Raw genomic sequence first — 70,534 nt, forward strand, 5'->3', positions numbered from 1 at the left:
GTCGGATCCAGCGATAGGCAGCAACCCCCTGATTACCTCTTCCTGCCCATGCTGCCCCATCTGCAATGATGAATTCACATAATATACCACAAGTTGGTCAACATTAGTAGGAAGAAATAAAGATAACTTCAATAGTGAACCCGAACACTTATTATTCACCCAAAAATACGCTAAAGCTATAATTTGAGCCCCTACTAATTTGGAATTTGTTGTAATCCCTTGGAAACATAACTTATTCCTAGCTAACCATACTGACCATAACACTGCTCCTCTAAGTAATTCTACCAATAACCTATCTTTCAAAGAAATATCTTTGTCAATAAACCATAATTCATCAATAGTTGAATAATCAAAAGAAAAATTGTTAAAATTAGCTATCCAATTCCAAATACTTCGAATAAAAGGACACTGCACAAACAAATGATCTATAGTTTCAGCTGCACCACAAAACACACAAGACACATCCCCTTGCCATCCTCGTGTACTCAAAGTCACCCTAGTAAGTACACTTTTTTTCTTAACTAACCATAGAAAAATTTTGATCTTAAAAGGAATATGTACCATCCATATAGTATCATAATCTCTATTCCTAATTCCTCCAAACTCCAACCACTTGTAGAAAGAGTGAACCGTAAATTTACCTTGACCATCCCATCTCCAAAAAAGTCTATCCTTTCTATCCCTAAAGATTCGCACCCGACCTAATTGATCACACAACTTTATCCATTCTTCCCTAAAATCCCCTACCAATTGTCTTCTAAATACCAAATTTACAGTACCCTCAGCACATGCATCGGCCACTGAAATGGTAATATCTACAGCTATTGAAAATAGGTTTGGATATAAATCACATAAAGCACAATCACTTAACCATCTATCACACCAAAACAAAATATCAGCTCCATTACCAAGTTCTTTGCTAAAACCTAAGTCCACTATATGCTTACGTTTACACACCCCCGACCAAAAAGCAGACATAGTAGGTGTACAACCTAACAAACCATACTTAGATTTTAGAATGCATTTCCACTTCCCATTTACCCTAGGATCATTAAACCTATACCACCACTTAGCCAACAAGGCACAATTAATAGTCTTTAAATTCATCAATCCTAACCCCCCTTGATCCTTGTCTGCACACACCTCTTGCCATGATACTAGGGAAATTTTTTTCCTAACTGAATGCCCCCCATACCAAAGAAATCTTCTCCTTAACTGATCAATTCTGTGTCTAATCGTGACAGGCATGTTATAAATAGCTAACCAGTATAATGGAATAGCGGAAATGACAGAATTAAGTAAAGTAACTCTACCCCCTATAGAAAGTAACTTGCTCTTCCACCCTTGCAAACGTTTTTCTATTTTGTCTATCAACACATTCCAACACTCAATAGGTATAGTTTTCCAATGAATAGGAACCCCCAAATACGTAATTGGTAACTGAGAAACAGTACATCCAAAAATGTTCGCTAATCTATTACTTTCAACTTCACTAATATTTAGAGGAATCAACACACTTTTATGATAATTAATCTTAAGACCAGTCATATTTTCAAAACCAGAAAGTAGAAGTTTTAAAGCTTTCCAACTAACTAACTGCACTAAAGATAATTAAAAATCATGTTCTATCTATGACATTGAGAGAATATGCAAATGCAAGTATACTATTCCAAGTTGTCCATGATTACATTATAAATTGATTTTTTTTAACCAAAATCAAATTTTGAGCTAATGTACAAGGATAAAGAGATGGTCAATCGATTTATGGTGCAAACAAAACTGATATTTGGGATTTCCAACCCACCCTTTAATGACTAAATTGTCTTTGGTTAATATGATATTATACAAAACTAACTACATAAATACTCTAATTTTTTATGGTACCGGCAAGTTCCTTTTATATATATTCTTACACATAAATTAATTTCGATCACTTCAAAATTAAAATGAACCCGTTCTTATGCTGTGCAGCCTGTACTAAATCAAGCAATCAGTTATTTAGTTTGGAATTTAACATGTAAGCCCTTTGATATTTAATTATTTTGTATATATTCTTACACATAAATTAATTTCAATCACTTCAAAATTAAAATGAACCCGTTTTATTTTTTTTATGGCTGGCAACAAATTGCCGTTAACAAATATTATTAGGAAGAAAGAAGATTGAAATGTCTCTAATTTTTGTCTCCATCATACTTTCATTTTTAAAACATTAATAACTCAAAATTTAATTAATAAACGTCAAAATAAAACGTTAGATGTGATCTATGTTATTTTCTCTATGTGCTCATAAAAAATCATCACATTTAGATTTTGTTTTTATGAGAATCAATAAATTAAAAAATCAATGTCTACAAATTCTCCACATTATTACATTTTTTTCAAGCTCTCGATGACCACCAAAGCAAAATTGAAATGCCACAATTTTTCATATTTGCATAGATAAAATAATGTAGATCATATCAAATAGTTTTATTTTGACTTTTAAATTTTAAATTTTGAGTTGTTAAAGTTTTTAAAAATAGAGACACAATAGAAGCACAAAAAATGAAAAGAAAAATTTATTTACAGGAATTGTGCTTGTGTTACAAGTTCCAAATTAGATTAGATTTTAATATATAAATGTACCTGTGATTTGAGATGAGTACACAGGGAAATGAGTATAAATCAAGAGTGAGTGAGCTCCCTAGAAATTTTTTATTTTATTTTATTTTTATTTTAAGAATTTTGCGTAAAAAGAAATCAATAGGAGCTGGACCAGTTTCTCAAATTTGATCGCACTATTTCCTACATAATTAATCTCCAATTTAATAATGATCATTTTTTTTTGAAGTATTAGATGAAATTTATGTTTGATCTTAAAATTGATCAACTTTCGTGCAAAGAACAGCGATTGCAATCCAACAAAATTGCAGAAATAATGCAAAACACTGGACATCCTTCTCCATTCTGCAGCTCATCATTAAATCCTTTTATCAGTTAAAATCAAGAGGGATATCTATTTAATGTAATTTGGTAGCTGCTACCAAAGTTTCCAAAAAAAAAAAAAAAAATCAAGAGCTATTTTAACGGAGGTAGTTTCTATGAAAATGATCTTTAATATTTGATTGTTGATATTTTAGCGATATTAATTAATCTTGACCACATTTTCTATTTTAGTGATATCTATTATTATTTGTTTATTCATGTTGGTCATGTGTCACTAGTCATGATGAAATATGTTATGTAGTTGTCCTTTAGCTATATCTCTCGAATTTTCTTCCGAGGAAATAAAAAAATTTGATGTAACACACTGCTTAAAAAATTTGAAGGTAGCAACAATGCATGACAACATTTAAGAAAAATCATTGATTAAGCGATGCAGGTGGCAGCAAGTAGCCCCACAAAATCAAGCACATGCATCAAGTGGTTGATGGAGATTTTTTGACACATATGGAAAACAACATATACTGCAAATTAAAACATCGAATAAACAATTTGAGGGTTAATATTTTCTAACCAACGGTCATTTTTTTTTCTGGAGACCACAAATTTTATGCATATCTTTTTCTCCAGAGATCACAGATCTGGTCCTCTTTCAAAATTTATTATCTCAATCATATCAACTCACAAATAACTCTCTAACCGAAGATTGACGACGATGTCGGATTGTCGGAATGTTGCAAGGGAGATAAGGGACGAGGCAAGAGAGGCGTTAACATGCTGAATGTGATATATATAATTAAGAGATGCTGTAACTCCAAATAGTCACAACTTTTAACAGGTTATTCGATTTCAGCATGTAATCCAATCCGAAAAGCTCGCAAAAAGATCTACAAAATTTCTCATAATTCAACCTGAATTTTTTTTTTGGAGCAAAACAAAAAATCATTTTAAGCCTCAAAATTTGAGTTGAACTTTAAACATAATTTTTTTGAAAGAACAAATATCACCTGTGACGGTTAATATAAAGGAAGCAGCTAACAGTCCCCAAAAAATTTCCGGACATTTTCAACTAATTCTGTAAACATCAATACTAAATCCTATAAACATCAATACTAAATTCTGTAAACTAATTCAACAAATCCTATCAACATAAAAATGCGTGAAGGCTGTTAAAAACGCGTGACAGCTGTTGAAAACGCGTGACAGCTGTTAGGGACCACTTTCTATGAACATACACACATAGTATCCTGTAAACATACACATATTATCCTGTAAACATACACATATTATTCTGTGAACATACACATAGTATTCTGTGAACATACACATATTATTCTGTGAACATACACATATTATCCTGTAAACATACACATATTATCCTGTAAACATACATATTGTACTTGAAATTATGGCAGTTGTGACAGTTGAAAGCGAGTCAAAACTAAGCTAAAAAGGAAAGACTTTTATATGCGGAGATTTTCGGGGGACTGTAGCTCGGAGGATGTTACCTTTTCTCTAATATAAAAACTGTCACTGATTAGTAACATCAGTGACGGTTTTATAACTGTCATTGATGTTCAATAGTTAGACTAAAAAATTGTCACTAGCTAATGACACTTTACAACCGTCACTAATGAGATATTCTGTACTGATTGTTAGAAATTGTAAACTCTAAAATTTACTTTTATGAATTATTTTAAAAAATAGTAATAACCATCTAACATGTTAACATTTTATATTGTTAATAAAGGATCGATTGTGGCATTTAATTGAGTAAACTATGTTGTGATGCGTAAACTTATATAATCTTGACTGTCCATGCTTAATAGCAATATTAAAAACTAGTATGCAGACCTCTATTGCAACCTGAATTTTCATAAAAAACTTGTCCTCAACAAAGTGGAGTACAGAACTAAATTGATCCTCCATAAAAATGTTAAGTTTTTAAGTTTATAGTCTTGCCAAATCCTCTATATAATTTCATTTGTTTCATTATTATTATTATTATTATTATTATTATTATTATTATTATTATTATTATTATTATTATTATTATTATTATTATTATTATTATTATTATTATTATTATTATTATTATTATTATTATTATTATTATTATTATTTATAACTATGTATCAAATAATAAGTAAAATTAAATCTTATCAGCTACATTTCATACTTAGAACATTGGATTCGTGAGAATGCTACTCTCTATGTTTTTGTGACCTCGGAACATTCTTTTCATAAGATCACATATACGCCCATAAAAATATTTTTCTAGATGAATAAGGGCATCTGAACATGTCCCGAAAATAAACAAATAAAAAATAATAATCATGAACAGACCAATAAAAAAACACTTGATGGCGATATCCCCCTTTCAAACAGAAGTCATAGCACTCTTAATGGCGGTCCAAGCTGCTGCCTCGCTAGGCATTAAGGATTGCACTTTCAACACGGATTCAGAGGTATTGGTTAAATCGCTACAAGACAAACACATAATTCATATGCTTGAAGGAGCAGACTGGCAATCATATACGCTGCTGGCAAGAATTGGAACAATACTAGTGTCTCATTCAGGATATAGTTGTCAATATATACCAAGAGAGGAGAATTTCAAGGCCCACCAACTTGCAAACTGGGCACGAAAACACTGCCTAACATACACTGGCTTCACATATCCACTCTTCTCTCTTCAATGACAAGCATTTCAACATACACAGTACACCACCAAGGAAGGAAGCTGGCGTGTTGTGTCGTTAATTGTTTTCTTTATAATTTAATATGCTGGCACTCAATTTGTACTGTAGCTTAAAGTTGAAATGAAAATTGCCTACGGGCTTCAAAAAAATAAAATAAAAAATAAATAATACATAACTATCGAAGCTTGTCCTTTATTGGCTGGCGTAGATAACAGAAAAAAAGAAAAGAAAAAAAAAAAAAACATGAAAAAGATAGCAGAAATGGATAGCTGGAAATTAATTAGGATCCCATCTTCAATTTAGTGGTTACAGGATATTATTTAAAAAAAAATATTAGTTAAGCTTGGACCATGTAATAATTGAAGGATCCCGTTAAAATCTATTGAAAAACACAATTTCGGGTAGTTGAAGGATCTCAATAAGAACATCAAATTAATAATAGTATAGTTAACAATATATTTTTTTTATCTTTGTTGTTATATTTTTTAATTACTAAATAACTATGCTAGTTTTAGTGACCAATCTACAATGTTAATTAATTGTGTAAACTAATTTCACCAGTTAATTAAAATTGAATAATTGAATTAAGGGAATGACAAGTCGTTCTGTTACAATGTTAATTAATTGTGTAAACTAATTTCACCAGTTAATTTCATTTTGTTACCACTATTTTAATTATATAGTATCCTTTTATAATACAAGTTTAGGAAAATTTGATCCTTTTATTACTATACCTAAAATTTCACTGAACACTTTGTAAAAAGAATTGGAGCTTTAAGATGCATTTATCTTGAAATAAAAAATGTTATTTCTTATTTATCTAGTTGGTAAACAAGACTTTTATGCTATGTTTGGTAGAGAAATAAAGTTAGTATAACAAAGGTAAAAAAGATAACTATTATCTCTGATACTTACATGAAATAATAGTTATCTTTTCATTCCTCTATTTCTCCACTTTCCTCTTTGCATAAACTTATCTCAAAATATAAATTTTGTGCATTTTTAATTTAATATCTCCGTTAAAGCTGTATTCATCTCTGATCACACTTCAATAACCGTCGTTAGGTACGTCGTTTTCATCCGTTCGAGCACATACTCGTGTTTCTTCTTCATCGGGGCATTCCGCCTACTTTTTTCGACAACGGTTAACAAGGCTCTTATTTGAAATGATTGCCATAAGAGGTAAATATTCTCTCTGTAGTTAACTGGTATGGTTGTTCTAAATGCTTAGAGGTAATTAAGCCGTGATGGTAAAAAAGGGAAGCTAAAAAACAAGGTTTAGAAATGAAGGAAAAGTCTCGAAAGAAAAAAAAAAATAGAAATGTTTAGATATGATCAATTTAAGCACAGGTACATTTGGTTGTTCATCAATCAATTGATTCAATTGAATTTGACAATTTGATAGTTTAGATGCTATCCTGAAAATAGAAATGTTTCCGTGCATAGTGGGATGCAAATTTAGAAATATTATGCAAACAATTAAACATCACGTGCTTTATTTTAACACCACACAATTTGCATATATACTTGCCCTTGACCAGTGTTTTAAAATGCGGTTTTGTTCATGCATGCGGAAGGCCACTGCATACCGCATATGCGGTATGTGGACGCATATGCGGATTTTCATGCGGATTTTAAAATAAAAAATTCACGTATATATATAGTACGGCTAACGCGCTTCCTCTAGCATATGGGCCGAAATACTTCCGGTGGAAATTTGAAATTTCAAAATCTAAAAAGTCGATCTGAACCGTTCATCTCCTTCTCCATATTAATATCTGCTTGGAGACCAAATTTTACATTTTTCTGAAATTTTTTACTATTTATTAAGCCACTTTGAAAATCGCTGATCCAACGGTGGCTTAACAAAACAGTAAAACCATTGGATCAGCGATTTTCAAAGTGGCTTAATAAATAGTAAAAAATTTCAGAAAAATGTAAAATTTGGTCTCCAAGCAGATATTAATATGGAGAAGAAGATGAACGGTTCAGATCGACTTTTTGGATTTTGAAATTTCAAATTTCCACCGGAAGCATTTCGGCCCATATGCTAGAGGAAGCGCGTTAGCCGTACTCTATATATATATATAGGGTCTGTCTAAATTGCTGCTGGCAGCATTTCGGCAGAGGTGCTGCCGGGGCTATATTTAGCCGTGTGATGTCCAAACAACAAATCCAAACCGTTAGATGTTTAATCTATATTATAATCTACTTGGAGACCAAATTTTATATTTTTTGGAATTTTCTTACTATATATTAAGCTGGTTTGAAAACCGCTGATTTCAGTAAATTTCTGCAGCATTGAAATCAGCGGTTTTCAAACCAGCTTAATATATAGTAAAAAAATTCCAAAAAATGTAAAATTTGGTCTCCAAGTAGATTATAATATAGATTAAACATCTAACGGTTTAGATTTGTCGTTTGAACATCAAAAAATAGAAAAAACAGTGGCAGCACCGCCGGCAGAAATGCTGCCGGCAGCAAATTAGCCACAGCCTATATATATATATATAGGGTCTGTCTAAATTGCTGCTGGCAGCATTTCGGCAGAGGTGCTGCCGGGGCTATATTTAGCCGTGTGATATCCAAACAACAAATCCAAACCGTTAGATGTTTAATCTATATTATAATCTACTTGGAGACCAAATTTTACATTTTTTGGAATTTTTTTACTATATATTAAGCTGGTTTGAAAATCGCTGATTTCAGTAAATTTCTGCAGCATTGAAATCAGCGGTTTTCAAACCAGCTTAATATATAGTAAAAAAATTCCAAAAAATGTAAAATTTGGTCTCCAAGTAGATTATAATATAGATTAAACATCTAACGGTTTAGATTTGTCGTTTGAACATCAAAAAATAGAAAAAACAGTGGCAGCACTGCCGGCAGAAATGCTGCCGGCAGCAAATTAGCCACAGCCTATATATATATATATATATAGAGTAAGGCTACGCTACTTCGCGAATTAAACAGAATGTTTTAATTCGTACTCATATCTCTAGTTTCAAAGTCCAAATAGCCGATCCAAACCGTTAGATGTTTAATCTATATTAAAATGTGCTTGGAGACCAAATTTTACATCTTTTGGAATTTTTTTACTATTTATTAAGATGGTTTGAAAATCGCTGCTTTTATTAAAATTTTGCACCATTAAAAACAACGATTTTCAAACCATCTTAATAAATAGTAAAAAAAATTCCAAAAAATATAAAATTTGGTCTCTAAGCACATTTTAATATAGATTAAACATCTAACTTTTTGGATCGGCTATTTGGACTTCGAAACTAGAGATATGAGCGTGAATTAAAACAACCCATTTAATTCGCGAAGTAGTGTAGCCTTACTCTCCCTCTCTCTGTCTCTCTCTCTCTCTCTCTCTCTCTATATATATATATATATATATATATATATATATAGAGTACGGCTAACGCGCTTCCTCTAGCATATGGCCCGAAATGCTTCCGGTGGAAATTTGAAATTTCAAAATCCAAAAAGTCGATCTGAACCGTTCATCTTCTTCTCTATATTAATATCTGCTTGGAGACCAAATTTTACATTTTTCTGAAATTCTTTACTATTTATTAAGCCATTTTGAAAATCGCTGATCCAACGGTAGCTTCTGATTTTTACTGTTTGGTAAGCCACCGTTGGATCAGCAATTTTCAAAGTGGCTTAATAAATAGTAAAAAATTTCAGAAAAATGTAAAATTTGGTCTCCAAGCAGATATTAATATGGAGAAGAAGATGAACGGTTCAGATCGACTTTTTGGATTTTGAAATTTCAACTTTTCAGCGGAAGCATTTCGGGCCATATGCTAGAGGAAGCGCGTTAGCCGTACTCTCTCTCTCTCTCTCTCTCTATATATATATATATATATATATATCATATTCATATATTTGAATTTATTTTCACATAATAACATAACCAACAATATTTTTTTGACTTTTTTAATATAAATTTTAATTAAAATACAATCAAATTATCAAAACCGCATGGAAAAACTGCATGGCCGCATATTCAGACCGCATGGCCGCATTTTTAATCCGCATGACCACATATGCGGCCGCATGGTCAAAACCGCATGGGCATTCTGAGCACGACTGCCGACCGCATACGCATATGCGGCCGCATTTTAAAACACTGCCCTTGACAATGACCTCCGGTTTGTTTGTCTCTCGTCTACATACCAAAAACAAAATATCTTCAAAAACATGTTTTCTAATTAAATTAAAATGTTTTGGTGAAGGGAAACCAATTTCCTTTTGTGAGACCAATGAACAGAGAGAGAGATGGCAGGGAAAAATCTCCAAAGGAGAAAGACCGGTGCCATGGGGCGCTTTCCCATTGGTCCATTCTAATAGGAGATCAATTCCTGCATATGCTACAACGTCCAGGACCCCACCTGTAAGAAAACGATAATCCTTACCAAATGTACCTAAACTTGATCGTTGTAGCTAATTGTACCAATTGTACTGAAGTGAAGCCAGATTTTCAAAATATGAGTCTGAGAGTTAATTATATAGCCAATTTATAGTATTCATAGTATTTTACTTTAAATTGATAGACGTAATAAAAACATAACGTGTTTTTACAATTAGAACACAAGTAATTCAGAATCCGTAAATTCAAAATAAAATAGCAAGGAATTTAAATTTTACAGTTATGAAATGAAGATATCTTTAGGCAAAAGCGTTAATACTGATCTTCAATGATTTTCTTTAGATATGATGATGGAGAGACCTTAGATGTTTTCTTTACTTATCTCTTTCAATAAAAATAAATGGACGAAATGTTTTCAGAATGAGATCCCTCAAAATTAGTGAGTCAAAAAACGTTTCAGAATGTGATCCCTTAAAATAAGTGGCTGAAAAAACGTTTCTGGAATGTGATTCGTCCAAATAGAGAAGTCTTTTATATATTATGAGACAACCTTTGGGACCAATATATTTATTAATAGCAATCTGAATTTTTTTTAATCAAAAATTCAAATTTCTTTTCATTAATTCTTTAAATGAAATTGGTGCACAATAATAATATAGGCCACATAATAAAATAAAACCAACATAAATTATAAAGAAAATCATGCGTAAGTATAAAAATTTTAGAAATAATTGACCTCCATTCACTTAAATTCATATACTCTGCATTAACATACTGTTTGAGTTTAGATCTGATCAGTTGTGCATTATAGCATGAGCTAGACTGGTTCAGATTCTGATCGGACAGTCCGAAACTAAACTCAAACAGTGTGTTATTGCAGAGGAAGCATAGTCCATTCACTTTATGTAGATCCGCCCCTGGTTGTACCTAAACCATTTCCCTAAGAAAAGGGGTGAAACTGTAAAAGCTCAAAGAAATGTGCTGGGTCTGGGGTTTATAGGGAAGCGTATCCTCTGCGGAGTTTTTTCGTGCGGAGCTTTAAATCTAATCTGTTCTTTTTGGATCGGACAGATTCGATTAAAAGTTTCGCAAATTTTGATTTTTTTTCAATTCGGGCAAGATCTGATCTGATCCGTTCGATCTGAAATGAACGGACCAGATTAAAAGCTTCGCACAGCTCCGCACGGAAAAACTCCGTAGAGGATACGCTTCCTGGGGTTTAGACCAATGTAAAATTGTAAACAATTAATCTATCACTGTTAAAGTGTAAAAAAAGAGAGAAAGAAACAAGAAACTGCACTGAAAAGGATAAGATGATAAGAAATAGAAGCAACCCTGTAGGCTATATATACTGTCTCAGTTGAACAATCTCTCCTCAGCAACAGCACATTTCCTTCTGAGTCCACTAAAACTTTGTATTCCAAATTAATACAGGATCTGAGTCCAGGATTTCTCTGTCAGAGAGAGAAGATGGAGGCCAACTATGTCCCTGTCTATGTTATGCTTCCTGTAAGTTCCTTTCGTCCTTTCTGCTCATAGCAATATTTTCATTTATACCCGATAAAAATTTGAAATTTGAAAATAACTAACTGTGTTGGTCATGAACTTGCCTTAAGTTTCAAAGAGTTCTGACAAAATCAACCATTTAGTTTCTTGCAATGCCCCGATGCTGATTTATTTTTGTAATTTGTAATTAAAAAATAACCAAGTTACCAACTTTCTTCTGATTTTCTGGTATCTATTGAACTTTTTATCTATAGTTAGATGTGATCAGTACTGACAACCAACTTGAGAAGCCAGATAAGTTGAGAACACAGATCAAATCCCTCAAAAGTGCCAAGGTGGATGGGGTCATGCTTGATGTGTGGTGGGGCATAGTAGAGAATGAAGGCCCACAAATGTACAATTGGAGCGCGTACCGGCAATTATTTCAAATTATAAGAGAGGAAGGATTGGCATTGCAAGCTATCATGTCGTTTCACCAATGTGGGGGAAATGTGGGAGATGTTATTTACATCCCCATACCGAAATGGGTCCGTGAAATCAGCGAATCCGACCCTGACATTTTTTACACCAATTATAAGGGTGTCAGGAACGAAGAGTGCTTAAGCCTTGGAGTGGATAATCAGCCTTTGTTTCTTGGCCGTACCACAATTCAGGTACATTTTATTTTAATATCCTTTTGGTTTGTTACTTGCTATGTTTTAAGAGAAAAAAAAAATACTTGCTTGAGGTATAACTATCAGGTAACAGTATGACGGGTTTGTTTTTCGGTATGGCAGATGTACCGTGATTATATGAAGAGCTTTAGAGAGAGTATGGAAGACTTCATAGATGCGGGTTTAATTAAAGACATAGAGGTCGGGTTGGGACCCGCCGGAGAGATGAGATATCCATCTTACCCAGAGACTCAGGGTTGGGTTTATCCTGGAATTGGAGGATTTCAGGTTAAAAGTCAAATTTCAAATTTTTTTATGCATTTTTTTTTTGTAATTTTGTTGGAACCCAATTTTAGTTGAAGTATTTCTAATATCAAAAAAGTTAAACCAAATAGAATTTCATAAACACAAGTATTTCTAATAACAAAAGTTGTACCAACTTGTTTCAGTGCTATGATAAGTACCTCCAAGAGGATTTCAATGCAGCAGTAACCAAGGCGGGCCACCCAGAGTGGGAACTGCCAGGTGAGGATGCAGGCGAGTACAATGATACGCCCGAATCCACTAAGTTTTTCAATTCCAATGGCACATACCTCACCGAAAAAGGGAAGTTTTTTCTTACATGGTACTCTAACAAGCTTATAATCCATGCTGATCAGATCCTTGACGAGGCAAATCAGGTTTTCTTGGGTTGCAGGGTTAAACTTGCGGCTAAGGTTAGTACAACTAATACTATTTCTTTTTCTAGTTTTAAGATAAATAAATTATTCTCCTTTTTTATATATGCAGCAAACACAGTTTTTCCATTTTTAATCACTCCTTTGGGTGGACCAGATACAATCAAATTTTATTACAAGATAAGCGACAATTAGAATTTAGAACTGAGAATGAAAAAAAAAAATTAGATTGCCATTTTTCTATTAAGAATGATATTTACAAGGACAGAAAGGTAAGATAAGCATAAAACAGGTAAACAATTTAAAAAATTATACTTACTGGCCTACGATAATTTGCACAGGTGGCAGGTATCCATTGGTGGTACTTCCATCCGAGCCATGCGGCTGAGCTGACTTCCGGTTACTACAATTTAACTGACAGAGATGGGTACAGACCAATAGCGCGCATGCTATCCAGGCATTATGCCATTTTCAATTTCACATGCGTCGAGATGCGAGATTCTGAGCAACCAGAAAAGGCCAAAAGTGGGCCCGAGGAACTCGTCCAGCAGGTACAAAGGAGTTTCAACATTCATCTTTAATTAAATCGGTGCCAACTCTGATATAGATAGTGTGTCTCAGTGCGCATTATGACCTGAGAACTTTGATAAGTCAAATCATTTACCAGTAATGACCAAAATATTTTAATACATAGTCATACTATAATCTAGCCTTAACAATTAAATTGTTCAAACCTTATGATATTAACTATGTCATTGATTTGAAGGTACTAAGTGCAGGATGGAGAGAAGGTATTCTGGTGGCATGCGAGAATGCGCTTAGCCGGTACGATGCAAATGCGTACAATCAGATACTGAAAAACGCACGGCCTAATGGAGTCAACAAATCTGGCCCACCAAAATTGAGGATTTTCTCCATGACCTATCTCCGGTTGTCAGCCGATCTACTCCAGGAGAACAATTTCAGCCTCTTCAAAATTTTTGTGAAAAAAATGCATGCTGATCTGGTACTAAACAAATTATCGGCCTAAACGGACGTTTTTTACAACACTGCTAAACACAGACGTTTTTTACAACACTGCTAAACACATGTTATACAAATTGTCCTTTACTAAATATGAAAAATGCACAAATCTCTCCAGTTTGGTTCCTAATGACAAGTTTATTAAAAAGGATAATGAAACACAAAAAAAAAATTAAAATGAAAATATTGAAGAATTTGATTTTCCTTTCTGCTTCTTTATTATTGGTTTATAAACAATTTACAGGATTACTTGCCTAATTCTGATGAGTACTTCGCACCAATAGAACCAATGGCAAGATCCAAACCAGAAATACCAATAGATGAAATATTAGAAGCAACAACACCAGAAGAGCCATATCCTTTTGACAGCGAGACTGATATGCCTGTTGGTGGCGGTGGTGGTGGCGGCAACTTGTTTACTGCTATCTTTTCATCTCTTGGAAAAATAAAGTCAATCTTCTTCAAGTGAGGTGTTTATTTGTAAATATTATTGGGTAATGTGTTCTTATGTATGAAAGTTGTAATGAAGTATTAACTATTGTGTGTTGTAAATAAGATTTATGGCATACCTATTATATTAATGTTTAGTTCTATGTTGAATTGTTTATGCTTATATTACTCCAATAAAAAAAAGGTGAGAAGGAATTGTTCAGAGTTAATCTTTGATAGATCAATTTCTTAGTCTTTTCCTCAAGTAATTGGTGTGCAAATTCAGCCCTTATTTAAAGAATCTTTTTTTTTTTTGGAAATAGAGATGGGTCCAACCTTCGTACTTCAAATATTCACAAACTTTTTTTTTCTCAATTTATTATCTTCATATCACCCTTTTTTCTCATTTTATTTAATACAAGCCTTTCTGTCAAAAAATAAAATTTACCAATTTGCCCTTCTATCCTCTGTCAAGTTAGTACAAGTTCATGACACTTCTAGATGATATTGCCATGCTCTTCTGAGGACAAAATAGCAATTGCGATACCTATGAAAATTATGTTGATATGAATTTAGAAGTTTTTGATTCAATAATGGGAAAAAAAAGATTTTGCAGGATGCTGAAGTGGTAGTAAAACTCTCTTAATTTTACAATATATTTTTAACTATACAATAGATTTTTTTAAATTGTGTTATATTAATAAAAAAAATAAGATTCTTGTGATGGTTTTACTATAAATTATATAATAAATTTTATGTAGCTTTACTTTCTTATTTATATCAATGAATTATGATTTCCGGAGCTAGATTATGCTAAAATATGAAAAAAAAAGAAATACTACAATATGTCTAGAAATATTTTAAAACTCTTTTAGTTGAAGCATGAAGATTTTTTTTTTTTTTTTGCCGCGTATATTATTTAGTTGATGCATCTCATTTTTTCAATATGTAATTATTAAGTAGTGAAATGAACCCATCGTGTAACAAAAGCATTCCCTATACTACATCCCAAACATGCTTAATAATGATGGAATACAACTTAGATTTGAAAATAGTTTTGAAAGTTTTATAATGAATGTTCCCAATTTCCCATTCTTTTCAAAAGTTGCAAAATTTATAAACTCTATTGATGATGGTTTGATAGTGATCTAATAGTTTACGAAATAAAAAAAAAAAAACTATAGCATTCACATTTTAGATCTTCGATTATAAATATATACAATCACAATTAATTCGTAAGGTTTGACATCTAGTATTACATATTCTGAAAGTTTGACTACTTATCGACAATTTATCCCTTTAATTTTATTTACCCACGAGACCATAAAAAGAAATTAATTTAAATAAATATCAAACATTTTTTTTATGCCTTATTATAAGGGCAGTCAAAAAATATTTAGTATGTTAGAGTGATTTTATCAATTGAATCATTATGGATTTTTTTAGTAAATAAAATGAATTCTTATATTTTTGAGATTACCTAATGCGGATTCGGATGAGATTAGAATATTCATTTGATAATGCTACTGGCAATCGGATCACAATTATGGTCGGATCGGGCCGAGAACAACTATTAGCCTTGGCCCGTTTATCAAACACTCGGCACTCGGCACTCGGCAGCAGGCCAGCAGGCGATTTTTCTCTCTACGGAGCTGGAGCGATTACGGAACTCAACGCATGGGATTGAAATCGAGATCCGCCATGGCTGGGGTTCGATTCAGTGGCGAAGAATGTCGGGTACTAAAATCTGAGACTGGCTTGCTAATGCTCGGTGAGTTCATTTCTTTGTCTTCTTTCTTACTCTCCATCCATTTTGGTTTATGTGTTCATTCTTAAAAAAAGGTATTTATTTGTTGTCCATGAAAAATCAGCTAAGTGCTACATGAGCCCATATTTGTTTCTTCAATCTTGAACACATCATATACTCTGAGGAATTAAACTTGGCTTCATCCATAGTAGATGTTAAATAATAATTCAACTCTACACCAATAATCAAAATTTCTGTAATTGTACTATTCCTCTCTTGCATCTTGCATGATTCATCTATGTCATTATCACACACGTTTTAGAAGTTCAAACCTTTTTCTATTGTCAATAGATAAGGAAGGCTAATATTCAGAGTAATGAATTATGTAATATTTGAGAATTGCCAACCAACATGATCATTTTCTCATAATATTTAACCTAATTAGCTACAAACTATTATGAACTATACCTTCAGTAAAAAAAATATCAATAATTGTTTTCAATTATTTCTGCAGTTGCACAACAGCCACTGCAGTTACAAACTGACATATATATCGGTCATCAATTGTTTTTAGCTTAATATTTGGATTCAAGAAAAAGATATTAGTATATCTTATCATGTATTTAGTTTATAATATCATTTTTATCGTCTTCTTCAGGAACTGTAGCCAAATTTATTAGAACTATAACACATTCAGTCTACAGCATCATATCAATGTAATGTTTATATTCATGTATTAAATACTGGGATTTGTTATAACACTGCTGCTATGTTTTATACTTTACATGTCTAGGAGTTATTTTGCTTCATTGGCAGTAACACTTGTGGCGTTTTATTTTCTCCCATGATCATTTTTCACATATGACCTTTAAGTTTCAAAATTTGATGAATCTGTCATCAGAAATTTATGCTGCAAGATTTAGGAGATGGATATAGAAATATATGTAATGAACATTGTCATATAAACCTTTTCTATTGTATAAAAGAAGCAGCTATTATTTTGCTTTCCTTACATTTCTTGTATGTTTGTAATCATTATAAATAATTTCGTGTATGTTTGTAATAATCTTTCTTTACCAGGACTGCCGGGGCTGAATACAAAATTACTAGAAAAGGGAGGTCTTGTGTGTGAGAAGTCCATGCTTATATATTCAACTAACCCTTGTTCGGTTCAGAAAACCTAGGGTTAGGCGCCGCCAGCAGCCCTTGAGGTCCTTTGAGGCTGTGACCTCTCCTACTCCGTCCTGTGTGGCCTTACTTGCTCACCTCCTAGATCCGTCACTTCCAGGCTTCACCTGCTCCACCTTCTAGGTTCTGACCTTGTTTTTCTGTGTGGTGTGTGCAAACCAACTGGCAAGTGGCTTCTGAAAGGTAATTTTAAGTGGGCTGAGAGTGATTTTCACTGTCTCACCTTTCGACAAACAATTCAATTTTTAAAATTATCTTTTGTAGTATTTTCACCACATATTTGTTACTCCTTTGACTGGTTACAAATTTCTGTAGTTCTTGTGTTGGTTTGGTAATTACTACTTTCTTTTGAGGTCACTAGGTCACTATGTCTTGTTGGTGAATTGATAATTACCTTTTTATATAATTCCTTTTAGTTCTAGTGAAGGATATTAGTTATGATCTCTTGGTAACTATGTAAAATTAAATAGGTGATTATTTAGTAGATTGCGGTAATTAGGTTGCTATTAGGTACTTAAATATTTAATTATGTTGATATAATTTATTTTTTACTTTGGGCACCGATTTCTCAAAGGGATGTTCTTGCAAACTAAATACATAAAAGAAAGAAACTAAGCCAATTTAAGAGTATGCTAATTTAGCGCATAATAAATATTGTCCAACAATGGAATTTGTACGGTGTATTAATTTGATATCTCTGTGGTAAATTGACACTTATTAGGTAATTAAGATGGTAGTTAATTTTACATTTATTGTATTATTGGTAATTATATGATATTATGGTTATTATATATGACAAGTTTAGACATAATAACATGATAGATTAATTACATCTATTTGAGGGATATGCAAGCAATATTAAAAGATGAGAATATTTAATTAAGTGAAGTTGCTAACTGCCGTTTGGGGCAATTTCACTTCAGGCTAGCCCACAAATCCCAGTGCACAGCGTTTTCCTGTGTCTTGTCCATATTTTGTGGATCACACTTGTCTGGGTTTGCTTGTGATGATTACAAAGTTGAGGGAGGGTTATGGGAAAATTACTTTCTAAATTTTTTTAGCTTCATTGGATAATAACTAGATTAAAGTATACCACTTTATAGCCTTTTAATTGGTACAAGGCAGAGCTTTATAAACATAAACTATTTATGGCATTCATTTCCTATAACATTAATATTCTAAACTTTATTAGCCATTATTGTAAATTTATTGCTATATTGGAAATTGTTGCGACTTATGTGGAAGAATTGTCCCTGTTCCTACTGTGCTTAAAGTGGAGGCAACTATAGGGAAGAGACTGCAAGTGGAAAAAAAATTGGGAGATGTCCATGTGAGGTCTATATATCCTTCACTGTGATTAGAAAGGTGAACTAAATGCACAATAGGGTTCAATAGACCATGACAGAGATCACGGAAGTTGTGCTACTGTTCCTACTCTTTTAGTATTTTGCATTGAGGAATAGTAATATATGTATTGAGGACATTTGTTTCTCTTTTTTTTTTGTTGACATATAGTTAATTAAATTTGCATTGTATTTTTTTTTTTCTGGGTAGTTAATCAATGGAGTGACTGAGGTACTCATGCTTCATGACAAGGGAAGGTCGAACTCAGGTATGTACTAGTAAAGGGACTAGTCAGTGTGTTTTCCTACTGAGTGGATGAAAGTAGAGGTACCAGTATAACTGGTAAATTGACCTGATCTGAGGCCCTACCTGAACTCGACCCAAGCATTTGAGAAATTAAATTACTTGGCTCAATCCTAACTGAAATGTTTAGAAAGTAAATATTGTGAAATTGACTCAAAACCTAGCTATTTTACTCGAATCCTCGAACAAAGGGACCCCAGTTGACCCAAGACAATCCCTAACCCAAGCCAACTCACTCATTTTCCATTAATGGCCATAATATGAAAGTACTTGATACTGGTCATGGTTGGTACTGGAGCTGAAATTTGGAAATATATACTAGCCTTAACCAAAATGGTTCAAATGTTAAGACAATTAAAAACGTTACATATACTTATCCGTATCAGGTGGTATGCGAGAATGCACTTAGCCGGTACGACAAAAATGCATACAATCAGATACTGAAAAATGCACGGCCTAATGGGGTCAACAAAAATGGCCCACCAAAATTGAGGTTGCTCCCCAGGAAACTGCATGCTGATTTGGTATAAAACTATACTTTTAACAAACCATCTCTTTTTATATAATTTTTTTTTTCCAAAAGTACCTTCCATAAACAAAATTCACAAAACATTAGTTATTGGCTGGCAATTCATGTTTAGTCTAGTTTCTTCTCAGTACTCACTGATTGCTATTGGTACTGGGATTAGTCATTTTGGTACAAGTTGGCATGGTACGAGAGAGTTTTGAGTTGACATTTTGAGCTGATCACTCATGTATCCAAATAACCACGGTAATATAAATAAATATCTCTAGATTTATCCGGTAATAAATTCATTCAATGGATTGTTGAAAAACAATTGCAATTTACTTACCTTCTTCTCTGTTTCTCTTCATTCTTTTTAATCTTCTTTCTTTATAAAAAATACTTTTGCAGGACTACTGCCCATTCAGATAAATACTTCGTACCAGTAAAAGCAATGGCAAGATGCAAGTTGGAAATACCAATAGAAGAATATTTGAAGCAACAAAATCAGAGAAGCCTTATCCTGAGACTGGAATGTCTGTTAGTGGTGACAAATTGTTTAATGTTATTTTTTGCATTTTTTTTTTGGAAAAAAAAAAAATCAATGTTTAAGTAAAATGTAATATGTAAGTACGACTCGGATTGATGTTTCAAAACTCTAAATCTAATACTTGCTGATGGGTACTGTAACTTCTGTAAGTAAATTTTATGGCAATATTTTGCTACTTCTATGAGAGATTTGACGGACTTATTAGTCGTTTCTTTGAGCACATTGTGTGTACTTTTAAGAAGTTATTGCTTGAAAATGTTAAAGGTGCCAGAATCAATTGACGACTATTATCTTGCCAATGTCTATAATCACATAAATATAGTTTTAATTTAAAATCCAACACGATATGCAGTTTTATAGATGTACAAATATCATTTATATTATAATATATTGATGAAATGTAATATATGTTTCTTCATTTGTTAAAATGTTCAAACTTTTCAAAATGATAATATCAAACAATCTGTAAACAACGTTCGGTGCATAACCAAACAATTCTTAAATTGCTTACTTAATAAATAGGATATTTATATGTTCAACACAATACCTTTTCAATTACTTTTTTTTATTTTTGAAGCATCTTTTGGATTGATAAGAAGATATTGTCAGCATCATGAAATTATTTCATTACCAAGGAGATATTATCTCATGTTTAAACAATCGGAAGGAAATATAATAATTCTAGAAGAGTATATTTTGTGATGTCATTTTCATAACCTAAGTACATACAATCCAGTAAATTTTTTTTTTTCTGGTAAATAAATCAAACAAAACCTTTAAAAGGTTTTTATTGCCGGGCTAGATAACATTCACAGCTTTACATCAATTTCCAGCCCAGTAGGATCAGACACGTGTCATTTATCTAGTGGTTGAGTCACCACCCAATCCCACTGACTCGGGCGGATCTACGTTGATCCAGGGGTGGACAACTGCCCTACCCTGGATTTCGAAAATTAGTTTTCGAGTATAGGTAATATGGGTTCTTGCCCTACCCTGAAAAAATGATTTGCCCTACCCTGAGGAGTGGCGAACCCAATAAGGCTAGGTGCTGGATTTTGAAAAATATTCTTAGATCTTTACTTTGATTTACCTTCGTCTTAGAGCATCTACATCCCTGAAACTATTAGAGTTTCTAATCTGACGTGGCAGTTTCTAATCCAGTTTTAGGAATGTGGGAGAGTTTCTTATTTAGAAACTATGCAGGAAAGTTTCTTATTAAGAAACTGTTTATAAACTCTATGTTGGCTAAATGATTGGCTCAAATTATTTCTCCTTTTTAATTTGTTGCTGATGTGGCTTAATAGAAATTATAAAATGAGTTTCAGGGATGTGAGAGTTAGAAACTTTAAAGATCATAATTTCTAAAAAGTAGTTAACTGTTATTTAGAAATCCTTTTGAGTTTTAGAGACGTATATGCTCTTACTGTCGGTTTTCTATTTTTTCTAAATTTCTATCTATTTTCTGAGGAAGAAGATGATAAGAAAATATTAAATGGGAGCGGTACACATGAGCCAAAGATCCATTCTATAAAGTAACTATGTGGACCATGTGTAAATAAGAAACTTTTACAATTGTGGGATCCGCGAGTCAGTATTAATAAGAAAGAAACTCCAAACTCTCTTTTTCTCTTCTCTGGCTCTGCGCCAATCTGGGAGAGCGTATCCTCTGCGGTGGTTTTGATCTGGTCCGTTCGTTTCGGATCGGACGAACTGGATTACGGGTTCATTAAATTTTGAGTTTTTTTAAAATTCGGACAAGATCTGATCTGGTCCGTCCGGTCCGAAACGAACGGACCAGATCAAAACCACCGCACAGCACCGCAGGAAAACTTCCGCAGAGGATACGCTCTCCCAATCTGGAACCAATCAAATTTTTTTCTCCACTTTCCTTTCTTCCTCTCCATTTTTGTATGTGCAGAATACCTCCATTTCTTCTAAATTTTGTTTTCCCACTTGATTTTAATTTACTTTTCCATGTTTTTATTCTATGCTTTTGGTTTCGCTTATGTTCTTTATTCTCTTTTCCTTTTTTGTACATTCTATTTTTTCTTATAGAAAGGATATGATTAATCATGAAAATCTTAATCTAAATAATTTTATAAATATTAACTTGATGATTATTTGAGACTTTTTTGTGACCAATTTAGAAGTCAACAATACAAAGTAAGAGTTAAGGATTGAGAATTAATTTTGTCCTCATAATTATTATTTAGTGTATTTGTTTTAGTATTTCATAAGATTCTCTAATTTATACCTCTGTTCTAAAAGGAGAAGAAAAAACTCCTCTCTATTTTATTTTTTTGGCATTACTAAACAATTTATATTAGTAATACTATGAGAGTATAGAGCAACATTTGCAATATATAAAATGCCTGCATCCTGCTCCTCTACAGTGATGCCATGCGGTCCTGCGGATGCTCGTACCGCCCCTTTTGTTTTTATTTTTTTTGAGAAAATGTAACGTCTCCCGGGCTACGGTCCTCCAAAAATCTCCGTGTATAAAAACTTTCCCTTTTTAGTTTAGTTCTGACGCGCTTTCAACTGCTACAATTGTCATAATTTCAAGTACAATATGTATATTTACATGATAATATGTGTATGTTTATAGGATAATATGTGTATGTTCACAGGATAATATGTGTATGTTCACAGGATACTATGTGTATGTTCACAGGATACTATGTGTATGTTCACAGAAGGTGGTTCCCAACAGCTGTCACGCATTTTTAACAGCTTTCACGCGTTTTTATGTTGACAGGATTTGTTGAATTAGTTTGCAGAATTTAGTATTGATGTTTACAAAATTAGTTGAAAATATCCGAAAAATTTTGAGAGACTAGAATTAGAGAACTGTTAACTACTTCCTATTTTTTTATCTACTGTTCAACCAGCTAATGACTCCATTCCATTTAGTTATTTTTTTGCCCTGCACTAACGGAAACCCTAGATTCGCCCCTGCCGACACTTACTGCGTATCCAAACCACAAGACCTGCCACATGACATGCAACCACTGGTCATCAACTTATCCATTCGACCAGATAAGGCACAATTGCATTCGACCCCTCAAAAATATAATCCCTATTTCTGCTTCACACAAGAAACCGTTACACGTAATAAGAAAAAGAAAAAGGAAAAAAAGGAGGAGAGGGATGGCTCAAGCTATGGCTTCTATGACCGGCGCATCTCAGCAGGTCGGGCTGGGTTCATTGTCAAGCAGGCGCGTCTCAGTAGGTCGGGCTGGATTCATTGTCAGAGCCCAACAATCACCAGTTGAGAGTGAGACAGTTGTGCAGACTGGCAGGCGGGCCGCACTCGGACTCATAGCTGCCGGGGTGACAGGTGGGGCATTTGCTCAGGTTGCACTGGCTGCGGCCCGTTCGATCAAGATCGGTCCTCCTCCTCCGCCTTCCGGTGGATTACGTAAGCATCATTTACCTGTTTGTTTTAATTTTGCTTTTAGAAATAATCTTTATGTACTTTTTTGGAATGATTCATCTCTGATTCTGAATATATATTATTTTCTGTATTTTCAGGTCATAATTAATTAGTTGGCCTCTCTTGAATAAAAATCTATTGTCCACAAAGTACGTACATATAAACAAACTAGTATCATATCCGTGTTGCAACGGGACATATTATAAGAAACAAATATATCAATAAAACTAATAACTATTTAAAAATTAAAACACATGTTACTAGAAAATTAATATGATTATGTATTTTTAATTAACTTTAATCGTGACCTCTGATAACAATTTGATGATGATGTGATGATTCTTTATTTTTAAGTACCAATGGTATAAAATAATAGCTCGATTTGAATCTAATATTAAATATTATACAACAATTCAATATCAATATATAATATGATATCAAAAAACATAAATAAAAAGCGTTATCGTGTGTATGTATAGGATATACACACACACACACACATATTATAAGAGAAATATATATTCACACACACGTTTCAATTTATATTCTTCTTTGTTTTCAATTTATATTCTCCTTCTTCTTTGTTTCCAATTTATAGAATATATATATACACATACACATTGATATATTATATATTGAAAATATATTCTAAATTGTCCACACCAATATGTATAGAAACAAAGAAAGAGAAACGAAGAAGAAGTAAGGAAACAAAGAAATAAGAAAATAGAAGGTGGAGTCTTCTCAATTGAAGAGGAGAAGTATGGAAACAAATAAATAAGGAAACATATAAATATATCGCTAAATTTCAGAATTTGTTCAATTTTAATTGTAACGTATCGTGTGGCAGCACATGTGATGGGTATTATTTTAACTAAATTTAGACTTCTATACATAAAACAGATGCATTTAATCAAAAGAAGACAAATTATGTAATTGAAGGGCTGAGATTAAATCCGAAGTTTCACCTTTCAATCGTAGCCGTTGGCGGATCTGACACCCAACGTGCTTAATAATAGAATGGAGATAAATGGAGATATACCTTCAAAGCCAAATTTTTGTTTTGAAATAAAGATCGAGAAAAAGTGTGTAATTACATTCATCATAACAAATATACATAATCTTCAAAAACCTTCTTAAATATTCAATTTAATAACAATTTTATTTTATTTTAACTTTAGCCGGCACTGAAAACTCGGACCAAGCACGTGATTTTGATCTGCCACTGAAGAATAGGTTCTACCTGCAGCCGTTGAGTCCGTCAGAGGCGGTGGTTCGGGTGAAGGAATCGGCAAAAGACATCATCAACCTAAAGTCGCAGATCGACAAGAGGGCGTGGCCATACGTGCAGAATGACCTGCGGCTGAAGGCATCGTACCTGCGCTATGACCTCAACACCATCATCTCTGCTAAGCCCAAGGAGGAGAAGAAGCCCCTCAAGGAAATCTATGGCAAACTCTTTGCCACAATCGATGAGGTAACCTCTTTTTCTTTTTCTTTAACTGAGAGCATCTACATCAGTAAAATTAAAAGGAAATTAAAAACAGATTCTAAGAAAAGCTGATGCATGTGTTTGTTTGATTGATAATTACAGCTTGATCATGCGGCCAAGATAAAGAGCCCCGAAAAAGCTGAGAAGTACTATGCCGAGACCATATCAGTCCTCAATGATCTCCTTGCCAAACTAGGCTAGAAGAAAAAAAAAAATTCACAAAACATTAGTTGTTGGCTGGCTATGCATGTCTAGTCTAGTTTCTTCTCAGTACTCGCTGATTGCTATTGGTACTGGGATTGGCCATTTTGGTATAAGTTGGCATGGTACGAGAGAGTTTTGAGTTGACATTTTGGGCTGATCACTCATGTATCCAAATAAACACAGTACTATAAATAAATATCTCTAGATTTATCAGGTAATAAATTCATTCAATGAATTGTTGAAAAACAATTGCAATTTAATTACATTCTTCTCTGTTTCTCTTCATTCTTTTTAATCTTCTTTCTTTATAAAAAATACTTTTGCAGGGCTACTGCCCATTCAGATAAATACTTCATACCAGTAAAAGCAATGGCAAGATGCAAGTTGGAAATACTAATAGAAGAATATTTGAAGCAACAAAATCAGAGGAACCTTATCCTGAGACTGAAATGCTTGTTAGTGGTGACAACTTGTTTTATGTTATTTTTTGCATTTTTTTTTGGAACAAAGAAAAATCAATGTTCAAGTAAAATGCAATCTGTAAGTACGACTCTGTATTGATGTCTCAAAACTCTAAATGTAATACTTGCTGATGGGTACTGTAACTTCTGTAAGTAAATTTTATGGCAATATTTTTCTGCTTCTATGCGAGATTTGACCGACGTGTTAGTCGTTTCTTTGAGCACATTGTGTGTATTTTTAAGAAGTTATTGCTTGAAAATGTTCAAGGTGCCAGCATCAATTGATGACTATTATCTTGCCAATGTCTATAATCACCGGGGGCAGATCCAGAGTAGCAGGGGGCGGCTGCCCTTCTGGATTTCGAGTTTTAGTGGTGATTTATCGATACTGATCGAATTTGCCCTTCTCTAGAAATTTTTCTGCCCCTCTAGATGTTTGATTTGTAATTTGAGTTAAATTTAGTGTTAAAATCAAAATAAATTTATTGAATTATAATTGGTAATTAAAATATCATAAATTATAAGTCAATGCATTGAAAAATATAAGTCAAAGTATTGTTCTTTTATCGAGTATCCTATTAGTTAATGGATTTAAATCTGATAAACTATTTAAATCCGATTCGATATTTTTTTGCCTCCCCCCGACGAAAATCCTAGATCCGCTCCTGATAATCACATAAATATAGTTTTAATTAAAGTCCAATACGATATGCAGTTTTATAGATGTACAAATATCATTTATATTATAATATATTGATGAAATGTAATATATGTTTCTTCATTTGTAAAAATGTTCAAGCTTTTCAAAATGATAATATCAAACAATCTGTAAACGACGTTCGGTGCATAACCAAACAATTCTTAAATTGCTTACTTAATAACTAGGATATTTATATATTTATATGTTCAACACAATACCTTTTCAATTACTTTTTTAGTTTTGAAGCATCTTTTGGATTGATAAGAAGATATTGTCAGCATCATGAAATTATTTCATTACCAAGTAGATATTATCCCATGTTTAAACAATCGGAAGGAAATATAATAATTCTAGAAGAGTATATTTTGTGATGTCATTTTCATAACCTAAGTACATACAATCCAGTAAAAAAAATTTCCCGGTAAATAAATCAATTAAAACCTTTAAAAGCTTTTTATTGCCGGGCTAGATAACATTTACAGCTTTACATCAATTTCCAGTCCAGTAGAATCAGACACGTGTCATTTATCTAGTGGCTGAGTCACCACCCAATCCCGCTTACTGCGTATCCAAACCACAAGACCTGCCACATGGCATGCAACCACTGGTCATCAACTTATCCAACTAATATTCGACCAGATAAGGCACAATTGCATCAAACCCCTCAAAAATATAATCCCTATTTCTGCTTCACACAAGAAACCGTTACACGTAATAAGCAAAACAAAAGGAAAAATAAAAGGAGGAGAGGGATGGCTCAAGCTATGGCTTCTATGACCGGCGCATCTCAGCAGGTCGGGCTGGGTTCATTGTCAAGCAGGCGCATCTCAGCAGGTCGGGCTGGATTCATTGTCAGAGCCCAACAATCACCAGTTGAGAGTGAGACAGTTGTGCAGACTGGCAGGCGGGCCGCACTCGGACTCATAGCTGCCGGGGTGACAGGTGGGGCATTTGCTCAGGTTGCACTGGCTGCGGCCCGTTCGATCAAGATCGGTCCTCCTCCTCTGCCTTCCGGTGGATTACGTAAGCATCATTTACCTGTTTGTTTTAATTTTGCTTTTAGAAATAATCTTTATGTACTTGTTTGGAATGATTCATCTCTGATTCTGAATATATATTGTTTGCTGTATTTTCAGGTCATAATTAATTAGTTGGCATCACTTGAATAAAAATCTATTGTCCACACAGTACGTACATATAAACAAATATACCTTCAAAGCCAGATTTCTGTTTTGAAATAAATATCCAGAAAAAGTGTGTAATTTCATTCATCATAACAAATATACATAATCTTCAAAAACCTTCTTAAGTATTCAATTTAATAACAATTTTATTTTATGTTAACTTTAGCCGGCACCGAAAACTCGGACCAAGCACGTGATTTTGATCTGCCACTGAAGAATAGGTTCTACATACAGCCATTGAGTCCGTCAGAGGCGATGGTCCGGGTGAAGGAATCGGCAAAAGACATCTTCAACCTGAAGTCGCAGATTGACAAGAAGGCGTGGCCATACGTGCAGAATGACCTGCGGTTGAAGGCATCGTACCTGCGCTATGACCTCAACACCATCATCTCTGCTAAGCCCAAGGAGGAGAAGAAGCCTCTCAAGGAAATCTATGGCAAACTCTTTGCCACAATCGATGAGGTAACCTCTTTTTCTTTTCCTTTAACTGAGAGCATCTACATCAGTAAAATTAAAAAGAAATTAAAAAACAGATTCTAAGAAAAGCTGATGTATGTGTTTGTTTGATTGCTAATTACAGCTTGATCATGCGGCCAAGATAAAGAGCCCCAAAGAAGCTGAGAAGTACTTTGCCGAGACCACATCAGTCCTCAATGATGTCATTGCCAAACTAGGCTAGCAAAAAAAAAATGAAAGCCCCTAATTTTCACTTGTATTCTCCACTCCTGCTTGTATTTTTTGTTTATAAAGATCAGTGTGTATTGGAGAATCTATTATATTTGCAATTTCAGACATTTTATTCATGCTAATTAATTTTTTTTTCCTATTTAACCAACCATGAACAAGTTAAAACATTTTGAATCTACACAACAGATATTAGAGTAGATTTGTTGAGCAAATGCTTTAATTCAAATAATAAAAAGAACTGTAAAACTAAACAGAACTACAGACGTCCATACTTTATTCAAACAAGAATGATAACATTCTGAAAATACAAGAAGAAAAGAAAAGAAAATATATAAAAAAAAAATCAGAATCAAGTTAGACTCTCGAAAAGGAACCAACAAAAACTCGCGCAACATCTCATCCAACAACAATGAATTTCCCTTTGCTCCTACCATCTCCTCTTTGCTTTCCCTCTTCTTTCACCACTCTCCTCGACTCATTTGTCACTTCTTTCTTGGTAGCTCCGGCCTCTTCAAACCCTTTCGCGATATTAGCCTCTTCTTCTGGAGAGAAAAAACCAACCTCCATTTGACCTAACTGAGCATACATTTTCTCGACACGGGCCTTCCAAATGACACCCAATTCAGTCTGCATTTTATTGTATGGGGTTTTGAGGAGGTACTCGTCAATGCCACCGGCCTTGTCGATACATCGAAGAGCGTGTGTGGTCACCTTCACACGAATGTGGCGGTCATGGATGTAGCTGAATAGGCGCTTCTCTTGCACATTTGGCTTCCATGTGCGCCTTGATCTAAGCAATGCGGATTTAACATAAGAAAATTGGTTAATGAATTATGAAATTAAACTGTGTTGCCATACATGTACCTGGCTTGATACAATACATGATTGTATTTAATATTCGGTGATAGACAAAGCATTAGAAAAAATAAAAACTTGAGCCCTTCTTGAGTTTTAGAAAGATTACTAAATGGACCTTTGTATCAAAGTTCTCTCCTTCTAATACCTAATTAGAACCACATACATTGTTATATTTCTCAAAAGCCCTATCTGTAATTTGTTGCATGATTAGGAAAATTGTTAAAACTAAGCATACAAAAATAATAGCAATGCAATTTTTACTATGTCCAAGATTGATGATATGTAATTGCCACAACCTCACAGTGTTTTTGCAGGTTCTCAGTACAATTTTAGAATGAACCATGAAGCTTTCTTAAAAACTTAGCTCAAACAGTCACTTGCAACAAAATTATGACAACACAACTCAATGTGGCAATATTCTAAGAAGCAAACAGCACAATAGATAATTGCTAGATGACCTAGGGTTTGTAATAGAAGATAACAGATAAGGAGGATAAATCATATTTATTGACACCAATTAGGACCCAAATATGATCATTCCTTCATGAGCAATTTCACACATTCAATTATCTAGATATCCATATATACTGTGGGGAAAATGAAAAAATGGTAAATTATAATCATTTAGTACTGATATAAGTTGCTTTAGAGGATCCTCATATTTCACCTTTGCTGATGCTTAACGCCCAAACCCAAAATTATTTAGACTAAATTACAATTAAGCAACTCAAACTCAAGTACATGGTTCGTGCATTATAAATTAATGGATATCAATCAACAAAGAGAGAGACCACTACACCAAATTAGAGAAAGCAAAAGAGAGGAGAATGGATGGATTACTTGTTGCCGCCATCCTCGCTGACCTTGTTACCGAACCGGATATGGCGTCCGGCAAAGATACCACGCTGGGCTCGCCCCATGACCACCTTGCTGTCGGGCATCAACCCCTTTATCGACTCCATCACTCCCTTTGGGAGATCCTTGCTCCCCACCTCCCGCACCACCTTTTTGTACAGCTCCCGTCCTCTGAACGACATCTCGCCGTTCGTTCGTTTGTTTTATTGGTTCGGTTTTTTCTTCCGACTAGATTTTTACACGGCGGCTGGGAGAGTGGGAGGAGGTGATGAGGAATGAACGAGAGACGAGGAGAATTCGGAGCAGCAGTGATGCAGTGGAGCGGTCAGATTTAAATGGGCCGGGCAAAGAGAGGTCAGATCTATTAGTAGGCCGGCCCAACATTGATTCCTTGGGCTTTTTTGTTACAGTTTCAACTTACAGACTTGAGATTTGATCACATTAGTAGCGCCTGTCTGAATTTTCAACTCTTTCATTTTTCGATATTCTCTTTAACACTGTCATACCTACTCCATGCGGCAAACAGTATGAAACCAGCAAGCATACATATCACAAAAGTCCATACTATGAATTATTATCTCCATTTTCAAAGTTCAAATAATCAATTTGAATTGTTTAACATGAACTCCATATCAAAATGTAATTGCAGATTAAATTTTATATTATTTAAATTTTTTTTTACTATTTCTTTTGAATAGGTAGAAAATCGCTTTATCTAAAGATTCTAAACAATTCAAAAACAATGATTATCTACCTATCAAAAAAAATTAGTAAAACTTAATCTGCAAATACATTTTCATATAAAGATTTATTTTAAACGTTATAGATCGACTGCTTAGACTTTATAAATGAAGATATTGATACATAGTACGGATTAATCTGAGCTATGCATAGTAGCATAGCCTCACTCGGATATAATAGTATATTAATATATGCGAAAAAAACAATAAATTTCATTCAAAAAATTAAAAAATACTACAAATAATTGTCTTTTCATAGTTATTAATATGAGGAGGGTTCAAATGCCTCCATGTTTTTGTACCTCCATCATGCCTCTATCTCTCTCTATCATTTTCAAAGTTCAAACAGTCGATCCGAACCGCTCAACCTAACCTCCATACTAAAATATGTTTGGAGACCAAATTTTATATTTTTATTAATTTTTTTACTATTTTTTAGATAAGTACAAAATAAGTAAATCTGAACCATTTAAAAACAATATTTTTGTACCTATCTAAAAAAATAGTAAAAAAATTCCTAAAAAATATAAAATTTGGTCTCCAAACATATTTTAGTATGGAGGTTAGGTTGAACGGTTCGGATTGACTGTTTGAACTTTGACAATAATGGAGAGAGATGGAGGCATGATGGAGGCACAAAAACATGGAGGCATTTGAACCCTCCTCTATTAATATATGCGTTTATATTAAATAATTATAAAGAAATGGTATTATCATTTTATCGGGTATTTATAAGGATATTGAGTCAGGTTCGGTTATGGGTCGGATAACTAAATCAAATTCATATCCTATCCATTACAGTATCGGTTTTGATTCGGATTCAGTTCGGATATTAAATTATTAATTTTGTAACCGTACTCATAATTTAACCGGTTATATTTTTTAAACCATATCATATCCAAATTAATTGAATTTGGATCGGTTTCGGATCGGATCCGGCTAATAGACACTTTTAATTAGATGATTTCCACAAAAACATAAATTATTACAATTATTCAACACCTCTTAGCCGAGCTGGAAAAGGTGTGTGTCTCATCACTTTGCATCGGTACATTGTTCATGCTCCAATTAAAAGACTGAAATCGATCGGTTCGTTTGATTATTTTATTTCGGTAAAGACCGAACCGACCAGTTGAACATTAAAGTCTTCACCAAACATTGAAGTCTCGATTCCCGCTTACCCTGACAATAGTGGTGGAAAAAACGAAGCCACCACGTAGGCTAGACTGGAGTGCGATCATTTCTTGAGCAAGCAACAAAGGTCGGACGGGTTTCGTGGGATCTGCGTGGCAATCGGTCCCGATTTGAAGACCGTCGACCAGTTTTTTCAGGACATCATTGAGCGATTCAGCCTCAGCTCCACTTCCGATCATGGCCCTATTCTGATGCATTCTCTAATTTAATTGTGCTTGGTTAAAAGATTGTCAAGCCAAAGCTTGATCATCAATCAAGATTGAGTTTGTTGTCTGAAGGAATAATAGACTGATACCTAAATATGGTTCTGCTTCATTGTTTTTTTTTTGTGTCTTTTTGATCGTTTTGTTTATCTTGGCTTGACTATTTACACTGATTGTTCAATAATTAAAAATTCTTGGTGTCAAATGGGGGATTGCCCAATCCCGACATCAGTACATTTTATCATATCATATACATCACTAATCGTTTTGTTTCTTGGCTTGGCTATTTACACTCATTGTCAACATATATAACTAACACTTCGTAATGTAGTTCACACAGTTGATGATGTCAAGATATTCGACAATGAATTGAAGAATGGAGAAGGGATATCTCCCCACTTTCCTCCCATGCCACCTCCTCCACTCCCCCCCACTCAATCAGAATAAGGTTTAGGGTTTTTTGCATCCCCAAAAGCAGTAATTAGCCAATTAGTACTAATTATTACAATAATTTCTCACTACTTCCAAATTAGTACAAGAAAAACACAAATCACTATAAGTAAATTGACAGCAACAAGAAATTGTAGCTTCTCATTTGATGCGACAACCTTGATAACACCCTCTATTAGCAAGGAATTGTGCTTCTTCAATTCTGCTATCTCATCATTTAGTCGAGCTACTATGCTGACTACATCTGATCTGTCAAATTGTCTTTCAATCCTCATGTTGAGTTCTCCTATTTCACAAAGAATTCCTCATACTCAATTCTCCCACATGTAGAACTTGCACTTAGATGTACTCTGCAATTTCAAAACAAGCCACATGTAAGGTACTGATCACTAGTTTGCACAGTTTAACTACACTAATTCATGAAACATGAAACATGCTTCTTAATTTACCTCCTATTATTTGGATAGTGAACTAGATCATAAGTGGATTATGAAGGGGTGCTTCAGGCATAAATAGTCAAGCCAAGAGAACAAACGATCAGAAAAACAAAATGCTCAGTCGCAAGGTCTATGTCGGATCAGATTTTCCTCACTAAATCCTTTGCAATTTGGACCGCCTGGCAACCTAAAATAAATATGTTCATTAATCCTTTGCAATTTGACTTATGCTTGTCTGAACGCACATATGTAATTGTTTGTTATGTTCAATTTTTTTCCCAGATAAGATCCACTAAATCTGAAAAAGACTCACAGTCCATGAGATTTCTGTGTTCATATTTCTAAACAACCTCCTTCACCCAAGAATCTGAACGCACTGATATAAATTTATCTTGTGTTCTAAGTGTTTTTGGGAAAAAAACAATGTTGCTTTTTGTCTGAACACATTCTAGAGATCGTTCTTTGCGTTCATACTAATAAAAAAATTGTAGCACTAATAAAATTTTATCATTCCAATAAAGAACAAGTAATTGTATTCTTACCAATTCGGTTTTCCTAGCTCTACGATGGCCAAGCCGCTCGTCTACCAGTACCCCGTCCGCCGAGATACTAATATAGGTGGCAAAGATTGGAATTGTCGCTGCATTGTACCACTCTATGTACGCCAGATACGATCGATGATCATAAGGTCTCGTCTCATCAACAATCAATTTCTTCCTATCGTTCCAAGCAGCTACATGCTCGTAGTGGTATTCCAACCAATCTTTAGTTGGATACTTTTGACAATCTACCTTATGGATGTCATGTAGCGTCGAATGAGCGGAAGGTGGAATGACTTGAATTTTTTCGAATTGGCGCATCACGCGGTCAGGATGGTACGTCTCCACAATGCTGAAATCAATTAAGGGAGCTATACTCAACCAATATTTGTGGCCAGCCATGCAAGCGGGTGGCAAGATTGAACGGATTGACATGTCATACAGGATCCATTCCACGTCCTCATCTTGCATGATATCGAGCATCGTTCGATAATCTTGTAGGGTGTACTTGTTCTCCCCTTCTTCCATTCATGCTTTGCTGACCAATAAAACCCTCTTGGTGGAACATCTCCGGGACTTAGGCCACGGAGCACAACTCTTGACAATGCAACCGAACGGCCCATTTTGAAACCCATTTTGAAACGCTCCCAACCCCATATTTGCATCAATCCAAGTGGCCCCGCAATTTGCGTTGCATTTTTCTTACATGCATGGCACAACACCCTATACAATTTTGCGAGAATTGTCAAACCCCAACTATACGATTGAATGTTTTGCAAATTGCCAAGCAAACTCAAGTACATGCAGGGCACTGAGTTGCTCGTCAAATCTGTCAACATAAACGACCTCAAAATACACAAAATATAGGCTCAGAAATATTATTGTACCACGATATCGGTTGACCCCGGGTCTAGACTCCCATATGGTCCGCAACCAAGTGAGCAACAAAGCAGACTTGTTTTCCATTGCATCCGTGTCTGGAGTGACACTGAGATATTTTGCAATTATCTCTTCCCACTTCCAGTTGGTGGCCCTGCATACCGGCATATCGTCCATCGGTAAACCGAGCAATAGTGCCACATCTTCAAGTGTGATGGTCATTTCCTCGACAGGTAGGTGAAATGTATTCGTCTCGGGTCTCCATTGTTCAACAAGAGCGCATATGAATGCATCGTTGATTTTGACCTGCTAAATTTGGTGAACACCATAAAACGCCAACGCCTTTAGATAGGGTTCGTAGCGGTCATTCCATTCTAACAAGTGGTTGACGTGACGAACTGTCATTCTAGCCAACGTCTTCTTGTCAATTAGTGCTTGCTATTTGTGAGTTGATTGCATTATGTGCAAGGGGTGTTTGGTTGCCTCGGCTTCAAAGGGTGACTCATCACCACTCGTTTCAGTTGACTCCCTTGCCTCCTCCGACTCCACTATATTGTCAGAAGTTCTAGTGCGTTTTCCTCTGCCTCTACCTCTTCCAACGGTAGCTTTAGTACGAGCCATACATAACATTCGCAGAACACATAATCTTGTTAGCAACAAAATAATGCTATAAATAATTCTTTCAATCAAAAATCCTAAACCTATAGCAAATGGCTAAAGAGCTAGTTCACCATGCAAAGTTCATCTTTAAATCCAAAAACCTATATCTCAAGGAAGTTCAACATGCCAAAGTACTGAATGCAAACGATCAATTTTTCTTGTGTTCAGTCATTAATCCTTACTCTAGTTCTCAAGCAAGTTTAAAACCCTAAATCCTAAAATCTCGAACGCACAGAGCCTTTTTGTTCTGTGTTCACAACTTGCCACATTTGTTGGGCCCCCCAAAATTTCCTAATTGTTCTACATCATTAAACCATAGGTTGTTACAAAATCAATGCAAGATCTGGACTACATTAATTTTAAACCCTAAAAATCATTACTTAACAAGATCTGGACTGTTACCTATGGATTCAAGTGTCTTCGCTAGAGAAAATGAAGAGACAGCATCTAGGAGCTGCTCGCTGACGTTCATGCGAGACTGGAGAGAGAGAATGCGTGTTGGATTTAGAGAATGCGATGTCGGAGGAGAGAACACGGGATTGGAGAGAGAGAATGCGAAACGTTCAAAACCCCAATCTATCTTATATATTAATTTTGGATGGGGGAGTGAACAGTAACCCATGTAACACAGCCAAACGGGTCCCTCTGTCAGCGAAATTGGTACGACACCGCTCTTCTCCCAATTATTTTTTACTTTCCAGAAAAAAATTATTCCTCCCGACTTCTACAATTTCCTTCCTCTTCCAAAAAGAAAAGTGCCGCTTTCCTTCGCTTCTCCTCTCTCCGTTCTCGGTTTTACCTTTTCACTTCGTCTGTCAGAGGGCGGTGCTCTGACCAATTGAGTCGATTCATAGACTTGCCATCTCTACTCCGCTGGCCTCATCTACTACCGTGGGCCTATCCACCGTTCCTCCGTCCTCTTGCAAACAATTTTAAAGACCTCTACCTGTTATGCTTATCTCCGTCTCTCTATATTCAGGCAACTATTTTCTTCTCTCTTCTTTCTCAGTCAATTTTTCATTTTTCATTTTCATACATGAGCCTTTATTGAGTGGGTAATAACCAAATCACTTCAAAATAATTAAAGTGATCAAATTGTGATGGATTAGCCTCTTCACTATTCCGGAAACCATTTAGGTAGATAAATGGGTATGCTAATTCGATCGACACATTTGCCGATGACAATTCATGAATTTCGGTTGGTGTTCCTTGCTTCCGACTAACCCTTGACTACACACTCATCAAATTTATCTGATTGTTTTTAATGTAGTCGGTCCCAAGTTGACCAACAATCACCGGGAAAGTTCATCTTACTAAAGGCCTTCCGTAATGATAATTTTCTGAAAAACACTAATTTCAAAATGTAAAAAAAGGTAGTATTAGTTTAAAAAAAAAATACTGTATTGAAGTTCATTCAATATGTTATCTATGTTTCTTCTTTTATGTTTAATTTCTGAAAAAAAAATTCATGTTTACCTATTTCAAAAATTTGTGTGGTTATGCAATTTACCTGTTCCAAAATTTGAAGGTGATTTTGTAGTACATTAGGTGGATAACGCAATTAGAACAATGGAAACAGTGTGAAGACTGTATTCTTCTGTTTTGTCATAGAGTAAGACAACAAAACAAGGTTAGTTGATTTGTCCTTTATATGTGAAATTTTTAGCTATGTTGTGTTAATTTCATAGTTGACTTGAACAATTTTCTGAACTTCTTGCCCTATAATTTATTAACAATTTTCTCTTTGCACCCTAATGTCTGTTATCGTATCGATTTTTGTGTATATATAACTTATGCAGATGAGCATGGCGTTATACTGTAGTTCTCCTTAAGTAAAAGAAAAACTATTAAAATTCATATTGTTGATAAATATTAGTAAAATGTATAAAGAAAAATAATTACTTTGAAATGTTACTCACTGATATGTACAAACCCAATTTTATTTTTCTTACTAATAAAATTGTAGCTCAACAACAGTTGACAACCCAATGGTCCTAAAATCTGGTTAGTCATCCATTAGTTTTAAATAGTGTTTGTTGATGAGTGAATATTTTGTGAATGCAGAGTCGCAATGTGAAAAATCGCGATATTTTGTTAATACTTTAGTGTCACCCACATGATACTTGATAGCCATGGTCAATTTAAAAAATCGCAAAGGACCCCCAACATATTATGTTACTTTTTGTCTAATAATAACAGTTGTGTGGTAATTACATAATTTTACTTTATTCACCTTTATTTTAAAATTTCATACATAATTTTACCAATGCATGCTGGCTTGCTAATAAAGAGGGGGGAATTTAATTTGCAATATCAAATATTGAGACTATTTGAACTGTAAGAGTTGTATATAATCTTTCCTGCTGTTTCTCTTTTTTTTCACCTGATTTCCATTTAGGTTTTTGTTAATTTTACTAAAAAAAATATTTATCCTCTTTTGCTTATTATGTGCCAGGTTATCCACCAGCAATGGTGTGATTTTCATCTGCGTGTCTTGCCTCTCTCTACTGTCTCTGTCTGCACTAAGGTATACCATTGTCATTGCTCCTCTTTGTTGTTCCTTTTTTCTTTTTCTTTTTTTGTATTCTCTCTTGAGTTAGTACTTAAGTGATTTTTGTCAACAATAAAGAGACAACCAAATATATTATGTCAATGATTGATTCATCAGTGATGAGTCTTTATACTTAAGAAGTCTATATGTTAGAACTAAGTGATAATTTTTGGAATTACTAGAAAAAATGGCGTACACACTTTCTTTAATTTACAAAAAAAATGCAAACCAACCTGTACCGGTTAGTGGAATCCTTACTTTTTAAAAATAATTGATTGCATTCATAACACAGCATCATTTTCAAAGTGATAATTAGTGGAATGAACATATCTTTTAAGATTAATAATAATATACTTTTTATCTATACCAAGGTTCTTTATATTTCTGAAGCTAAATAATCATTATAATATCTCTACTGACAATGCATCAGCATGATTTGACTTGCAAATTGCAATGTATTTCATCTTCCAATGATTTTGTTGTGCAGGTTTTCTCTCAACACAAGTGGCCTGAATCATTAGAGACAAATTTTATTATGGTAGGAGTATGCTAATGATAGCTTCTCTTTCCTAAAATGTCTACTTTTCAATGTTTAAGTCAAATATGTTACTATTATTCCTTATTGTTTCATGTTAAAAAGGGTCTTCTTCAGTAGGAACTTCAGTCAATCTAGATATTTGATGGGTTTCTCTACAGCTGCCGATAAAGATAGTACAACTATGACTCGCAAATGTATGACTTTCAGGTACTAATTTTTCTAATCAACATTTGTTTGTCTTACCCCTTTCACATATAGTTATTAAGTTCTAATAACTGCTCAAAAAGATGCCTCCTCAAAATCATCTCAAAACCTGTGTAGCCTTTCAATCCGTGTATTATTCGTCTACAGAGAGAATGGCAAAACTTGAAATATGGCTTGGTACTCTTTGATCTTTGGACTGACACAAAAATTAAGTTGTTTTTTTTTTAACAAGATATTTCATTACATCATTCAACCGAACTTTTGTCTGTATCAGTAGGGTTGTTGGAGGATCGAGCGAGAGCTAAAAAGTTCTTCAACAAAAATTTTGTTTCCCACTATTGATCGAGTCGCAAGCAGGGTTTGTGAAGTCCATCTATCCAGATATCTATTTTGCCTGTCAGAGGTGAACTCTACATTTCACTAACTCAAAATTATAGGCAATGTTAATTGCAAAGTGGCAAACAAATGTAATAAAGTAGAAGATGAGACTTGATTTATTTGACTAAATTACAATACAAATATCTGTTTTCCTTATCAGAGGAGAACTCTTCTTTTCCGATTGGAGTTTTGTTGTAAGAGGTAAATATTGCCAAATAGGAGAATTAGAAATATATATTCTCCATAAATAACAAACTGGAGTTACCCAAAACAACTGTACCAACTATCTATATAACATACTAATTTTTGCTATAAATATAAAAAAAATTTACACACTTTTCTTTCCACTTCAAAAAATTTGCCGAAGCATCGCGAGGCCTTTGCCTAGTCGGGTTTAATTCCTGAAGTTCATCAAATCGGCACGAAAATTGAAACGTTAAGAGTTGATCATTGGCTGATAGCACGAATCATGAAGAGTCTAAGTTGATTGAGATGCTGCACAAATAATGAAGCATTCGCCACCAATCTTGAAGCACTCGACTCGAAATCTGAAGCTCTCGCACGAATCACAAAGGGATCATTCGTTTAAGAGACTGAATCTTGAAGCACTTGATAAAGAATCTGGGGCCAGCGCGAATCCTGAAGGATTCATTTTGAATTAATGAGTGATAGACAGGGAAAGCAGTAGAATTTTCGTTATTTAGAATAAAAGTAAAAACATAATTTTATAATAGTACTCTTTTAATGCATTTTTTTAATTGTTTGTGAAATGTTGGTTTATGAATGAAAAAGTTTTGCTTCTTTAGGAAATTGTTACCGAAATTGTTTGTAAAATTTGAAAGAATTGTTTGTGATGAAATGTTCAGATGTTAAAATGTTCCCCGTTGTTTGTGAAATTTAGCAAAGTTGACAAATTGTTCATCAATTAAAACGCATATAAGAAAGAATTCAACAAGAAACTTACGCTGATGTGAGGTCAAAACATTTTTGGTACTCGCCCCACTGGTAGTAATATTCGGCTTTACAAGCCATCAGATCGGCGTTGTATTTTGGACTCTTATTATTCAAAGAAGAATTTGAAAAGGAAAGACCGCTTGTTCCTTCCTCTAGGTCTCTAAATTTGGCCTCCATAATACTTTATTTTCATGCTAAAAAAATGAGAATAAAATTTTGCTCAGAATATTAAACAGCCACAAATTACACATCAGGTTGTGTACTGGTACCAGACTCAATAGTCCATATATACGGCCACAAATTACACCAAGGTAATCTCAACATACATTTATCTCATCATGTTCTACGAATTGGTGTAATTAAGAGGATGCTGTGACGAACTTCAATACAAGGAAACAAATTAAGAAATCAAAAGTTCGGTTATTGTGGTTTTTAAAAATTATAAACCGACTCAAACTAAAGAAACCAAATAATACTAAAAATTGAACCGAACCAGTTCAATTAAACCAACGAACCGAACTATTTGAACTGAATTTTTTCGATTCAGTTAAAAACCAAACAAACCGGACCTGATGAACATCTATACATAAGTATACTAATTACTTCACATAGGCTTATAACTGCTAATAGCAATCACATAATTTTTTGAAACTAAATTAGAAAAAATCTAAGGAAATAATGTGTGATTTGAACGTCATCATGATCTCTATGTAAAAATATACTTGGAGGCCAACTTTTACATTTTTTTAGAATTTTTTTACTATCTTTAGATCAAGTAATTTTGTACCTATTTAAAAAAATAATAAATTTTTTTTTTAGAAATGTAAAATTTGTTATCCAACCACATTTTTATATGGACATCATGTTGAATGATTTGGGTTATTGTTTAGACTTTTAAAATAAAGATATGCATTCATAGCAGGGTTCTAAATAGCGCCGCTATAGCGTTTTTGGATCATAAAAGCTATGGCGCTATAGCGCACTATTCTGCACTATAGCAACGCTATTTGAGAATAACGCTGTTTTTTCAGCGAGCATACTATGATGCGATAAAAACTATTTAAACCTTTAATTCATAGTACGGACCAAAATACAATGCGCTATGCATAGCAGCATAGCCTCAATCTCTATGCATAGCACCATAGCCTCACTCTTTCAACAATTGTCAGTTTGTCACTGACTTGTTTTTAAATGAGCAATTTTTTTTTGAATTTGTTTGTGCTTTAATAAACTAACTTATAGATAAAAATAAAGAACTTTTCTGTCATTCACATCTACATATTAATTTTGAACAAGCGCAGAAAAAACACGGACAAGTCTTCAGATCACTTTATTACACATAATATATCTCTTTTTTTTATTATTATTATTAGGATCCTTGTCCTTTTCTACTCAATCCTGTTTTTACAGCCAATCAGTCAGTACACTATGCTATAAAACCCTTTAGTCAGCTCCTTGTACATGACCAAGCAAAGGGCTCAGCCTTGTAACACATATCAAGCATCACTGGTATATTGCAATGCACTAAAAACTTCAAATTTGACTTTTACTGGAAAATCAGCAAGCCTGAATTAATATAGAGATCAAAATGCAAAAGAAACCATACCAGAGAATTCAAAAACACACAGAATTAACACAAATTTCAAATTACTTGGATATTTGTCCAATTAATTATGAATTTTTAAAGTAAAGCTTTTAAAAATGAAAAATGCTGAAATAAAATGTGAGAATGACCTCCTCTGCGCCTGTGCACAAATTAAATCATTAAAAATAGGAATAAAATTCCAAAAATTGTGCAACTTGGCAGGATTGCATCTTAGACATTCCTCTATGATCCGATGAAAAAGAATTGCATGCTTGTTAACAAATTTAACAAGAAAAGGGTCCAATTCAGTGATGAAAAATCTGAATTTAATACTATGATTTGCAAAAATCCAATTCAAGCTAAAACCATACTCCTGCCATGCTCAAAACCCTTCAAGGAGTTCAAATAAACTTCTTTCAACCCTTGAACAAGCCTGAGAACCAATGTACCATCATTTGGTACCAATTCGGTACCAACCCGAGAGCCAAGAACTGAAATTAAGTAAAATACTCAACCAAATTCCAAATTGGTCCTACCTATGCCCTTTGCATCTCCAAACGATGCCAATTGATCAAGTAATTGAAGAAAAATACGAAGGAATTGAAGGGAAAAAAAAATACAAATCGGGACTGAAACCCAAGCTCAGCCCAAAACCACCGCTCCGGAGCTTTACCGACCGCCGATAATGGGCGCATTCAGTGTTTTAATAATCGGTTCTTATTCGGTATTCGAAAAGCCACCGAATACTGCATATATAGTATGCGGCCGAATATTCGGATTTTTATTCGGATTTTCAAATGAAAAATCATAAGCATTAACTCTAATAAACATAGATAAACATTACAAATAAATATAAATAAAACATAACACAAGTTAGAACAAGTTAACAACCCACGGTACAAATTACAAAACTACAAGTAAATATAAATAAAACATAAGTTCAAACTTAAATAAATGAAATTATAACTTATTCGGTTCTTATTCGGATTCTTATTCTCTATTCAGAAATATTCAGTTCTTATTCGAAAATATTCGGTTCTTATTCGGATTCTTATTTTAGAAATATTCGACTGAATAGATAATATGCGGAAAAAAATATGCGGCCGAATATTCGAAATCGAATATTGGACCGAATACTCATTTTCTATTCGGATTCCAACCGAATACGAATATTCGGCCGACTAAATCGACTTTTAAAAGACTGGGCACATTTGACTCCTGACACCAAGGTGATCTCAGCCATGTAGTTGGCCGGCGAAGCCGTTTCCATCCTATGGGATTTTGAGTTTAATTTTGAATGTGTATTGGTGTTTTTTCGTTGTTATTGAAATTTTGAAAGCTCTACGATGTAGATATATATATAATGCTAAATAGATCTATTTTGAAAGCTCTTTAATAGCGATCATAATTAAGAATTAAGTTTGACTTTACTAATGGATTTCATTGTGTTTTTGTTTTAGCTAGTTGAGCATTACTAAACAGATCGTAAGCATAGAAGTTGAATCCATTATTTTATTTTTATAGAACGGGTTTTATAATTCAATTTTTCTTTTGAAATCTGCCGCAAGTCGTAACCAAAACTTCATTACTGCGCTCTATGTATTCGGCAAGCTATATCGCTGCCGATCTGTTGCTTCTGGCAGATCCTGATCCGATCTGGTAATACTTCGAATTTGATCTAATCTGACCTAATAGTTTAGCTGTCGATTTGTTATGTTTATAGTCTGGATTGGTTAGAGTTACAATATCTATACAACAGTTTTACAAGATTTATCTAATAGTTTTACAGGATATATGCAATAATTTACTTGATTTATGCAATAGTTTTCAGTTCTTATTTTACATATCTAGATTGATTCATGTAGCTTGTTCAGTTTGTATTTCAACTGATGCAATTGTTTTACAAGATTCTTAAAATTATTTTACAGAATTCTTACAATAGTTGTACAGGATTTTTGAACTAGTTTTACATGATTCATGTAATTATTTTACATGATTTTGGCATCTTTACTGATCGTAAAAACTTGTATTGGTAGCCCATCCTCAAACTCAGTATATGGAAATGCAAGGGGTTCATCGTGCTTGCCCAATTCCCACCGATAATTCCGAACAAGATGATGTAGGAAGACGCTTAATTCCATCTTTGCTATCTCTGCTCCGGCACACATACGATTACCACCTCCGAATGGCATAAATTCTATTGCGCTTGTTAACTTGTTCTATATGTAAAAAATAATGGTCCAATTAATTAAGAATTTGTTTGTGATATCAGATATGTAAACGTTGAGGACATTTGTCAGAAATTATAGTTCGAAGTTGTACCAGTACAGTTAATTATTCAAACCCTCACTTATATATTGGTAAAATAATATTGATAGAAAGAAATATTATGTGGTTTTTTATTAGAACCTCCAAAAGATAGAATTGTACCCTAAATTATTTGTGGTTTTTCGTTCATTTATTTGGGTTCAATGGTGTTTTTCTTCTTCTTCATTTACTGACCTGCCACCTCCAAGGATTGAACTCTTGGGGATTTTCGTGAATTGATCCATCCAAATGAGCAGCAGAAAGAATTGGAAGTGCTGTGCAGCCGCGCGGTATGTCATAACCTTCAATATGTAATTTATACAAGTTGGTGTATTACATAATGAACATTTTCACAAAATATATGCAAATACTTGTACTTTTACCTTGGTAATGCACATCTTGAATGGCTTTCCTTGGCACAAATTTAGCAACATTGCCTAGCCTCAAAGTCTCCTTCACAACCTTCATATACCAGCAAGCATGCAATACAATTATTTTAATTTTCGTAATTAGTGTTATATAGTACAATTACTCAATTGGGAATCTAGATTAAGAGTACGTACACATCCTGTGAACTCCATCTGCCTGTAGTCTTCCCAATTTAGTTTAGTTTCTCCTATTTCAGTTTTTTTTCTTGCAATTCCAAGGTGCTCATCCTATTCCAGAAATTAGAAATAAATATCAAGAACTCCTGATATATACATAAAATGCAAACCAAACTATACTTCCTTCTGTTAATGAAACGGTAGGGAATCAATTCAACTAGATAATTGTTTCTCCCACTTTTTTTTTTTTTAATAATATACAACTTATTTCATCATGAGATAAATAAATAATAATATGATGTTTTAAATTGGCAACATTATCTAATATCACCTCGGTTTGAGTATGTTATTTATAAATATAGACTTGTTCCGAAGAAAACATTTGCTTCTAATTTGTAGAGCAGATTTTGCATGCCCGTTGACTAACATATCACTTTCGACTTTAAATGGTAGCTCTGATAAAAAATTTAGTTTACAAGAAAAGAGGAAATTAGAGAGATACTGCTCTGTATTCCCAAAAGAAATTGTTTATTACCAAGTAATTGTTTGAAGGAAGAATGAAACATGAGTAAGAGAATGTAATGCATTAGACAAAGGGAAAATAAAAGTGTTTATAACCCTTAATTCTTGAAATGCTTTTGGGCATTGACCAAGAAAGAAAATGGCGAGAGAAAGTGCGACACTAGTGGTGTCGAAACCACCAAAGAGCATGCTCGAGAGGACATCAAGGATCTGTTCCCTTGATAGCTTTGATTCCGTCAGACACCAGCAAAGCATGTCATTATTTCCTTCCATATATTCTTGCCTAATCATCTCCATCATCCTTGAATTCATCTTGCGTCCAATCTCACTATAAATCACTGATCGGGACTGCATTGACATATCATTTTTTGTAGTAATCTTATTTTTAGTAATGATACATTTTTTTTTTTTTTATAATTATAGAGTTCCAATATAGCTTCCTTTTTTTAAAAGAAGTGATATGTACCTTGAGAGCCTTCCAATATGCAGTTCCAGGGAATTTGAGAGGTATAGATACTGTCCCTGGCATGAAAGTGGTATATTCTCTCCGGATCTTCTCTGTTTCTGGCTTTCCAGGCTCCATGCTCAGGATATTCTTCGCCATCATATAAAATGTGAACTGCATAGATAAAAATACAATACAATGTTCACTGAAGAAGATTTGTACATCAATCAGTAAGCATTGTTGTTAATTCTATAGTTTGTATATATGCTTGATTAATTTATAGAATGTTACTCTGTGTGCTTTAATAAATTAATTTTAGGCCAGTTAGTCATTAGTTATGGTATATATGTATTGGGGGATATGATACTTTAATAAGAGTAAAGCTAGCGTGTGACATGCTCACCAAGAAAGTTTGGTGAGCATAACTCCAAAAGTATATCGGATCGACGTCAAATGTCAAATCCAAACCGTTGAAATCTATGTACTTCATGAGTGATGCATATATATGCAAAATTTTGAAAGTTTCAAGTTTATTTGCTACACGGTCAAGTGGTTAAAGAAATGAACATTTTATTATAAGTTATTTTATATATTCAATTTTTATTATTTCTTTGACCACTTGACCGTGTAGCAAATAAACTCGAAACTTTCAAAATTTTGCATGTATATGCATCACTCATGAAGTACATGGATTTCAACGGTTTGAATTTGACATTTGATGTCGATCCGATATACTTTTGGAGTTATGCTCACCAAACTTTCTTGGTGAGCATGTCACACGCTAGCTTTACTCCTTTAATAATATATTGATATATACGACAATCCTAAGACTACATTACAATTTTGGCCTATTAATGTTACTATTGTGCAAAGTACTAATATCTCATGTCTTTTATACCTCAATCGTGCCTCACATTATTATTTTCTAAACATCTGTTCCCAATAACTCAATATGATATCTATATTAAAATATTATTGCATACCAAATTTTATATTTTTTTTAGATAGCTATAAAATCACTAATTTTCTGAAAATTCTAGACCATCCAAAAACAGTGATTTTGTACCTATCCAGAAAAATAGTAAAAAGGTTCCAAGAACTATATAATTTTTTGTCTCGAAACACATTTCAATATGAAGATCTTGTTTAGCGTTCGGATCGACTGTTTGGACTCTCAAAACGGAGATAAGATATTTGAGAACTAGAGGATGCATCTTGAGCCATTTCAACCCTCCTATTGTTATATTACATAATATAATTTAGCTACCTACCTTTCTGGCCTCCTCTCTAGCAGAAAGGCACAAACCATCCTTCCATGTGTTAATAATGAGGAGCGCGAGCTGCTCTATATCCGGCAACAAATGAGTACGCAACCTGTCGCTAGACAGGAATTTTAGTATAATATGTCTCAGTTCTTTGTCTCTCGCTGGTCAGATTTATTATTGACCACTCTCCGAAGATCTGCATAAAACTGTCCGGATAAGATGCTTCGAAAAACCGCCCCTCGTTTTGAAGTATAAACCGGTTAAACTCTGCATCGGCTGAGACTATTGTTGGTCTGCCCAAGATATTTGATTTGAAAATCTTCCCATATCTACAAATTAAATCCAGTGGTTGATGTGTTTATTAGGTGTGCGTGAACTATTATTGGGTAAAATGCAAATTCTCTCATTTAGATTTCTATTGAAAGTTAATATCCCCATCAAATTATTGTATTCCTTATAATTGTTATTAAATTAAATACGCAAGTAGCACTTCTTTTAGATTATACAAATGCCAAATAAAAGGGTTAAAAAACCTTTTCATTGTTATTGATTCATTTTAGTTTTAAATCTGATGTAAGAATTTCTCGTAAATTTTAAATTTGGAATGCTTCACTCTCATATTTATCAAAAAAAAAGAAAGAGAGATCGAGATTTTGATATCTAGTTACATAGGGAAACAAAAATTTGGATATAATGTCAACATTTGTACCTAAAGCCTAGTCCCGTAATCACATGTTGTGCGCATGAGCAAATTACATAGTACCAGATGCTAAATGTACATATTTGCGCATCTCTGTTTAGCAAAATGCAGTAGCAACTCAGCATGCTATAATTTTTAGGGCGGCTAATGACTAAGGTTCGGTTCAAATTCGGCTCGGTTCAATGAAAAAAGTAAAATGATTCGGTTCTAATTTGGTTCGCTTTTGAAAGAAAAAAACTCAGCTCGGCTCATGTAAACACTTAACTCGACTCGGCTCGGCTCGTGAGCCGGCTCATATTTTCACTTATTAATTTCTAAAAGTCTTGTAATAACCCCCTATTAAGAGGACTTCGGCTGGAATTAAATAGAAAATTGATTGGGCTTTTCTTGTCGGACTTAGCTATCAATCAAATAACATGAAAATGAGTTTGGTCCCAGGCCGAAAACAAACTTTAAAATTTGAAAAAAAAATTTCAACTTTCAACTTTCAATTTTTTTTTAAATTTCAAAGTTTATTTTCGGCCTGGAACTAAACCCATTTTCATGTTATTTAATTGATAGCTAAGTCCGACAAGAAAAGCCCAATCAATTTTCTATTTAATTCCAGCCGAAGCCCTCTTAACAAGGGGTTATTACAAGACTTAGGACCTGTTCGGCGGATTGATGGGAATAGAAATAGGAATAGGAATAGGTATTAAAAATTTTGAACTGATTTTTACTGTTTACGTGGAAAATAAAATTCAGACTGAATTTTTTTTTCCCACGTGAACAGTAAAAGTTGGAGCTGCCGCCGAACATGACCTTATAGAAATTAAGAAGTAAAAATATAAGTCGGCTCGCGAGTCGAGCTGAATCAAGCCGAACCGAGCCGAGTTTTTTTCTTTCAAAAGCAAGCCGAGTCGAGTTCGGACTTTTTTCAATTTCAAGTCCGTTTTGTTATGAAATATTGAGCCACTCAACTCATTGATTCACGAGCCTGCTCGACTCATTAGCAGCCCTAATAATTTTGTGCCAACTGAAAAATTTCTAGGATCCTTCTAAAATATAACCATACTGTGATCTTATATTTTTGCAATATTCATGTGGTTGACAAAATGTTGGAAAGAAAAAGTGCTGGAACAACTGAGAGGCCGACAATATTAATTGGTTACACATAAGTTTGCAGATATTTTTTTTTTTTGAAAAATAGTGGTATTTACTACCGATTTCATTTGAAATTTAAAATCAGTACATATCTGACCTGATACCAAAATCAAATACGGCGAGTCTGTACAACTGTTCAAAACAATAGTATAAGTTTGCAGATATAACAATACAATAAATATAATTAGACACATGATCATTAATTAATTTAATTACCTATGGATATGGCTTTCCATATATCGACCGAGAGAAGTGGAAGGATGTTGCTTAATAAATGCGAAGATTTCTCCAAAAAAAGGCCATCCCATGCTTCCGGGTGGGAGATTTGGTCGACTCTTTCTTTTTCCATGCTTTTCATAGAGAAAAAGCATTGCAGAAAGAACAAGGAGCAGAATGAGAGAGAAAGTTGAAAGATTAAAGGGTGCATCCATCTTGTGAGATTGAGAGAGTGAGGGAATGAGGCCATTTGGGCTGAATTTAAAGCTCAAAAACAAGGGCCTATATTAAATTCTTGTAATTAATAACGGCTTTCTTGAAATATGACTCAATAATTGCTTCCATGAACAATAATATTTATTAAACATTCTGATTTTGATTTTGATGCCAATGATGATTATGTTCCCTCAAGCATGAATTATTAATCTCCAAAAAACTTTTTTTTGTGTACAAGTTCATAGTTTTTTTATATGCGCAATAGCTAGCAAATACGGATGCTAGCTCATTATAAATGTATTTTAATAACAAATAAGAATCATACACGGTTTTAAAATTTAAACCGTGTGTGAAAGGTATACACAAACGGTTTTTATGAAAAAAAATACTTATGTGAATTGGTTTGCGAAAAAAATTCCGTGCCTTTTTAGGAGAACGTACATGGTTCAATAACAGTTTACATTTTATCCACTTTCCTATACTATGCAGTCATACTCCTTTCGGAACCATGTAAAATTATCCTTTTTACCGTGTACGTATAATAGTCTATTATGTACTAGTGCTTTCAATATTTCATTACTTTCATAGCATTTTGGATCTACAAACTTTTCATTACTAATCCATGACTGTCTATAGTTGAAAGGGGAGGTTCTTTCCATAATTAAACTCTCTCCATTTTGAGATCCAAAACTGAAGACCCATATGAAGGGTGGTTTAATTTCCACTCTTAAATTTAATAACATAATTTATTGAACACGCTTGTTGCAAGGGCAGTAGTTATCATATTAATAAGACCATGTGACTTGAACCACTAATATATATTTGGATCTGGCAGTCCTTGATTGAGTGTACAAATTGAAATATTATTTTATTGCTTGATTTGTGAAATTGAGGATTGATTGTGAAATTGTTCTTGTTCTTCCACATTTATCAAATCAACCAATCATTATCAAATCAATACTGATCACTACTGCTAAAATAAATTAGCAGATGAACACGGAGAATTTCTATAATATATATTACATCTTTCACATTTAGAAAGAGATTTTGTCATATCCTGGAATATATATTTTAAAATTAATTTCCTTAACTATATTTATTTTTTAAAATATTTTATTCATAATTTTCCTTTCATATGGAAATGAAATATTTGGTCCGTGTTTGATTTTTACATTTGACATCCTGCGTTTAAATTTAATTCAATAACAGTCTTATTCATGATATGTTCCTTAATCTCTAAATATATATATCTAAATAAAATACTGTAATGTTCTTATAAAACAACCTTTATCGAAACGTAGATTCACATGTGCTTTAATGAAATCTTGATTATATTAATTGGTGAAATTCTAAATAACATTTCCTCTAATTGTCCCTCAGTTTCAAATTAATTTCTAAAATATTTTGTAAATTTCCTCAGTTCAAAATTTTAAGAAAAAAATGAACATAGAATTGTTGTACATTTATCTAGTATACATGTTCACAATTTGGAAACATATATTATTTGTAGTTCAATATATAAAGAAATATATATATCAAAAAAATTATATATATATATATATATAGAGAGAGAGAGAGAGAGAGAGAATAAGGCTACAACAGCAAAATAAAAAGAACAAATTGAGCAAAACCCTCATAGCACAATGCCACAACAGCAAAAAGTAGTATCAGCGACCGGTGCAGTCGCCAGTCACTGAAAAAAATTTCTTCCAAAAAAAAAAATAAATAATAACTAGTTTTGGTGACCAATATTTTGAGAGACCGTATCAACGACCCATTCTCTCCCGGTCACTGAAAGTTGTGGTTAAAAAAAAAACTCGATTTTGCACGCTAGTATTGATATCGCTCGCCACCCCTTTTCTCCACGTGATTCCGCCAGATCTAAGAAACCCTCTCCTCCGCGCCACCCCTCGTCTCTCCTCCGTGTAAACGAGATTTTGGGAGGAGCTCCGCCAATCCACTACTACCTCCTCGCCTCGCAGCTCAACCAACGCGAGGAGCTCCGCCGCTCCACACCACCCCTCTCCTCTCCTAAGATTAACACCGAAAAACCAAACTCTGCCTTACGTAAAGTTGCCAGCTGCCTTGAGAAATCCCTTGCCTCCTTGTCTCCTCGTCAGCTCCCTAAGAAATCACTCGCCACCTCTTCAGCTTAGTCGGTCTCAAGTCTGTAAAACTGCATCAGTGATCGGAATGACGTTATCAGGGTATCAGTGACGATTTATATATTGGCGACCGGCAGGGGCGGATTTATGTATAGATCAGGGGGTGCTAAGCCACCCTATGATTTTAAAATTCTTAATTATATATATTAAACTTTTGAGTTTATTGAACTTTTATATAGTCTAGCATCCCTCATAAAATAACAAATGTTTGTTAGTAGTTTAGTGGTTTGAGTTCTAGTTGTTATGTGTGAGGTCATGATTTCAATTCCCACTAGCCACATTTTTAAAAATTTTTTTTTCATATATTATATTTTATAGATTAGCCCCCCCCCCATTTACATATGTGACCAAATTTGATCACTGATACCCATATGCAACCGGCGTAGTTATTATTAGCGACCAAATTTCCGGTCGCTAATAATATTTTTTTTCTGTAGTGTAGCAAGACTGCTTTGATTAATATATCTCTTGACGAGATGTTGGTGGGAAGTGTCGACTACTTCAAGGAGAGCAACGTCGAGCACCTCTAGCGGTCGTAAAGCCTTGGTTCAGGTTAGTTGTATTCAATCTTCTCATGATATTTTTGTTGTTTGATGTGAAAATCCTTTTTTAGGAGAACTAATTCGACTGTGCAATGTGCAGTTATATATAGTAAAACCTGGTCCAATTCTCACCTTGTTTATAATAGTATTATATCTAGGTCTGATTGCTCAGTTATTCTAAGAAACCAAGCCGGGTCTGAGTTTTGAGAACCAAACCTTATTTTTGGATGTATTTGTAAATTAGAAAATATAAAGGTTTAATACATAAAAATTCAATGCTATCTTTTGAAAAATAATATAATAGGATGGGAAAATAAATGAAGACGTGGCACTCATTATATGTGTCTCTTTGCATGAAAACGACTCTTCATCTGATTCTTTTGACCACCGTTAAAAATTCCTTTATGAAGTTATTTAGTTTCACTTTATCGGATTTGAAAGAAAAAAAATAGAGGAAACCAAAGAAAAAATAGATAAAAGATGGAAAAGATGGAAGAAAAAAGAAGAAGAGATATTTTGATAAATTGTGATATTGAGTCATGTTTGATTGAAATTCTGATTATGTCGCGTTGATTCTAAATAATCGTTGCAGTTCAATTTGGATTTATGAATTGATTGCTATTAGGTAATCAGATTTCTCTATAATATGTGTTTTTGTTTTGATCGTTGAATTATATTTTGAATTGGGTGTTGGATTATGATGCATATTTAACGGGATAGCGGGTCAGAGGTTCGAATTTGATTTGTAAAATGATATGATTTTGTATTATGAGATATTGTGAAATGAAATGATACATATATTGTGTGACTTGTTTTATTAATAATCCAAACACAGGTGCTATCGTCAATTCATTATGTATTCATATTTTGATATGAATTTGTGTGGATTAATTCAGTCTATTTGAATGGTTGTTTAAATAAGCCAATTATAGAAAAGTTTGTCGTTAAATAATCAGTTAGTGAGCTTTGTAGTTTACTATGTATTGTTTTTGTTTATTATTTTTTGTTGCAATGTAGGTTGACATACATGATATTGGATGGATGCGAGAGTGCCTCTTTTGTCGCAACTCCTGGCCCGGTGACGGGATCGTGACAATTTTAGTATCAGAGAATTCGTTCCTCGAACTATGTTTGGATTCAAGTTTCGTTTGTTATCAATATTCTGTGCGAATCTTGATTTTTCTGATTTATGAGGTCAATCCGAAAAGTTTTGAGTGATTCCGGTTGATTATCAATTTCATAATATTTGTTACTTGTGGCACTGTTTCATTATTATCTAGTATATATTTATCTATCTGATATGAATTTATATTAGTATTGAGTTTAAATATAAATGAATGTATAAAAATTAAGTTAATTTGATTCAATTTGATTAATTATCTCCTCTGATTGATCTGTAATTTGATAAATTCGATTTGATTATTGTATATTATGTTCCATTTGATTTGAATATTTCGTTTGAATTTTGAGGATAATTCTTTTAAAGTGGAGGAAATTGTAACATCCGGTAATTTTAATTACTTATATGAAATTTATTTTTGGATGTATTTATAAATTAGAAAATATAAAGGTTTACTACATAAAAATTCCCGATTTTTTTATTTATATCCAAAAAATAACTACTTCAGCGTTGAATTTCGAAAACTACCCAATCTGGTTACCTAGTAACCGGATTTTTATTTTTTTTTTGGTTACCCAATTCCCAGATTAGTGAAATGGGTCTGGTTATTGGTTAACCGGAAATGAGCAAAAAGTTTGGTATGGTATATGTCCGGTTAATGGTGCACCGGTTTTGTGTTTTTTTTTTTTTTTTAAAAAAAACAGAAATTATTATTATTTTTTTATTTTTTGTATTAAAATATTAGAAATGTTGAATATATTTCTTTGAAAATAGATAGAATACAATATAATTTGATTTATTAGAAAGACTGCAACAAATAACCCGGATCAATATTTTTCAGGTCGGATTTTTCGCGGCTGTAAGAAAAATTAATATATTTCTTTATGTGTTATTGGAAAAAAATAAAAATGCTTAGATTCCGAGTTATTGATCCCGGTTCAAAAATCACTTCTATGTAATCTAGAAAATATTATGATCTTTCTAGTACATTTAATTTATTAAAAGTTATATCTATTTTGAAAAAAAACAAAAACTTTAATTTATTTAATGATTATTATTCAAAAATAATTCTCAAAATATATACAACTTTTAATAAATTAAATGTACTAGAAAGATCATAATAATTTCTAGATTACCTAGAAGTGACTTTTGAACCGGGATCAATAACTCGGAATCTAAGCATTTTTATTTTTTTTCCAATAACACATAAAGAAATATATTAATTTTTCTTACAGCCGCGAAAAATCCGACCTGAAAAATATTGATCCGGGTTATTTGTTGCAGTCTTTCTGATAAATCAAATTATATTGTATTCCATCTATTTTCAAAGAAATATATTCAACATTTCTAATATTTTAATACAAAAAATAATAAAAAAAATTTATGTTTAAAAAAAAAAAAAACCGGTGCACCATTAACCGGACATATAACATACCAAACTTTTTGCTCATTTCCGGTTAACCAATAACCGGACCCATTTCACTAATCCGGGAATTAGGTAACCGGAAAAAAAATAAAAATCCGGTTACTGGATAACCGGATTGAGTATTTTTCGAAATTCAACGCCGAAGTGGTTATTTTTTGTAATTTGATTTATTTTTTGGATATAAATAAAAAAATCGGTAAAAATTCAGTGCTATCTTTTGAAAAAAAAAATATAATAGGAAGGGAAAATAAATGAAGCCGTGGCACTCATTGCAACGTGGCTCTTTACATGATCAACTCTTCATCTAATTTTTTTTACCACCGTTAAAAATTCCTTTATAATGGGTTATTTAGTTTCACTTTATCAGATTAGAAAGAAAAAAAGAAGTACAGAAAAAATATAGATAAAAGAGAAAAAAATGGAAGCAAAAAACGAAAGAGGCATTTTGATAAATTGTGATATTGAGTCATATTTAATTGGAATTCTGACTACGTCGCGTTGATTCTAAATAATCGTTGCATTTTAAATTGGATTTCTGAATTGATCGCTATCATGTAACCGGACTTCTTTATAATATGTGTTTTTATTTTGTTTGTTGAATTGAATTTTGAATTGGGTGTTGGATTATGATGCATATTTAACGGGATAGCGTGTCATGTCCCGACAACGGAACAGACAACCTAGCCTACCACGCTCATTTGTGCAAGGCGATCATATTCTCATACTCAACATATACATACATATATACGCTACTAATGTCAGAAAAAAAGGTAGAGAGACGAAATAAATTGCATTGGTCTTATATTATACATATTATACATGTATAGAAAGAAAATGAAATAAATCTGCTATAGTGTAAATAAGTACAATCAGAGTACTACAACAGATTCATTTGACAAGAAATGTTTTCAAAACAAAACACTTCTTTGTGACTAATACCGCGACCCTTCATTTGGCAATCTCAATCTCACGTCTTGGGGCTTCGTACTTGGAACCCACCGAAGTGGAAAGGATGAGAGATGGTAAATCTCCTGATGCGATATTCCTGATGCGATATTCAGTTTCAATCGAGTTATTTTTAAAACCCAAAATAAAGAGAAGAACGATAATCTAAAAGACATAATCTAATTTGACAACTATAATCAGTCAAGCAAAATAAACAACAATTCACTTTATGAAAGACTCAAGTACCCCAATAAAAATCTAAGAGCTAGAAAATCAATCAATAAAATTATAACAATCAAACTTAACAAGATATAATAATATGAAATTCTTATGTATCAAGACAAATGCTCTAATGTTAAGATGCATATGTTTCAAGAGTTCATTTCAATTTACTTGTACTACCTCATTGTCTAAATATGTTTTATCATTCGTTAATCATGTAAAATTGCACAACAGTTCAAATTTACTATAGGTAGGGATAATAATACTATAGTATGATGGGGAAATTCACATGGAGCGCTCCATGCCTCGATCATGCGCTACACATAACAACGCCTATATGATATGATTGCACGCTACACATAACAGTGCCTACGCGATCGACTGAAACTCATATTTGATTTCAGGGGCGGAGCCAGACATTTACCGAATGGGGGTCAAACACATACCTAAAAAAAACTTCTGGATATTTTCTTGAACAAACTTCAATTCGCCGTGTCATGTCGAAGTGCAGGGTCATCTGGATATTTTCTTGAACAAACTTCAATTCGCTTTGACGGTTGAGAAGTGGATGCATTTTGAGGCCCTCATTTTAGAAATTTCTCCATTTACCTTCTATATTTTAGAGACCAATGAATTAAACAAGGCATCTCTTATAGAGTTAAACAAGGCACCTCTTTACTTATGTTATAGTCTAGGTCAGAAATTGCCGTTTGGTTTATGAAAATGCAAAAAATATGTACATCTTATTACTGATTTGCAATTATTATGCCAATTGAGAAGATTGTACATAGAATCAACAATAATGAAATTATGGATCAATTACCACAAGTCAGTAGCACTCCTACAAATTAATTCAAGTATTCAACCATAAAATAGTTACTAATTTACATATCAAGAAATTGATTTAAGGGATAACCAAAACATGACACAGTTGTAATTCAAGTAATCAATGCTTAATATTGAAGATGTCACCAGAAAATACAAAGAGGTCAAGAGAATAATCTAACTCAGTAAGTCAAAACAAGATATTATAAAAGAGATGTCTCACCGTGACATGTGTTGTTGATCTTTTTTTTTTATTAAATAAATTTTCTAAACTGATAGATGTTCCTCAAAATTATACACAAGTTATTCTTTCCTGAAATAAAATGGGGGTCAATAGTGTTAAAATTTCACAAAAATTATGGGGGTCAAATTTCATGTACCTATAATATTTTAGTATAATTTATACATGAGAACTATATTTTTTTTACTAGTTTTTGAAAAAAAATGGAGGTCAATTGACCCCATTCTCTTCAAGTGCATCCGCCTCTGTTTGATTTTAAGTCTGCGCTACACATAACAATGTCTATATGACCTCAATCACGTGCTACACATGACAGCGCCTGCATGCATGATTGGTATATTTCAGAATTGAGTTCAAACATGCGCTACACATAAGTTTATATGAGTTATGCGCTGGAGTTTATACTTTGGGGTGAGTTGGAGTTTATATCAGTGGTGCTCAGATATTTATATCATTGGTGGTCTGATTTTTGTATCAGTGGTGCGCTGGTATTTATGGACAGGACTCTTGAATTATACTTGTTTATACATGCATGGGTTGTGCTGGGGTTTATATGAGTTGTGCGCTGGTGTTTATACCCAACATAACTGGCACACAACATGACAAACAAATATACCTTGTCTTCAAAACTTGGCAACCAAAATTCTAACAACAAAAATGTTCGACTAAAGAAAAGATAATGCAAAATATCGCGATTTGTTTCTGTGTTCAGTCATTTTTCCAACCAAATTCTATTCAAATTAATCCATGCAAAATCTAAATTAAAACTCCATAACAAATTCCATTCAAATCCAAATTCTATTCAAATCCATTCATTGTCGGAACATTCCTTTATATCATGAGCTCATAGCATTACAATGGGGGAGTATATATATATTTGACAGGTGGTCTCCTTGTGCATCGTGAGTAAAGACCATCTTCTGGGGGAGCCTGCGGTGGTGTAACCTGACCAACACCTCCTCCTCCTGTTTTGATGATAAAAAAATAAAGATTATAGTATATTATAAATGATACCATAAAGACTATAGTAGATAAACCTCACCTTCTTGAGGAGGTTTATCTTCAACATCATCTTGCTCTCTATCATCCCCAGAATCTTCATCCTCACCTTCTTGAGTTTTATCTTCAAAGTAGTTCAGTTTTTGCACTCTATCATGATCAACTTGTTTTGAAATGTATTGACAAACAGGGTACTTGAAGACCATGTAAAGGGGTGCCATTTGAACAAGCAATTTCAATTTAGCCAATGACTTATTTTTCATAGACTTCTCATTGTTGATTGCTCCCAAATAAGCAATTGATTTGAAATTTATCACCAAAATCTCCGTTTCTATTAAACTATCTTTTATATCAGACACACCAGGTACAGCTATTTTTTCTAGAGTTGCAGCTATTTGCTCCCTGTGGTACTCCTACTCCCAATTGTGGAATCTTGGTATACTACCATCGCACTTCTCAAATTTAGTTAACTGTAGATGTTCATAGAACCAAGTCTACAAAAAGAAACCAATACAATTTATTATAGAAATATATACAGAAAGCTGATATTAAGATTAAGTTATGTTTCATTGATATGGTGTTCATAAGAGGTGTTTATACCAGTTTAGGTCTGGTGTTCATACCATTTCAGATCTGGTTTGGATAAGTTAAGAGCTGGCGTTTATAGTAGTTAACCTGGTATTTACAACAGCGATGAACTCATGTTTATAACAATTATGACATGGTGTACTATTTTTGGGGATCAAGGTTTTTTCTGGGAGATTAGCATTTGCTTTTTATGAGAAATTTCAAATAATGCGCTGGGATTAAGGAGAAGTTAACTCTAAAGTCATTTTTTTGGAAACCACAAAACTAATGGGCCAGGAAAAGAACAGAAAAATGCTAACTGGGCCTTGATGGGCCTGAGGGAGGAAGAGGGGGAAATGGGCCCGAAGGAGGAAAAGGGAACAAAGTGCTAACTGGGCCTCAAGGCCTGGAAAAAGAGCTTTTTCAAGGCCCACCGCCAGGATATGAATTTCCAATTTATAACTTGGCCCAATCTCAGCACGCAATTTGCTTTGCGTTCACCCTTTTCCTCCATAAAAAATATTTGTTAAGAACACACAGTTCTCAGTACATGTACCGCATTCACCTGTTTACTTAAATATAGGTATCCGGCATAAAATATAGGTAGGCCTGGTTCATATGTACATTCAAAATTGTTGAACTTGCACTTTTGACCTCTAAATAACTTGTTATAAACACCTTATATATCTATGCATGCAAAATACTTGTGTGATTGGTGTTTTATTAATTAAAACATTAGCTGTAGTTAAATTACAAGATTCCTGAACATTTTTGTAAATAAATTGTGTAGAAATGCTATCTTATATGACATCTAACAAAATGCATGACATAAATCTTACATTTCTCACTTTCCAAGCACTAATAAATCTTTGATCTAATGACTGAAGGCACTGTTCTCTATATAGGAAGTCACAGATTTGATATCTGAAAAAAAAGAGTTCTTTATGAATATTTAAAGGTAGAAAACTTATTCTTCATCTCTATCGTAAAATCAGTTAAACGACTATGCATAAATTTTATCTTAAAAATTAAGAACTTATCTTCATTTTTCCTTAAATATAACATTAGTTCGCATATATAAAGATCAGATTCTATCCAATGGCCTGTTTCAACTTTAAAAAAATCTCAGCCCAAAACTTGTTCTCATTCCAAAACCCAAAAACAGTTCGGCCCAATATATTAGTAGCATCCCGACATCACATCACATTTTTCTAATTTTTTACATGTGACGAAAATGCCAATCAAAATTGAGTTATTAGTCTACCTCTCGAGTCTGACCCCAATCTGTTTTTTTTTTTTGAGGAAAATCAGGCAGCGGCTGCCGAGTCTGACCCCAATCGCCATCAATCTATCCATGTGAGCCCCAAATCGTATCAATCAACCAATACGCATCCGATTTCGATTCGCATCTCAATTTCAATTCCTCTCTCCACACCTTTCCCCTTTCCCTTTCATTTCCTTTTCGCCTTCCTCTCCTCCCCAAACCACGAAACCCTAACCCTAACCCTAAATCCGACGTCCTAGGGTTCCGACGATACGGCGCCCAAGTAGTATAGTGGTTGCTCAGCCATGAGTTCTCCCGAGGGGAACAACTGGGTCTTCGATTGCCCCCTAATCGACGACTTCTCCGCCTCCAGCGCCGGCTTTCTGTGGGCCCCACCTCAGATCAACGCCCAGGGTACGGAAACTCAAGGGTAAGTTTCTTGTCTAGTTCTATCTTCGATTGGGTTGATCTTAGCTGTAGTAATCACTAATCAAGCTGTACATGACTGGTTGTAAAATTAGAGAAGTAGGTCTTTTCTAAACTGATCTGAATATCTCTTGGTTTTGGGAAAATTAGGAGTTAGTCCCTGAACTTTACTCAAAAGAACCAAATTGGTCCTTCAACATTCATTTGAAGCAAATTAGTTCGCAGGATTTTAAATAGAACCATAAATTGGTTTTGCCATTTATTCCCCATTGTCAATTCGTTATTGATGCCTTATCTCCCTGCCTTTCTCGTCTCAGTTCTTCTCAAGTTGATCTTCAACATTATCAGTTGCTGTTTGACTTGTGATTTGTTGCACAAAAATTACAAGTCAAAAAGTGAATTTATACTATATTAAATTGAGATATGATTGTGGAGAAAAACCTGGAACAGCAATAGCTGGCTGTCCACCTATTGCTACTCTATATAAATGTCTGAATACAAGCCAACACATTCTCAACTCCTGTTAGTAATATCTCTGGTCGTTGCAGTGCTTTCAGGTTAGAACGAGTGTTTATGTGGGGGGTTGGGTGTTGCGCCTTCGTGTTAGATGGTGCCTTTATTTTTACTTTTTCTGGTGCTGTTCTCTGAAGAATTGTGATAAGTGCATGTTAAAAGGGGGCAAAAAGGTGATAAACTCTGAAGAACATTAAATAGATGCGAGTGAGCTTTTAGAGCAGTAGAGACGGAAGGATTAATTGTGGCACTTTTGATAATTTTTAAGGACCATTTTGGTTTTTTATCGGAAGTTCAAGGACCAAACCTGAATTTTCTTTATAGGCTTTACATGAACATTAGCAAAGGTTTTTCATTTATTGTTTCTATTGTTGGTTTATTCTTTTTGATATAGTAAGTCAAGTATTTTCTGCGAAGTTTGTATACACTTGAGAAAGCCTTTTGATGTGATATCTCATTAACTTCTTCTTTTTTATTTTTAGAGTGGAAATAAATGCCTCATCTGAAGATCTGAACCAAAGCAAGGAAACCAGCTTGAATAAACGGTTTGATTCACTTAATTAATTGTTAGTTAACATAAAAACATCCACTTTCTTGTGTACAATCAATTTGAATTTAGAATTTGTTATGAGTTTTAGTTCTAGGACAGAATCATGCAGCCAGCCGAGTTCTAAGGCTTGTCGGGAGAAGCTAAGGCGGGACCGCCTTAATGAAAGGTACGTGCTTTAACAATAAATATTGTTCCGTTTTTACTTATTTATTTGCTATACTAAGCCTTTCTTAACTGTACCAGATAGGAAGAACAAGAAATGTGAATTATTAACCTGACCTGACCAGTTGACACTTACCTGACAGTCCAACATGCCGGGTTTTGGTTGGAAGCTCAATTAAAAATAATAGTCAAATCATATTGTAGACCTTTTTAGATCTCACAATATTTGACAATATGGCATAATTTAACTGACAGGTTTGATATATGTTGACATTTCTTTGATCAAATCGTATTGCTGTTGCACCTGGTTTTCAAAATTTGAAAAAAATGCTGTGCCCAATTATGCACCTATAAAGAACTGGCACAAGAAAAATATGAAGCCTGTTGAGAATAAATCATGTTTCAAATAAACAGTTATAGTTACATAAGTTGATTGAGTTTGTTCAGCGATAAGCTTGTATGGTTTTCCAAATACCGATTTCTACAAATTGATCTCTCATTTTATGTTTTAAAATATTAAAAAAGGTTTTTGGAGCTGGGATCTGTTCTGGAACCAGGAAAGACTCCTAAAATGGACAAGTCAGCTATTATAAATGATGCTATACGAATGGTCACTGAATTGCGTGGTGAATCTAAGAAATTGAAGGAGTCCAATGAGTCTCTCCAAGACAAAATCAAGGAGCTCAAGGTTTTATTTTCTTGTGCTGGTTAATATTTTACTTCATACGTCAGTTTATAGCGATATATATTCATTAATATAAACAGGGGGGGTGGGGGTTGGGGGTGTCTTGCAGTGCATTTCTTTCATTTTTAGGGGTTATGTGATGTTTTGAGTTTGTGCAGAGGGGGTACTATAAGCAATTAAGCATAAATTTTCAGCTTGTGCAGAGGTACTATAGACAGAAATTGAGGCTCTTAAGATGAAGTGAGATCTTTGAATAAAACTATTTAGTGCCTCAGTATCAGCTTCAATTTTGATTGATCTTTTAATTATCAGGCTGAGAAAAATGAGCTGAGAGATGAGAAACAGAGACTGAAAGCTGAGAAAGAGGCACTAGAGCAACAAGTCAAGTTGCTCAGTGCAACCCGGCCCCACATGCCGGTCATACCTGCACCTGCATTTTCTGCGCCAGGTGCAGTTGCAGCAGGTGGTGCTGGGGCTCACAAGCTGATGATGCCGATCATAGGCTACCCTGGCTTCCCCATGTGGCAATTCATGCCTGCTGCTGATGTGGACACTTCTCAGGACCCTGAATCATGCCCTCCCGTCGCTTGATCAAATGGCGAGCACAATTCATCTCATTTGTTTGGTCTCTCAAAATGCTCTGTTATTTTGTTGTGTTGGTGATAACCTTTTGCAGTTCTATTATGTAGTATATAATTATGTAATATGCACAAGCTGGATTTAGAAGCTTTTTGTTCTCTGTCATGGGATATGTTTTACCTTAGGATGGCAGGTGCCTATGTGGCTAAAATTTGTACATTAACTGTTCTAATAAGGTATGTCTTGGCCAGCCCTCTAATGCAAACTTTAATCAACATTAGATGTTGATCTCTTCCAAACTTTTTGGTATCTTTTCTCTGTATTTATTTTCATTTTTCTTGCATTGCTGGTACAAACCTTTTGTTGGTACTGCCTCTGTGCCCCAACGCTAGAAAATTGGTATATCAGGCATATGCGCTGACACAAGATAATTATAATGAATCAAATGTTTGCATTTGAATGGTTAATGGTTGAAAACTGGAAGGATAAAGAAGAATTACAATAATCAAAGTCTTCCAAGTAATAAAATGTACCATATCTATCTATAGATATAATCCTGGATATTCGGTTACTGTATATGAACAGTATCATCTACAGTTCCATCCCAATTCTCATATGTTTTTGACGGTTTGTGATTTAGGCTGTTTTATCCATCATTATTCTATGACAAGTGGGTCCTCTTTTAGATAGATTAGTTTATTTCTTTCAGATTTTCATAAAAGAACTTTCCAGCACCTCCATCTTCTCCACCTTGCGCTAAATCCCTCTCCTCAAAACTTGTCCTTTTTTCCTCTGCAAAACATGGAGTCATTCTTCTCTCTATTTTGCGCAGCGCTGTCCATCTCCGCCGAGATATCTTCTCCTGTTGCCACTCGTTTTTGCGGTTCCCTCTTTTCTCTAATCTCTGTGTCGTGAGGAGCTCCTCTGCAAGAACGAGGTTAGCTTGCTTCCACGTTCTCCATTCTTTTACAAGATAGATATGGCTGCTTACGTTGGTTTAGTTACATTGTTTGCTTAAAAATTATTTGTTGTCTATTGTATCCAATTATACGTTTAGGGTTTTCTGCAATTGGGTAAAAAAATCAGCATCTACAAACCAAATTCCATGTATACTGTTTGTCAATCTTTTATTCTAATATTTTGAAATATCAATTATTGCCCAAAATGGAAACTTGAAATGCAAAATCAAATTGTGGAGAATGAATGGAAACCAAATTTACGCTTAAGAAATAATGACCAAACAAAAGGGAATTTCTCATTTCGGAAAGGTGCTAACAGAGATTGAATAAATTATTTTTCAGTTTAAACTCATTTCCCCACAATATTTCTTTCCTTTGCATAGACAGTCGTTTGAGATGATAAAAAGTGCACCGATAAATGCCGTTCTTTTTTTCTACTTTATGGTGATTAATCCTTATTGACTTCATACAAATTCCTTTTTATGGACTCACATTTTTTAATTCTTTGTTGTTTTTCTTCTGCAGTTTTAACATCTATCTTTGTCAATACAACACAACACCTTCGCTTTGTCTACAGCTATTAAGGTCTCTTTCTAACCTTTTTTTAATTTCAGAAAATATATTATCAAAACTACTAAGAAAGCTTAGTGTATTTTTCCAAAATTGTTGCACTGCCACACAATCAGATGAAATTTTGTATGGAAAAATATTGTTGGCTCAGAAAATATATTATATGATTGTATGGTTCCTATTTTTTCACAAACAGGTCTAAAGCAGTCAACAATAGGGATTGTGTACTCGTAGTGAAGAAAAGGATCTACTATAAAACTTGGGTGATCTTAACTTAAACACAACCACACAATCAGATGAAGAATTAGAACTATGATGCTATACAGTACAAAATTTAATCTATTGTTCTTAAATCCGGTGATAGAATTATAGAAAATGCCAGCATTCGAGTAGATCAAACTTTCATGTACTATGAGAGGTAATGTTATTATAGCACAACCTTTTTTTTTTCATCCTTCTTGATAGGATTATGAATCCACGATTGAAGCATTCTCTATCTGACTATCTTGAGCTGTGGGCCTTATGGTAGGGTACACTTGTATTTTCTTTACAAAATAGAAATAATCAGACAATTTAATGAAAATATTAGACCGAACTACATGCAAACAAAGGTTTTTTGCACACATATTAAGAACAAAAAGGTAGTACAAAAAATAACATTCACTTGGAAATCACAACTTTTAGATTAAATAACTTCCAAATCTCAGTATTACTTGCTTGCATTCCCTCTTGCTCATGCACTGTATCCTTTTTGACTCTTGCACTGTTCTTAACTATCTTAGCTTGATCAAGTCCAATTTGATGTCTTATTCTATTATAGTCCCATCCCAAACTAGACGTTTTGTACAGGGGCATAAGAGGAATAGATGGTTTATTGATTCATTGGTGTTACAAAATACATCATGTAATAACTCCTCAAGATCCTCTTTTACTTGTATTGTATGCAATTGCCACATAAAAGTTTGATTTGAGGCAAGGATGCCAACCAGCAATGAAAAGAAGAGAAGATGTGAAAAGAAGGGAAGATGTAAATGTAATGAAAAGGTAATTGTTCTTTCTGAATAATTTATAGTGTTCATTCTCTTACAGCTAACAATTTCAATTTCTTAGATGAAATAATTAATGAAACTTTTGTCAAGAAAGTTAAATTTGGCATGGGCCATGGAAAAATGTGCTTTTGTCTTAAATAAATTAGTTGATACTCTTTAGAAATAATACATACTATTTGTATTTGCGAATGAGGTAAAACATTGTATCTGTACAAATTGCGAGGCAATCTAAAACACTTGTTCTTTTACAGTGATGAGAATAACAAAGAAAAGGAACAGAAGAATGGCTCGACCGCAACTACACAAGAAGTTTAACATATTTAGTTAGTCGTCTATCAAGAAAATGCTTGCACTCATTTTATTTGAAACTATTGCCAAAAGGAATATATTGGTTTTATAAAGCACTTATTCCAAACATAGTGCTTATACCGGCTTTTTTTTTTTTTTTGGAAAAGATTTGGTAGTGACTACCAAGTTATAGCTTATACCACTTATAAGAGTACAAATTGCACAGCTTTTATAACATTCAAACAAAACTATGTCAACCATCTATGTAATTTTTTAACTTATGTTGTACATTTTTTATTATGTTGTTATGACAAATTATTCATTTTCAATATGCATAAAAAGTATATTACACATTTTTATCTCCGCATTGGAAAAAATTGCCAAAGCGTAGCAAGGCCTCTGACTAGTGCAATATAAGTTGTCATATACACCCTACTTAACTGTAGTATTGTTTTATAAGAACAAGAACGAATTTGAATTTGCAATAGACAGCAGAAGCTCTAAATGTGGAAAGAAAAAATATTTAGTAAAAATTGTTCTCATAAAGGAAATTTGATTCATACCAGCACAATTCCGCATCAATATTTGAAAATTGATTAATGTGTATGTTCACCCAGAAGTATAACCATTGACACTACTACAATTCCAACAGCCATTGTTGGTGAAATAGGTGGTGCATGATTGGGAGGAAGAACTGGACTCTCACTTGGCGGCATGATTTTATTTTGCTTTGGAGGGGGAGGAGGTAGAGAGAGAAAAATGGTAATGGATGAGGAGCTGGGGATGGATGAAGAGATATAGATTGAGATTGAGGTGGAGGTGGAGGAGCCAAAAGAGTTGACATTGATCTCTAGCTTCATGCCAGCTGTACAGTGGTTGGGGTCTTGGGGACACCACATATGAAGTACCTTCAACACAACAAACCAAATTTAATGACGTACTTCTGGACTCTAGAATTATTTTCTGTTCTTTCCGTTTTCTCTCATTTTCATCTTCTTTTCCTTTACTGTGCATCATGTAACACTTTTTTTTTTTGCTTAAGCAAAACCTATAGCAGGCTAATTTCTTATGAACCAACAAAAGAAAACAAAATGAATAAATGAAAATAATTTTAAAAAATGTTTTGGTATTTATCAATTAATTTTGTTCTTCAAATTAGCTCATCAAACTATGGGATTATATTACAGCAGAGAAAAGAAAAGTTTAAACTAGAGATATATATATTCAGATACTTTAGGGAATGCATAGGGAAACTCTGTAATCCTATACATAGTTTCAAAATTCTAACCAGTTATCAAACATGTCATCACAATTTCCCTGATAATAGAAACCAGATTCACTGGTATTCCTCAGCCACAACCGCACCCCTCTACTGGTAAGCAGTTTTGTAGCTAGATTTCTTGCAATCTCTGCCATTTGTATGAATCTTAAACTCTTACGTGGAAACTACTCTCTAACCTGCCTGACTAACACTGATTATTTTCTTATTACATCCACATCACACAAAAAGTAAACATTCAAATGAAATATACAGACCACATCATTCCAATAATGACTTGGCCTTTTAACAGCAATGGTACCACTGGTATCTCTCTCTCCCCTGTTTCTAGTTGAATTGATATTTCGTTTATGTCGGCAGGAAACCATATATGTGTACAGATATTCTTTAGTAATTGTATCCATATTTCTGCTCAATAATTTACTTAATACTAGAATAAGAAAAATCGAATGTCTCTCATTTTGCTTGTGAAATATGTGCTGTACATGCTGACAATGGAAAAAAAATGAATCATGTTACATAGAGTTAACAAAGCCCAGGTGACTTGACCAATTGTACTAAAAGGCCTAGCCCAAAAGGTGAAATTGTAATTGATTGTTTGGTATTTTTCGACTTAAGAGCTCGCCCAAGTAGTTGTATACCAGCCATTTGATTTGGTTTGGTATGTGACCGGAAATGGGTCGGCGATAGTACCTAAATTTTGTAATTCCTTCTACTTAATTTGTTAATTTAATACTTTATTTAACTAACTAGGCGGCAGGCTGACAAAGTAGATTTATAAGTTGAGAAATATTGGTTGAGAACTATCAGTTAGAAGTTGTTGGGGGCTCTGGATATAATTTTGTTTCCTTACCTTGATTAAGTATTTAAATCATGGGTTCGTGTAACCAACTAAGGGTTTATGTTAAGATGTGAAAAATATTGCCGTACATTTGTATCATGTGATTGCTCCGAACATATATCATTTGGAATAGAAGGAAAAAAAAATATATAATTGATAATTTCCAAAATTACGTATATTTCCCTCGAAGTGTTATATAATATCTTACAATATTTTCTACAACTTTAATATTTGGAGTTTTCTCATAATTAAAACATATAATGTCAAAAGATAATACAAATTATTTTTTCACCATTTTACATCAAATTAAAAGAATCAACTTCCTAAACAACTGTTTCAAATAAAAATACATGATCATCTATATCCCGTAACTTTTCTATTACTGTTTGGCTATGCCCTTAACATCTAACAATGATTCCCACAACAAACAAGGCACCATACTACTCTATAAGTTATTAATATAACAACAACAACAACAACAACAAAGCCTTTAGTTCCAAAACAAGTTGGGATAAGCTCTAAATGTGGGTTATTTTATGAGAGAATAATTATTTTTTAATCATTGGTCCATCATTGGCTCGTCACGGCTATCATGACCCTCCTTTATTCTGACTTAGGACAGACTATGCATGAACTACACAAGCCAAGGCAGAGTTGACCTAAGTTATTAATAATTGACAATTTATCTTTTCTTGGATCCAATTATGAACTGAATGACGAGAAGAAAAATCTGCCACTCATCTTATTTGTTGCCTAAAGACATGATTTTTGCATAAACACATAAATATTTGTTGTCTAAAAACAAAGATAATTGTCTCTAACGCAAATTTCCGCGGCTTTGTCATAAACATTTCCCAATGCATTATGTCACGGGTTTATTACAAACAACCCCTAAAAATTTCATATTATAATTGTTAAATATTTACTATGTAAATTTGTTGATTTTCTCTACTATCTAATTGAATGATTTCATAAACATAAATGAAATCATGAATATAATTTTTAAGAGACACTTTTTTTTCTAATGGAAGAAATATATACTTAATTACTGTCGTTTTGATACCTTTTATAATGCAAAGCTCATTTTGTTTACATCATTTAAGAATACATAAAATATGAATTACCTAACATATGCATGATATATCATCCGACTCATCTCACCCTCTTATACTTGCAAAACTTGTATAATTATGACTCACAAGGTATATTGATGTCAAATTTCAAGTGTATATTAAAATTAACATTGGGCATAACCAATAATCTCTAACTAAATTTACCAAATCTAGTCTTGGACAATCAAATTATCCTTTTAATTTATTTGTATGAATCCTGAACTCTTACGTGCGTAGAAATTACCCTCTAACCTGCCTGACTAACAATGAATTAATTTATCAAATCAAGTGTATATTAAAATTACACATTGGGCCCGGCATAGACAATCTTTCTAACTAAATTTATCAAATCTAGCCTTGGACAATAAAATTATCCTTTTAAAATAAAATTGACATAGAAAGGCCTGTGTCTTCACTAGTCATCCCCGGTTTCCATCTATGCGTTGTGTACTTGTGTTGTTTATCAAATGTAGCTCAATCTAAAAAAATGGCTGGCTATTAATATGAATTTTGAAAATTAACATTTTAGTTTTATTAGTATTTGTTCAAATGACTATATGATTCTTAAATATTACTACATTTTTGTGATCTAATGATAAAAATATACATTTGCATTTTTTTTGGAACTGAGATCTTGGTAATTGTAAAAAGAAAAATTTCGAATTGATCTAAATGTGATTTAAATTGTATAAATCTCATTTCCCTGAAAAATGATAGGTTTTGGTGCAATTTATATCGTTTATCAAACGACTTAAAATTACAACAATATGTGTTTTACAACATTTGAAGAATATTAATTGATGCTCAAATACCATGAAATTTAATATAAAACCAATTTAAAATGCGTATATTACATCTTCAATTTTTTTAAAACTTATTAGCTTGATTAAATAATATTTTCAAAATCATCAAATTATTTTATTACAAAATAAATCCCAATTATTTTAAAAAACAAGCCTTTTGAGAGGCTAAAACAATGACCTCTGTATACGAGGTTGCATGTTTGAAATTGGACTGAAATTTCTTTTGTGAACATTTAATTTAGAATGCTAAATTTCATTTTTATTAAAAATATTCCAACTCATTTTAGTTCTTGAACTTTTGGGACTCTTTGTCACGGTCGTAAATTAAGTTGGTTATCGGTATATTATTTTCGATGAAAATATAGACGGATTTCGTGCTTGCTTATTCTAACATATGGAACCTCACAGCATTTTAATTATGTGTGTTGCAACCTGGAATCTGGACCGATTAAAAGTGTAAAATCGTTTCACATCATTAATTAAAAGTGTTTTTCTTTGTTATTTGTTTTGGATGAACGAGATGAGGTATACATATAATGGAGTACATAACGTGGGTTAATCATACAATTTTCAATTTGCTTTTTTCTTCTTCGTTTTTGTTTGATACGCAAGCAAAAAGTTCCAATTTGATATTGTGGTAATGCTGCAGGGCATAGCTGCAGTTGACTAGGTGCTTTTCCGTGATTTTTATTGAAAGGAAAATATAAAAAAAAAGTATTAAAAACGAGAATGAGTCTGTAGAAATTTTAAAAACAGGAAATGGTACGCGGTCCATGGCGTCCCTGAGGGATGCCATGCCAATCTCCAGTCCGTCAGAAAAAAAAAAAAAAAATCTGGGCATGGGACGCCATGCCATATATTCAACCCATGGGACGCCATGAGTTGTATTCATCCCTGGAACGCCATGCCAAGATTAGGATCCAAAAAAAAAAAAAAAATTAAATAATAGGGACGCCATGGCATACCCAGTTCCATATACAAGACTCACAAAAGCTCTTTTTTCAACTGAAAATCGCTAAGTAAAGCTTCGTTTTCAGTTTTTTTTTTTCTACGGACCCAAGCATTGGCATGGCGTCCCAGTTTCCCGGAATTGTTTTTTTTTTTTTTCCATTGAACCAGACATTCCCATGGCTTTTTAATTTTTTTTTTTTTTTTTTTCCGTCGGACTGGAGTTTGGTATGGCGTCCCTAAGGGACGCCATGGGCCGCGTACCCCTTCCTGTTTTTCAAATTTCTATGAACCCATTCTTGTTTTTAATATTTTGTTTTTAAATTTTCCTATGAATAAAAATCACGGAGTGCTTTTCCATCTGACATTTTGATTTTTTAAAATTATTTTGTAACCCAAGAATATATTTTTTATTGTTTCATTTGGAATTTCATTTTCGTTTCCACTAATCGTCTCCGTTCATTTTGGAATTGGAGATGTCCATTTACATTATTCGTTAAATGTGCTCACGGATATTGATGAGGATCGAATGGCTCTGACCGCCCCCAATAATTCCGTCTAAATAATTAAACGTCAAGGAAATGGTAAAGATAAGTATGTGTTTTTCCCCAAACGGAGAAGAACAAAATCACAAAATATTGGACGACATCGTATGGCAAATTTGCATTAATTAATAGGATACGTGTTCTCATCGATCTCAGGTAACAATTAATGTTTTATCTTCATCATATTTAATCAATTTCTTCTGACTCAAAAATCATTTTCGACTTAATCTATTGAAAAGAGATAAACAATTACTATAGGAGATATATAATCACAAATATATATTCTATTTAAAATGGTGCCGCCCGAATAGACGACATAAATTAATAATTCATGCAGTTATCTTTCCTATTTGTTTTGAGAAACACAAAATAATTAATCATCACGAAGAGAAACTTTCTACATGCATCATGCCATCATTAGAAAATAT

The 70,534-nt window shown here is 33.6% G+C and overlaps 6 protein-coding genes and 3 long non-coding RNA genes across 17 annotated transcripts; 7 read left to right on the top strand and 2 right to left on the bottom strand.

Annotated features, from left to right (window-relative positions):
- Positions 1 to 11,358: 11,358 nt before the first annotated feature.
- On the top strand, positions 11,359 to 14,517 carry LOC144552918 (beta-amylase-like). Its single transcript, XM_078300955.1, has 7 exons — positions 11,359 to 11,517; positions 11,769 to 12,167; positions 12,291 to 12,455; positions 12,617 to 12,883; positions 13,186 to 13,395; positions 13,611 to 13,850; positions 14,112 to 14,517. Exons 1-7 carry the CDS (start codon positions 11,479 to 11,481, stop codon positions 14,334 to 14,336), a joined length of 1,545 nt encoding a protein of 514 aa, XP_078157081.1. The 5' UTR covers positions 11,359 to 11,478; the 3' UTR covers positions 14,337 to 14,517.
- Positions 14,518 to 15,916: 1,399 nt separating this feature from the next.
- On the top strand, positions 15,917 to 20,150 carry LOC144552923 (uncharacterized). 2 transcript variants are annotated; one of them, XR_013511270.1, is made up of 5 exons: positions 15,917 to 16,067; positions 17,124 to 17,414; positions 18,786 to 18,843; positions 19,265 to 19,402; positions 19,795 to 20,150. It is a non-coding gene; the product is annotated as an uncharacterized LOC144552923 (long non-coding RNA). The 2 variants fall into 2 exon arrangements; XR_013511269.1 differs by having other exon boundaries at positions 17,124 to 18,843.
- A 2,847-nt stretch (positions 20,151 to 22,997) lies between these two features.
- LOC144552921 (oxygen-evolving enhancer protein 3-1, chloroplastic-like) lies at positions 22,998 to 25,750 on the top strand. 3 transcript variants are annotated; one of them, XR_013511267.1, is made up of 4 exons: positions 22,998 to 23,354; positions 24,551 to 24,846; positions 24,964 to 25,279; positions 25,392 to 25,750. XR_013511267.1 is itself a non-coding variant. In XM_078300957.1 (3 exons), the coding sequence occupies exons 1-3, from the start codon at positions 23,084 to 23,086 to the stop codon at positions 25,060 to 25,062; spliced, it is 666 nt and encodes a 221-aa protein (XP_078157083.1). In that variant the 5' UTR covers positions 22,998 to 23,083; the 3' UTR covers positions 25,063 to 25,314. The 3 variants fall into 3 exon arrangements, 1 of the variants encoding a protein (XP_078157083.1); XR_013511268.1 differs by having other exon boundaries at positions 24,964 to 25,187; XM_078300957.1 differs by lacking the exon at positions 25,392 to 25,750 and having other exon boundaries at positions 24,964 to 25,314.
- A 1,129-nt stretch (positions 25,751 to 26,879) lies between these two features.
- On the top strand, positions 26,880 to 28,209 carry LOC144552919 (oxygen-evolving enhancer protein 3-1, chloroplastic-like). Its single transcript, XM_078300956.1, has 3 exons — positions 26,880 to 27,249; positions 27,577 to 27,872; positions 27,991 to 28,209. The coding sequence occupies exons 1-3, from the start codon at positions 26,979 to 26,981 to the stop codon at positions 28,087 to 28,089; spliced, it is 666 nt and encodes a 221-aa protein (XP_078157082.1). The 5' UTR covers positions 26,880 to 26,978; the 3' UTR covers positions 28,090 to 28,209.
- Positions 28,210 to 28,350: 141 nt separating this feature from the next.
- LOC144552922 (Ribosomal L28 family) lies at positions 28,351 to 30,143 on the bottom strand. The gene is made up of 2 exons (XM_078300958.1): positions 29,796 to 30,143; positions 28,351 to 28,887 (listed from the first exon to the last, which is right to left on the bottom strand). The coding sequence occupies exons 1-2, from the start codon at positions 29,990 to 29,992 to the stop codon at positions 28,494 to 28,496; spliced, it is 591 nt and encodes a 196-aa protein (XP_078157084.1). The 5' UTR covers positions 29,993 to 30,143; the 3' UTR covers positions 28,351 to 28,493.
- Positions 30,144 to 35,535: 5,392 nt separating this feature from the next.
- Positions 35,536 to 39,264, top strand: LOC144552763 (uncharacterized). Of its 4 annotated transcripts, none has more exons than XR_013511221.1 (6): positions 35,536 to 35,891; positions 36,441 to 36,542; positions 37,368 to 37,439; positions 37,951 to 38,208; positions 38,480 to 38,608; positions 38,951 to 39,264. It is a non-coding gene; the product is annotated as an uncharacterized LOC144552763 (long non-coding RNA). The 4 variants fall into 4 exon arrangements; XR_013511220.1 differs by lacking the exon at positions 38,951 to 39,264 and having other exon boundaries at positions 37,951 to 38,001; positions 38,104 to 38,208; positions 38,480 to 38,941; XR_013511219.1 differs by lacking the exon at positions 38,951 to 39,264 and having other exon boundaries at positions 38,480 to 38,941.
- A 3,846-nt stretch (positions 39,265 to 43,110) lies between these two features.
- LOC144553207 (steroid (22S)-hydroxylase-like) lies at positions 43,111 to 48,486 on the bottom strand. Its single transcript, XM_078301305.1, has 8 exons — positions 48,266 to 48,486; positions 46,213 to 46,535; positions 44,963 to 45,115; positions 44,593 to 44,844; positions 43,993 to 44,085; positions 43,813 to 43,891; positions 43,625 to 43,731; positions 43,111 to 43,341 (listed from the first exon to the last, which is right to left on the bottom strand). The coding sequence occupies exons 3-8, from the start codon at positions 45,101 to 45,103 to the stop codon at positions 43,111 to 43,113; spliced, it is 903 nt and encodes a 300-aa protein (XP_078157431.1). The 5' UTR covers positions 45,104 to 45,115; positions 46,213 to 46,535; positions 48,266 to 48,486.
- A 10,374-nt stretch (positions 48,487 to 58,860) lies between these two features.
- On the top strand, positions 58,861 to 62,011 carry ILR3 (basic helix-loop-helix (bHLH) DNA-binding superfamily protein). Of its 2 annotated transcripts, XM_078300962.1 has the most exons (6): positions 58,919 to 58,937; positions 58,968 to 59,227; positions 60,219 to 60,281; positions 60,375 to 60,452; positions 60,974 to 61,136; positions 61,446 to 62,011. In XM_078300962.1, the coding sequence occupies exons 2-6, from the start codon at positions 59,103 to 59,105 to the stop codon at positions 61,722 to 61,724; spliced, it is 708 nt and encodes a 235-aa protein (XP_078157088.1). In that variant the 5' UTR covers positions 58,919 to 58,937; positions 58,968 to 59,102; the 3' UTR covers positions 61,725 to 62,011. The 2 variants fall into 2 exon arrangements, with proteins under 2 accessions (XP_078157087.1, XP_078157088.1); XM_078300961.1 differs by having other exon boundaries at positions 58,861 to 59,227.
- A 418-nt stretch (positions 62,012 to 62,429) lies between these two features.
- On the top strand, positions 62,430 to 64,907 carry LOC144553126 (uncharacterized). 2 transcript variants are annotated; one of them, XR_013511324.1, is made up of 4 exons: positions 62,430 to 62,649; positions 63,197 to 63,256; positions 63,438 to 64,285; positions 64,542 to 64,907. It is a non-coding gene; the product is annotated as an uncharacterized LOC144553126 (long non-coding RNA). The 2 variants fall into 2 exon arrangements; XR_013511323.1 differs by having other exon boundaries at positions 63,197 to 64,285.
- The last annotated feature ends 5,627 nt before the right edge of the window (positions 64,908 to 70,534 follow it).

The sequence above is a fragment of the Carex rostrata genome, chromosome 4, assembly GCF_964058835.1.
Source record: "Carex rostrata chromosome 4, lpCarRost1.2, whole genome shotgun sequence".
NCBI lineage: Eukaryota > Viridiplantae > Streptophyta > Magnoliopsida > Poales > Cyperaceae > Carex > Carex rostrata.

Coding starts and splice junctions, on each gene's coding strand:
- LOC144552918 (XM_078300955.1), top strand. CDS start 11,479: ATGGAGGCCAACTATGTCCCTGTCTATGTTATGCTTCCT. Junction 11,518..11,768: donor CTGTCTATGTTATGCTTCCT/GTAAGTTCCTTT, acceptor TTTTATCTATAG/TTAGATGTGATCAGTACTGA. Junction 12,456..12,616: donor CTGGAATTGGAGGATTTCAG/GTTAAAAGTCAA, acceptor AACTTGTTTCAG/TGCTATGATAAGTACCTCCA.
- LOC144552921 (XM_078300957.1), top strand. CDS start 23,084: ATGGCTCAAGCTATGGCTTCTATGACCGGCGCATCTCAGCAGGTCGGG. Junction 23,355..24,550: donor TCCGCCTTCCGGTGGATTAC/GTAAGCATCATT, acceptor TTTTAACTTTAG/CCGGCACTGAAAACTCGGAC. Junction 24,847..24,963: donor TCTTTGCCACAATCGATGAG/GTAACCTCTTTT, acceptor TGATAATTACAG/CTTGATCATGCGGCCAAGAT.
- LOC144552919 (XM_078300956.1), top strand. CDS start 26,979: ATGGCTCAAGCTATGGCTTCTATGACCGGCGCATCTCAGCAGGTCGGG. Junction 27,250..27,576: donor TCTGCCTTCCGGTGGATTAC/GTAAGCATCATT, acceptor TGTTAACTTTAG/CCGGCACCGAAAACTCGGAC. Junction 27,873..27,990: donor TCTTTGCCACAATCGATGAG/GTAACCTCTTTT, acceptor TGCTAATTACAG/CTTGATCATGCGGCCAAGAT.
- LOC144552922 (XM_078300958.1), bottom strand. CDS start 29,992: ATGTCGTTCAGAGGACGGGAGCTGTACAAAAAGGTGGTGCGGGAGGTG. Junction 28,888..29,795: donor AGCGAGGATGGCGGCAACAA/GTAATCCATCCA, acceptor CGCATTGCTTAG/ATCAAGGCGCACATGGAAGC.
- LOC144553207 (XM_078301305.1), bottom strand. CDS start 45,103: ATGATGGCGAAGAATATCCTGAGCATGGAGCCTGGAAAGCCAGAAACA. Junction 43,732..43,812: donor TCAAGATGTGCATTACCAAG/GTAAAAGTACAA, acceptor TACATATTGAAG/GTTATGACATACCGCGCGGC. Junction 43,342..43,624: donor TCAATCCTTGGAGGTGGCAG/GTCAGTAAATGA, acceptor TTTTACATATAG/AACAAGTTAACAAGCGCAAT.
- ILR3 (XM_078300961.1), top strand. CDS start 59,103: ATGAGTTCTCCCGAGGGGAACAACTGGGTCTTCGATTGCCCCCTAATC. Junction 60,282..60,374: donor GAAACCAGCTTGAATAAACG/GTTTGATTCACT, acceptor TATGAGTTTTAG/TTCTAGGACAGAATCATGCA. Junction 60,453..60,973: donor CGGGACCGCCTTAATGAAAG/GTACGTGCTTTA, acceptor ATATTAAAAAAG/GTTTTTGGAGCTGGGATCTG.